This window comes from Antechinus flavipes, chromosome 3, assembly GCF_016432865.1.
Source record: "Antechinus flavipes isolate AdamAnt ecotype Samford, QLD, Australia chromosome 3, AdamAnt_v2, whole genome shotgun sequence".
NCBI classification, from domain to species: domain Eukaryota; kingdom Metazoa; phylum Chordata; class Mammalia; order Dasyuromorphia; family Dasyuridae; genus Antechinus; species Antechinus flavipes.
The window spans coordinates 603,646,922-603,719,010 of NC_067400.1; positions in this window are offsets into that span (position 1 = coordinate 603,646,922).

Sequence of the window (72,089 nt, forward strand, 5' to 3'; positions counted from 1 at the left end):
TATGTTTCAAATATATTATTGGCTTCATTATTCTATATGCTACTTTCCTAAAGTCCAATTCTTTAAATAAGTTCCTCTTTTAAAATTCTTTGGTTCTAATTCTCTCCTCTCCCAATATTGAACACTTCTGGTATCCCCAAGAGAGGCATCCAGACATGAGTATAGCCTTTACAATAGTGTTGAAACTCAAAATGGCTAAAATTGAATTAGTAATCTCCTCACCTTTAAAGTGAGGGATTCAGACTAAAGGATTTCTAAGGCCCAAAAAGTTTAGTGATTTGACCCAAAGTGGATTCCTGCAAAGAGCTAACAATTGAGGAAGGATTACAACCCTTGTCCATTGACCCCAAGGCTTATCTCATCACAACATACACTGAGAATAACAGTATTCCTTTCTTGATAAAAAAAAAAAAAAAGTTTTGAATACTCCCAGTTCTCCTGTTTCTTTAAAAAAAAAAAAAAAAAGGAATCACAAAATGACATATGCTTGGAGCAGCAGGACCTGGGTCCCCTGACCTAAGAGTGATGAATAGAAGTAGTAATTAATCAAATTATTTTTGATGTCAATAAATTTACCTAACTATGAGAGCTGTCTAAAGGTGGGTTGAGTTATCTCAAAAGATAATAGGTTCCATATAATTCTAGGCATTCAGATAAAAGTTGATGCCTTCTTGCTTGATAGGTTGTAGGAAGAATTCTAGTCCAGTTTTGGGTTAAAAAATTTTCTGAATTTCTAAAGTTCTGTGATGCTTACAGGCAGAAAAGAGACCAGTACAAAAGAAAACCAGTAAAAGACAAAGTAGTATTATAGATATATAGTTGGCTCTGGAGTCAATTAGACATCCAGTCATATCTCTGATTAATATGTCTGTATATTTATGGACAAGCTCCTGAATCTCTCAATATCACAGGCAACTCTCTAAAATGATAATTTATAGATAAGTTACCAATCTGCTTGGTAGGAGGGTGTTTCCACACCAGGAGTTCTTCCACACTAAATAAATCATGATAACAGTCCTAAAAAAATGAATAATGGCCGTTTTCATCTAATGCCTTAACTCCTGCCAATTCATAAGATAAAAAGATCCATAGCATATTTTAAAAGTGTATGTGGATAATAAGATCCATCATTTTTATTACTGGGATTATTTAGCCTAGAGAAGAGAAAGCTCAAAAGAGACAAGATTGCCATATTCAAGATTTTAAGGACTGTCTCTCAGCAGACGGAGTAAATTTTGCTTGGATTTAAAGGTCAGAATTAGGAACCACAAGTGGAAGCTAAAAAGAAGCAAATATAAGCTTGATATTAGGAAAATGTTTCTATGTAGAAAATCTAAAAAGGAAAGTATCACCAAGGCCATATAATTCTACCTGAGACCCGAAAGGTTAAAAATTTGTCCAGAATCACAGCAGGAACTAGGACTGAAAGGGACCTCAGAATCCATCTAATCTAGCCATCTTATTTTACAGATGATGAAACTGATGTCCAGAGAAATTAAATAACTTGTTAAATTTACACATATAAGAGATTCCCCCTCAAATAGAGTTTGGATGACCACTTGTCAGGTACATTTTAGTAGCAATCTCTTTTTGAGATAATAGGTTGAATTAGATGTCCAGTGAGGTCCCTATCAAAGCCTAAAATGCCCCAAATCTATAGATGTATTTCCATTCCTCAACTATATGGAATCATTTCACTCTAAGATTTCATAAACTTCTCATATTTGGGGATTTACTCTTGAAATGTCCTGGAAACAGAGGTCAGAAGTTTGTCAAAAGCTAAATAATATGTCTCTATGATTTTTATGATAATCCAATTGTATATTTCCATGGATTAAGCATCCCATTCAGTGTATGCTCAGGTTCTCCCCCTTTATGGTGACATAAGATTATCATTCTATAATTCTACATGCTACTCAGTCTTTTCAAAGAAATATATTTCTACTATGCTAAATAAGGAAGCAGAGGGAGGGACTCTCCAATGCCAGGGAATAGCAGGCCATTGCTTGGGGAGAGGCTCCCAATAATCTAATTTCTCTCTGAACAATCTGTTTAAAATACTTCGCTCCGAGGACAGCAATAATATTGTAAGTGCAAGTATAAATATCAGCAATTCATCTCCAGGATGTTATTGAAGAGGACTTTATCACCAACCCTGACTTGAGGAGAGATGCTGATTAAAGTTGAAAGCCGCTGTAAATTGTTTGCCTTTGGGTTCTTCTGAAAAGGAAGAGAGATTTTTTTTTCCACCTCTCATCAGTACAATCTAAATGGAGAGCTGTACAAACTGGTGAGCGATAAATGTTTAAAAGGATAAGTCACATTTTAAAACACTATTAACATTTGGTGAGGGGAAATATAAGCCAATAGAGTTTCAGATTTGGCAAGGGTACAAAAATCCATAAAGAGACTCAATGAGTCGACTAGAGGGGGAAAATACTCTCTTAGTGGGTCAGAGGGGTTGATGATACATTTCTGATTTTTATAGTTTGTTCCGGACATCTATTGACATGCCTTATTTCTTATATAGGCAAAAAGAAGAGACCAAAAAGACAAAAAAACTTTCCAGAGAAAGTTTTGTGGGAAAAGTTAGGTTTCAAATTAATGAAGACAAGCTCATATATGGCTAGAGGATAAAAGCACTAATCAATAAGTCAGATAACAAGCAAACTTATTAAGCACCTATTATATGACTGAAGGATGGTAACCTGAGAGAGTAGATAGAAAACCAAGCTCGGAGTCAAATTGTGGGCACAAATCTTGCCAGTAGCCTATGGGTATTTTCTGACCCTGGGCAAATCATTTAGTTTCTCTCTTCCCTTGAGTAACTTCCAAAGATTTTAGCTGCAGAGAAGATATTGACCCATTTTGGTAGAGAGAATTCCCTTATTGGAAATTTCCAATACCAATGAAATCACAGATTGGGTTAAAAAGTCATCACTGTGCTAAGTGCTAGGGATATAAATAAGAAAATGAGATTACTCTTGACCCCAAGCATCCTATTCTACTAAAGATAATATAATAGCAATATTGGTTGTTTGGTTGACTGCTGTCATTCATACTTTAAAAAGGTCAAAATGACATCACTATATTACAGTGAAGTTACAGTGTATCTGACTTTTCCTGATCAGCTTGGAATGTTGTGCCATAGATTAGGCACAAAAGTCCATTGGAACAATCTGAGGTGGATTCTTTTTAAATTTGCACATCTTCTGTTTCTTTTGAGCTACATCAATTCTGCTTTACTCATGGAGCACAGCATCTTCTTTGATTAGGGCACACCATACTAGATGGTCCTTTGCCAACATTTCTCATGTCATATAATCAATTCCAAAGTTATTTAGAGAGACCTTGAGAGTGTTCTTGTGTCACATCTTCTGGTCCCTTGAGAATGCGTGTTTTATGTAAGTTTTCTGTAAAATAGATTTTTAGGCAAGTTTAGAGTTGACATTCCACCAACATGGCCAGCCCATCAGAATTGTGCTCTCCACAGTAAAGTTTGAATGCTTGGCTGTTTAACTTGGGAAAGGACCTCAGTGTCTGGTACCTTATTCTGCCAAGTGATGTTGAAAATCTTCTCAAGACAATTCAAAGGGAAGCAATTCTATCCTGATATGGCATGGGTAGACTCTCTGGGTTTCACAGGCATACAACAATGAAGTCAGAACAATACTCTGGAGACCTTCAGTTTGGTAGACAGTCTTTTTTTCTTTCCCACACTTACCTTTAGCGCTTCCCAAATACTAAGCTAGCCCTGGCAATGTTTGTGTGTCAGTCTCATTATCAATGTGCCCATCCCTGGAAAGAATACTGCCAAAATAACCAAATTTATCCATAGTAGTCAAAACTCCATTTGCTGTAACAAAGGGTTCCAAGTCTGGATGATGCAGTCCTGGCTAATGGAGAACCTGAGTTTTCTCAGTGTTAATTATTTGGACAAAGTTAGCATAAGCAGAAGAAAATCTGTCCAAACTTTATCGCATCTCAGCTAAAGAGGTTGCGATAAGTGCATCTGCATACAAAAAATCTTGTACTAACTCCTTCCACTTTAGTCTTGGATTATAGTTTCATCAAGTTAAATATCAATATAGGATATATTCAAAGAAAATATGGAATAGTTCAGAAAGGGGCATATTAACAATTAAAGAAATAGAAAAAAATTGAAGCAGAAGGCATGAATTGAAACTTGCAAGAAGTCAAAAATTCTAAGACATAGAGTGAGGAGATAAAGAGGACACAGTCATTCCAGTATCTTTGCCTGGAAACCCCCAAATAGAGTCACAAAGAGTTGGACATGACAAATGACTGAACCAGAACAACAGGTAGAATAGAATCCTAGCGAGATGGTGGCTCCAATTCCTTGAAGGTCTTCAAGCAAAAACTAGATAGCAGCTTGTTGACAGGTTGAAATTTCTATGATGTGTGAGATTATATGGTTTGTATAGCTCAAATTTTGTCATTCTATGAATTAGGGTTATATAAAACTTGTGCTTTCGTAGAACTCACTGCTGAAAGTCTCCTACCAGACAAAACCAGAAGACTTTTTCCTAGAGATTTGACAGTAATTTGTAAACTTCTTGCAGGTAAAAATCGTTTTCTCCTTCATATTATCAAGGCATAACATGGTGTCTAACACATAAAAACTTCTTAAGTATTGTAGATTGAATTTATTTTGATCAGCTATTGTAGTGGATTTCCTCCACTTAGTTTATGAGTTGGAGATTATGATCCCACTTGTCTCTTCCCATTGAGACTTTATGATTCTTTGAACTTTCCTTGGATGACAAAGAATACAGGATAGTAAATGACCTTAGGACTACTGAAAGGACTATCTGATTAAAAGTACTATTCCCCATTGGCCAATCTTATTATCCAGGATTCCCAAAATTTAGTAATCCTGAGAATTTTTTACTTGTCTATCAGAAAGGGGGTAAGCAGCCATTGGCCCCTACATTGAATGGATTGTTTCCACTGATTTTTTTTGTCCATGTATCTACTATCCTGCTGGGTTTTATTAATTACAGCAATTATAAACCTAGTTAGGGTCTCACAGAATCTAAAAGTGATAAGGTATCTTAGAAGAAAATATGTCCCAATTATATCTGATCAAGAGATAGAACAATGATCACAGAGAAGTAATGAATCCAGCTTTTACACAAGATATTAGTGAGGGGAACCCACAATTTCTCAAGGCAGTAGTCTCTTCTTTTGTATAACTCTACATATGATAATTTTAAAAAATTTAAAATTTAAATAAAAAAAATTAACTGTCCTACATTTTCCTCTTTGCAATTCTCACATATTATTCATACTTCTATCTTCTGGAACCATGAAGACTAGTTGAATGAATAAATGAATGTCTCTGAAATAAGTAATTAAAAAGCATTTATTGAGTGTTTTCTATGTTGAGCATTATCCTTACAACTTATGACACAAATAAAGAAAAATTGAGAGTGCCTTCTCTCAGGGAGCTAAGTTTAATTGTTGTAGACATCAGATAAAAGACAGTTCTGTTGTAGAAGGGATAACAAGACCCTGAAGTGAAGAGTGTGGTGGATACAAGGTAGTGAGGAAATTATCCTTAGATAATATCATAAGTCATGTTATAGCAGCCATGCATTGGAAAGGTTAAAGGCAGGTCACACTGTAAGGTTTCTCCATTTCACCAGAAGGAGTGGAGTTGGTGACTCAACTCCATATTTGAATGTGAACATTCAAATATTGCAGATGGATTTTGGACAACCCAAGTTGGAATAGGAGGCAAAGGGAGAAAGAAAATATCTATCATCCTAAGGGTGATGAAATTTAAAACTGTTTGACTATCACAAAAGGGATCATGGATGGCTCTCTTCCATAAAATAATTCTTAAATAAATGTAGAAAGCAATCATGCCCTAATACTTTCATATTTATTCAGTTGTCTCTTCCTGAACCCAATATTTAATCACTTGACAACTTTTTTCAATTGTATCTTTATGACATAACCTATACTTGTCCCCTTATACACTGAAAAAAAGGTATGATCCCAGATGATTCCATCATTGCCTGCTGAATAGACAACTACAATAGCTTACCAATTAGTCTCCCTTTTTCTAATATTCTCTCTGCAAACCTAAAAACATTGACTTAAGTCCAGGTCTGACTATATTACTCTCCACTCAAAACCCTTCAGTGATTTCCTTTGACTTCTTTGATAAAAAAGAAACCTCTTCAATGGAGATTTTAAGGCCTCTTTCATCTGACCTTATCCTACCTTGAGAGACAATAGAGTATGAAGGAAACAGTGTCAAACCAGGTATCAGGAGAGTTCTTAGCTGAAATTCTGTCTCTAATGCTTATTGGATTGGATTTGGAATTCTATCCAGATGGCCTAGTATTCTCATAGGATTACAACTGTTTCATTCATATATCCACTTTTTAAGTACCTACAACATTTCAGACCTTAGGTTAAACTATAGGAATAAAGGACCAAACAGGCAAGCAAACTAACAAGCAGAAAGAAACCATCTCTGTCCTTTAGGAGCTTATATTCTTTTAGGGTAAAACCATATAATTTAATACAAAATTTCTAAAAAATAATTTTAGAGGGATACTAGTGTCTGAGCAGGTTGGGAAAATTTTCATATAGAAAATGGCTCTTGTAACAAATACTGAAGAAAATTAGGGAAACTAAACTCCCTGGATGAGGAAGGAGAGCATTCTGCATATACAGGAAGTCTATACCACAACACCCAAGGTGAAAATGGAATGTTTTCCATTCTGGAATATTTTGTAGAGGGAGGATCAAGTAGACCTATTTGGGCGAAATGGAAAAAAAAATGTAAAAGGGAGTAATATAATACTTGAGACAGATGGTGGGATATTTTACATGCATTTAATCCAAGAGATAATAGAAAAGTTTCTTGCACAGGAAGTATGAAAGGAATATCATTTTTATCAGACATATCAAGGATGAATTGGAGGTGAAGAGATACTTCAGGCACAGCCTAATTAATTAATAGATTACTGCAGTAGTTCTGGCAAAAGATAGTGAGGGCCTAAAAGAGGCTGGTGACTGTGTAAGTGGAGAAAAGGGAATGAATATGAGAGAAATTATGGAAAGGAGACATAAGAAGAAGCACCTAAATAGAAATGGAGAAGTGAAGGAGAATGAGGGGTCAAGAATGATTGTAAGGTTATAATCTGTTTTACTGTGGGAATAGTGATATACCCCACAAAAAGAAAAAGGTCAGAAGAAAGAAGTTATTGACAATAAAATAATAGGTTTTATTTTGGACATTTTGAATTTAAGATGCCTAAGAAATATCTAGATAGAGATGTTGAATAGACGGTTGGTAATATGGGACTAGTAATTAGGAATACAATTCAGCTCAGTCTGCTTTCTGGAGTTGGAAGGTGAAGGTATAAGCCAAGTGTGAGTTTTATGAGATACGAGCCACACAACTGTTAATACATTTGTATTTTGATCCAGTCATCCTACTCCTAAGACTGTACTCTAAGGATGTTATTGGCAGGAAAGAAAAAAGAAATGTAAGAACTTTTCTCAAGAAATTATCTATAGAAGTTTTCTCTGTGATAACAAAAAACTAGAAGCAGTCCACATGGCTGAAAAAATTGTTTTATGTGAAGGTAATAGAATCTTATTACACCATAAGATGTGAGAAATATGAAAAATACCAAGAAATATGGGATGACTTGTTTGTTATGAAGCAAAAAGGCGAAACCAAATAAGAAAATAAATATATACATATATTCCCACTATATAAAAAGTATAAAAATAGCAAAAGGAAACAACATGCATCAGAAGAGAACATGAAAGTAAATAGAATATTTTTGTTTGTTTTTCATTTATTAAAGTTAGCATATTTTTTAAAAAAAGTTTCATTTTTAAAAGTATAGTTAAAAAAATCAGGGCTGTAACAATAAACTTTTATGATTTGGGACAGTTCCACAAGACCCAGGGCAAATAAAATATATAGAACATCTCTCATGGTAAGAAGAAAGAGACAAAAAATAGAGGCCACTATAGGAGAAAGTTTCTCTTCTTGGAGTAGAAAAAAGTACTTAGAGCTGGGCAATACAATAGAAAAGTTGTAGAAAAGAAAATGCTATTCATATATTTTTAAACATGTTTAACATATAATTGGATTACTTGCCATCTAAGGAAGAACATGGGGGAAGAGAGGGAAGGGTCAATGTTGAAAAATTCTCCATGCATATGTTTTCAAAATAAAAAACTGTAATAAAAAGTAATAAAAATTTTACAATAAAATAAATTAATAAAAAAGAAGTTTTGTTATTTCTAAGTTGCAATAGTTGTTGTCCTTTGTTCTGGAAGAAGACTAAAATGACATCACTATGTTAGAATCAAGGTGCAGTGTGTCTTACTGTGAGAATAGGTAAAAGAGGAAGTTCTTTGCTTTAATTGACACCAAGCCTTAATCAATGAATGCAAACCGAGACCCGCTGAACACTTTAACTTAAAAAGGTAAGGTCTCCCATTTCAGCCAAGGCCATCTCCAATCATCCTGATTTATATCTGGCCAATGGACCCAGATGACTCTGGAGGAGAAATTGAGGCAGATGACCTTGCGTAGTCCTCCCTCACTTAAATCCAATTCACTCCCATATTAAAAAAAGGATCTCCTCACTGATGTCATGGTCCCCTTCAAGAGCAAAGAGCAAACAACAACAACCACAGGTCAAAAAATAATAATCTCTATGAATTTTGGGGGTGGACTCTCTACCTTTGAACATCTCACAATTCTTCTGAGCTAATTCATTCTGCTTTGCTCACAGAGCCCAGAACCTTCTCAGATGAGGACATATCATGCTGAGCAGTCCTGTGCCAAGGTCTCTCATGTCCTATAATCAATTCTAAGAAAGATCTTGAGAGTATTTTTGTATCAATTTTTGACCACCTTGTGCATGTTTGCCCTATGTGAGTTCTCCATAAAATAATATTTTTGGCAAGCAGACATTTGGCATTTGAACCATGTGGCCAGCCCAACGGAGTTGTGCTCTCTCTAAACTGCTTGGCAGTTTAATTGGAGAAAGAACCTGAGTGTCTGGTATCTCATCCTGCCAGGTGATCTTGAGGAGGCTTCCAAAGGTAATTCAAATGGAAACAATTCCACTTCCTGCCATGGCGCAGGTAAACTATCCAGGTTTCAAAGTTATACAACAATGAGATCAACACAACAGAAGTGGTCAATGTCCTTTAAACTGTCACCCTACAAAAAGATCCCCAGTGGCTTATCTCAGTTTGACAAACTGTATACAATACATAATTCCCGATTTTGTATCAATCATTAAAAAAAAAAACTTTATTTAAATGTTTTTGTTGATATTTAAAATGTTTTCTCAGAGTTTGGATAGAAATCACAATATAGACCTATCTGCCCATTTCCAAAAGTGACCTACAGAGTCAAACACAATTCTTACTAAAATGGAAGCCTTAGAAGGAATTCACCAATTGGAGAAAGAGGCTGGCATGGGAGAGAATTTTTTTTCAGCTTGTAAAGGACCCCAGACACTAAGGAATGTTCTAAGAGGAGATTAAAGTTAAAAATCTGGTAACAAAATCTAGAAAATTAGAAGCAGAACCAGATAGTCTATTTTCTGTTCTTTATTCTTTATCTCCATCTTTGTGCTAGCTGTTACCCATGATTAGAATGCACTACCCCATAATGTCTGTGTCTTGAGTTTCTTGACTTGCTTCAAGACTCAGAGTAAATCCAACTTTCTGCAAGAGCTTTTTCCTAGTCCCTCCCAGCAGTTAATGCTATCTCCTTATAAATTGCCTTCCATTTACTCTGTATATATTTTTATATACATAGTTATTTTCATGTTGTCTCTCCCAATTGAATATGAACTTCTTGGAGGAAGTGATAATATTTTAGCTTTATCCTCAATGCTTAGTTGGGCTCCATGAATATAGAGACTATTTAATACATGTAATGATCCACTGCCATATGATTACCTTTAAATAACAAATTGTGTGATAAGAAGGATTCTTTGAGAAAGATTGGCAAAGATGCAAGAATATCCCATTGTTAAATGGAAGATCAGGTTTTTCTGAGTCCTTGATATGTCAGTGCTCTTCATGAAAAATTTGTGATCTCAAATATCTCCCCCAATACTTACCCTCATGTATTAGCCAATTGGGTACCTGTATTCTATGAATCTCAATGTCTGAACAGTCATAATTTCTGTATCATGCTATAGAAAGTTATTCATATCCACTAGAATTCTGGAGGAATTTGGGAACTAATGAAAATCAGAAATTTCTTTCTCAAGGTAACAAGTTTGTAGTATGTATCCAGAGATGGATAATATTTAACTCAAGTCCTTTATTTCACTTTTTATCTTTTTCTTCAAATAACAAAAAACTATTTTCTCTTTTCTTCTTTTTTTCGTATTCCTCCTTTAAAAATAAACCTTATAAGGAATTTATGGTCAATAAAGAACTAGAGTACATTATGAAATGCAAAATGGATGAATTTGATTATATTAAATTAAAAAGGGTTTGTGCAAACCAAACCAATGCAGACAAGATTAGAAGGGAAGCAGAAAACTGGGGGGAGCGGGGGGTGGGTGGGATTAATCCTTCAGAATCGTAGTTGAGTCTTCAAAAGTTATGTGCCTTTATAATTGCTATTGTTATTCTATAATTTTTTCTCCATATTCTATTCAATTCATTTTGCATTAATGCATAAAGTCTTCCCAGGTTTCTCTGAAAGCCTTTTTCATCATTTCTTGTAACACAATAGAATTCTACTACATTCATACATCATAACTTGTTCTGCCATTTTTCAGTAATTGGTTAGCTCCAGTTCTTTCTCACTTCAAAAAAGTAGAGATGTAGATAGATTAATGGATAGTAAGATAGATAGATGTGTGTGTATGTATATATATATATATATATATATATATATATATATATATACATACAAACACACACATATATATATATGTATGTATACACACACATACTTGAAGATATAGAGATAGAGATGTAGATTTTTTTTCTTTGATTTCTTTGTAGTATAGTCTTAGTAGTAGTATCAATGGGACAATGAGAATGCTCAACTAGATAACTGAGGAAACATAATTCCAAAATGCTTTCCAGAATATTGGACTGAATCACAGCTTCTCCAAGAGTTCAATAATGTGCCTATTTTTTCACAACTGCACCAGCAATGATCATTTTCTTTTATGTCAGCTTTGCCACTCTGATAAAAACAAGGTGGACCTTCAGACTTTCATTTCTATAATTATTAATAACTTGGGATATTTTTCACATGGTTATTACTAGTTTAGATTTTTTAAGCTTTTTTTATTTTCAAAACACATTCATGGATAATTTTTTAACACTGACCTTTGCATAGGGTTGTGTTTCAGAAGATTTTCCCCTCCTTCCCTCTATCCCCTCCCCTAGGTGGAAAGCAATGTTATGCATGTTAAAATATATGTTAAATCTAATATGTGTAAACATATTTATATAATTATCTTGTTACACAAGAAAAATCAGATCAAAAAGGAAAGAAAATGAATAAAAAACAAAATTCAAGCGAACAAAATCAAAAAGACTGAGAATGTTATGTTGTGGTCCACCCTCAGTTCCCACAGTCCTCTCTCTGGGTGTTGATGGCTCTCTTCATCACAAGTTCATTAGAACTGGCATCAGTTTTTTTCTATAGAAAACCGCCTATTCATATTTTTCAACCAACTTCATTTTGTAAATAAGGAAACTGAGTAACTGAGTAAGAAAGTAACATTCAGAAGTTAACAAAGATAGTAAATACCAAGATTAGAAACCTAGTAAAGATTCTCTAATCCCAATCCATTAATGTCCTATCTATGTCACACTGCACCCCCCCCACACTCACTTTATACAACAATTTCCCAAAATGGGTCATGATGAATCAAAATTGAGTGGTATAATGTGGCACCAAGAGGAGACACAAGTGGGGAGATATATTAAAATCTGTATTTCATTTGGAAAACACCCCTCTATTATGATCCCATTTAAATCAGCACTTCATGATAGAAAACACTGATTTGGACACTAAGAAACTTGAAATTTACTTCTTTCTTACATACATCTGGTTGATCTTGGGTATTACACTTAATCTCCAGGGGCACTGGCTTCACAGAATCATGGATTCAAAGGATTTCAAAGATGATAAGGACCTCAGTGACTAGCTAGTCCAACCCATATCAATAAAAAGTCCCCTTTCAAATACCCTGAAGTTGAGTGATTTTTACTCCCTGAGACCAAGACTTCCAATTAAAATATATATTGAACTGCCCTAAACCCTAGGATGTGTTTCGAAACATAGCTGAAATGATACTGATTCCAAAATGCTTGCATGAAGAAGGGGATTTTGCAAGATCCCCATAAGCCTACTGCCTGACTTTGCTGGGCTAGAAAAGAAAAGGAAGAAAAAAAAAAAAAAAGAAAGAAATTCTTGAACTTATTCTCCAAACTGCTTACATATATGATAATGTCATCTTTGTATTGAGTTGTTAATATGGATTGTCAGAGAGATAAATCTATCTCTCTGAAACTCATCCCCCTTGCTCCTAATATGTTCTATGCTCTGAGTTCAAGCAGAACAAGTCTAATCCCCTTTCCATAACCCTTAAAATACTTGATGATAACTTTAAGGTCCCCACTGTATCTTTTGTTCTCTGAACTGAATAATTCTAATTACACAAAAACAGATTATGAGATGACATGAAAAATCAAGTGATCAAAAAACCTGAGATTGAGAAAGGATGAATAATTTGCCTATAACTAGCCAAAATTGTGATTGAAATTTGAATTCTAGTCCTCTGACTCTAGATTTACCTCGTTTAGTTCCTGGGTCCTGACTGATTCAGATTGAATGTAGAAAGCAATCTTTTCTGCTTTGGCCAGAAATCCTGAGGGTCCTCCCAGATTTACTTATTTATTTATTTGGATTTTTGGACTAGGTGAAAGAGGAGGTTCTTCGACTTAATTGGTACCCAACCTTAATCCCTGAATGGGAGCCGCCTTAATTAAACTGAGATCTGGTGAATACCTTAGTTTAAAAAAGTCAAGTCTCTCATTTCATCCAGGGCCATCTCCAGTCATCCTGATGTATATCTGGCCACTGGTCCTAGGTGGCTCTGGAAGGGAAACTGAGGCAGGTTACCTTGCCCAGCACCCCTTCCTTAAATCCAGTTCATTTGCATGTCATGGTATCATCTCCCTGATATCATGGTCCCCTTCAACAACGAAGGACCAACAACAACTCTTCCTGCAAAACCTAAAGTGGGGTGAATTTCCTAGTGGTGCCCCTTGAAAAACACATAACTCTTTGGTTTGTTTGGATTCTTTACCCTTCCTTCTACCCCATAGACTCTCAAAGAATATGGCTATATTATGTTTTTTGAAAACCACAAAGAAGAGGACCTATTTTAAGCTGGCCACCCCCACATCCCCCTCCCCATCCAGTGTTCCTACATTCTGGGAAGACTCCAACACTCAAAAATCATTTGCATAAATTCTCTAACCTTGGAAAGGACTGGAAATAAACAGAATGGGGTGGGGGGGAGAATGGGGGAAAAGGGGAGGGGGAGGAAACCATGCTCTCTCCCTGGCTCTGGGCCGGTGAACTGTTCAAAGCCATGAGTTGGCTCACTTTCTGTGCAAAATGTGTTCTTTCCTATGAGGAACTGCAAGGAAACGCAGCTCTGGGCACGAGCAGATAGGATTTCTGCAAACTGAGAATTACTTGAAACAGAAATGTTAACCACTCCGCATAGTGAGAATAACTCAATAAGATCTAACAATTCCCCAGGGAGGGATAGTGTGTGCTATTTGCTTCCCCAAAGGAAAGCAAACCAGGAAGCAAAATAAATAATCTCTCTCTCTCTCTCTCTCTCTCTCTCTCTCTCTCTCTCTCTCTCTCTCTCTCTCTCTCTCTCTCTCTCTCTCTCTCTTTCTCCCTTTCTCTCTCCTCCTTCTCCTCCTCCTCCTTCTCCTCTCTATTTCTCTTCCTCCTTCTCTGTCCCTGCCTTCTTCTCCCTCCTTCCCTTCCTTCTTCAATCTCCCTTCTCCCCTCCCTCTCTCCATTTCTGTCTCTCTGTGTGCCTGTCTGTGTCTCTCACTTTTCTCTTTTTCATAACCCTCATCCTTCATTCCTTCTCCTTTTCTTCTTTCTTCTCCCCTCCTTAATCCTAATACTTCTAATGTTTAGCTTCAAGAAAAATATCCCTTTAATTGTTACCTGCAGTACTTTGCTTTATAAGCCCTGACCTTTACACAAAGAAATGGTTCTGATCTAATTTGGGCTAATAGCAGGATGTGCCTGTAAATACTTCTGAAGACATGAAGAATTCCAAGATGGAAACCAAGGTGGGACATCTGGGACATTGTCTGAGGAACTGATAGCAATGATGGCCTGGGGGAGAAGTGTTCAGGGAATATGTGGAGAGGGAAGAGATGCCCGATTTTTTGTTCTGCAAAATATATATATATATATATTAGTTGAGTCAGGGTTGGTGAAAAAGGCATCCCTACTGCAAAAGCAAGAAAATAAGGGTCCTCTTTGGGTAGATTTTGGGAATAGGAGAATGGATAAGTATAGAGGGCAATTCAGTCTCCCCGGGGCCTACAGAAAACAGGTAGTTTTTACTGGGAATTAGAAGCATTTCTCACTGCTAGATACTATCCATGAAAGGTGCAACACTAGTTTGCAATCTGTAAGGTGGCAATGAAAACATGCTTATAGAATTTATCTCATAGAAAGTGATGTGACAAACTTAAAAGGAAACATTCTATCTAAAGTATTTTTCAACTTTAAAATATTAGATAAATATCAGATCTCATTATTATTATTATTGTTAATAATAATAATCTAAATAGTGCAATTAGAAAGGCAAAATATACCACAAAAGGGAAAAGATTTTTTAGGATCACAAGAACATAAATATTAAAACAGGAAAAACCTCCGAGATCATCTAGCCCAAGGTATATCACTATATAGATGAGGAAAATGAGGCTCAAAGTCTTTAAGCAATTTCACCCCATCAATAAGTAGCAGACATAGTGTTGGTGTTCTTTTTCTTCTTTAAAATATATAATATGATGGTTTTCTGGAGGCAGCCTTAGTTTCAGTTGCAAGTAATAATCACCCAAAACGCAGCCAGGTGTTGAAAGTTCAGATCTTTTATTGCCTCCAATATAGCCCGGTTAGCTTAGAGGCCTATCTCTCTGCTTGGTTCCAAGAGCTCTTGCAGCTTTATCCCTTGCTTCTGCCTCTGCTTTCTTCAGCCTCCAGAGCCAGCACCAAGTTGAATCTGTCTTGCCTCCGAAGAGCTCTTGCAGCTTTGTCCTTTGCTTTTGCCTCTGCCTCCAGCCAGCACTAAGGTAAAAGTTGTAATGAATCTTTCTTGCCTCCGAGAGAGGGCTTCTGGCTCTCAATTTCCCAGAGTGCTCTGTGTCTGACCCAGTGTGCTCCTCTCCAATCTAAATTCAGCTCCAATCCCCGTGTAATTCAGCTGAATTCTGCCCAAGAGCATGTGTCTGTTTCTTATATATGAGAGAGAGGAATTGTGGGATACAAGAGAGAGGGATTATGGATTTCTTCCCAGAGGGCTCTCTGGCCCTAAGAGCTTCAAAAGAGGTGTGAATTCATAAAGTTACACAGTTAACTTTGTGAATCTCCCATACTTGTGATTTCCAATGAGTAAAGGTGTAAACACAAGCATTGCATCAATTACATTGAGTTAACACTAGGATTCCAACAACACAGGATCCAAAACTAGGACTTTTGACTGCCCAAACCAGTCCTTCTCTGCTGCACATATGCTGCCTCTTCTAATACTTCTCAAATGGTCACCTACAAACAAGATCATGAATCAATCAGTCAGTGTGTCAGTCAATCGTTATTAAACAGAAGAACAAGGCCTGTGCTGAGCCATAAGAAGAAAAAAAAGCAAAAAGCAAAAGATTGTGTTCTAATAATGGGAGACATTAGGGGAAAGATGGATAGAAAGGTGTAAGCCCATGTGTATACACACATATATACACATACAGCACATACCTATGCTTGTGCCCCACTTAGAATACAAGCTCCTTGGGGACTATTTTGTTTTTTTTTTTTCATAAAAATAACAATTATGTAGCAACTTAAGATTTTCAAATATCCAAATATTATTCCTTTATTTTTTCAAATATTATTCCATTTGATCTTCACAACAATCTTGCAAGTAGTTACTATTATTATTCCCATTTTACAAGTGAGAAAACTAAAGCAGATAGCAATTAAATGACTTGCTCACAGTCACACAGCTAATAAATGTTTGAAGCTATTTGTTTGTATTTTATTTTTAATTTATGGAATAAAACACCTGTTTCCATAACATAGTACAATAAAAAAGATTGCTCATGAAACAGCAAATCTACTATGCACAACTTGTTCTTGCTTTCAAATATACAACAAAATCATTATGTAAATTTCTTTTTTTCCTCTCCCTCCCCACCCTATATGTGAATTCAGGTCTTCGTAATTTCTATCTATAGAAGGTTATTAGAAGGAAAACTGGAAACCTAGGAGTAATTAGCTTTTTTTGATAAAATACCAGACTTTTCATAATTCTAAATTGATTTGGAGTCCTAGATTTGATGCTTCTCCAGCTTTATCTATCTAGTGATCTATCCACCTCACTATTCTGCTGCTTATTGTATTTATGTCCAAGTCCCCTAATATTGTGCCAGGTTATATACTATGTATTTAATCAATGCTTATTGATAAGATAATTAATTGAACTTCTCCATCTGCTTTTACTCCATCCCATCCCCAGTTATTGTATTTGTTTTTGTGTTTAACAGTCATATGCATAGTTTCCTATTTGTTTTCCCCAATAGACTGGCAGTTCCTTGAGAATATAGAATATTTTGATTTCATCTTTATATATCATCTACAACTTTATAAATATATAAATATATTCAACTTTATAAATATATATGTGTAAATATATATAAATATGTTACCTGCAATATTTCATTTGACCTTGCAGTCAAATACTATAACTTTTACTCTTTTCATTTAAAGATGTGGAAACTGAGTCAAAGAAAAAATAAATTAATTGCTGGGACAGACACAATTTGTGAGTGTCTGAGGAAGGATGTGAATGTCAACTTCCTGACTAGTAGTCCAATGTTCTTTCCACTGGACCAGACTTGACTTTTCTGATTTCACATCTGCCTGTTTCCTCACCAAATGGACAAATTATATTGGAATAGTTGACTCATTACAGGGATTACATGATACAGCTCAATGAGCACCTCCTATCCTTGGTCCCTTGCCATTCATAGACACTAGAGCTTCCAATGCTATTATCAAACTAGGCACAGGAATAACTGATTGATTCCCCCTCCAAGCCACAGATCACTCTTACGGACAATTTCCCTCTTCCGTTAGCTATGCTATTATTTTGCTGTGATGTCTAAGCTTAGCTGGCCATTTGTTATAATTGTATCTACTTCCAAGTCTTCCATTCTAGCTTTCCTGTTTCCTTTACCCTTCCATTACACTTTTATTACCACTATTTTTAGCAGTTGTGTGGGCACCCTTCATCCAAGGGGGCAAGTGACACTGAATTCTCAAGAACTATACCAAAGAACATATACATGGTCAGGTTCCACTGAACTGGACAAGAACCAAATATAGGAATCCAAATCAATTCAGGATTATGAAAAGTCTGGTATTTTACCCAAAAAAAAGTTCAATTCTTCTGGATTTCCAGTATTCATTTTAATAACCTTCTATGGGTAATTTTCCAAATATAAAGCAGTCAGTGGTGGTTTAAAATAATACCAAACTCCTCTGGTGAATATATGTATACTTAGATATAACATAATTTTTTATACACATATGATATGATGTTGTACTACATTGTATTAATACTGCATTGTTCTGTGAGCAGTTAGATGGCTCAGTGGATAGAGGATCAGACCTGCCTTCAGAAATACTCATATTCTTGAGTTCGAATCTAACCTTAAACACTTACTAGTTGTGTGACCCCTGGCATGTCATTTTACCCTGTTTGCCTCAGTTCCTGAACTGTAAAGTAGAAGGAAATTGCAGATCACTCTAGTATTTTTTAAGAAAATCCCAAATGGAATAATAAAAAGTTGGAATGACTGAAACAACTGAATAATTCCATTGTACTATGTTATACCATACCACATTATATCACATCCCATCATCTCATAATATAAATTCTGAATTTTTGGTAGGAACCATTTAGTGATAATTGCCACACAGTCAAACTTATTTATAAAAATGTATAGGCCAATTCTACTGTTCTTTTTTTTTTTTTTTTTTGCTTCCACCAACATTTATTTGCATACTTATCATGTTCCAAAATATAGATAGTTGGAAGACAAAAATATATTAAGCAACTTAATGTGCTTCTCCAAATCAGTCTCCACGAATCTTCTTTTGTTGTTGTTGTTGGTTTTTGTTTTTTTTGTTTTTTTTAAATAACTTTTTATTGACAGAACCCATGCCAGGGTAAATTTTTTACAACATTATCCCTTGCACTTACTTCTGTTCCGATTTTTCCCCTCCCTCCCTCCATCCCCTCCCCTAGATGGCAAGCAGTTCTATATATGTTAAATATGTTGCAGTATATCCTAGATACAATATATGTATGCAGAGCCGAACAGTTCTCTTGTTGCCCAGGGAGAGCAATTCTACTGTTCTAACAGTTTGTGTGTGTGCACATATATTTGTATGTGAATCTTCCTATATTTTAGCATTGACTATATCTGTCTTTTGATACCTTTGCAATTTTTTTAATAGAAATACTCCATTATTTTCAAAGAAAGGCCACATGTCATAGAGAAGAGAGGGCCAAGATTATGACTGTGTCTAAAAGTATAAGCAGCATTCTATGCCCATAGTCTATCACCTCTTGAAAGTAATATGAATCTACCACGCCATCATTCTTCAAGTCTTTCATAACCTTGGTTCTTCAGAAATTGTGATACTTAAAAGTCTATTTTATATTGCATTATTGGAATTTTATTCCAATATTGAAATATTATATACAGCATTACTGGAAAATATGGTAGACTCTCATTTCATTAGAAAGGTAATAATCATAAATGTTGAATTTCCATTCTCAGACACAGCTGTCATCTCCTGATCCTGGCATGCCCTCAAACTATCAATCAATATCCCTCCTCCATTTCATATACTAGTAAAATACTAGTATATATATATACATATATATGTATATATATATATACATATATATATATGCCAAAGTATATATTATATATATACTAAAATACTAGTATATTTCATACTACTAAAAAATGTGTACTCATAATGCCTTACAAAATGAAGTTATGTGATTAAATACTTCTTAAGTTAAATTAAATGGTCAACAAGGCTTGAGCTAAAGACCTTCACTGAGGGAGAACCCATCACTTCCCAAAATAGTCCATTCTATTTTTGGAAAGTTGTCATTTGTAGCAAGTTTTTTTTTCAAGACAACCACATTCTGATTTTACTGAGCAGAAAATCAATGCCTAGAAAGTGCAGGGGGAGGTAAAAAGGGAGACAATATAGCTGAGTGGGAAGGAAGCTAACCTTAGAATTAGAAGATTTGGCATCAGACCTATATTTGCTGCCTTATGATTTCCAACAATTGATCCTCATTCTCAGCTCTGAGAGCAGCCATAATCTAGTCTAATTCTTCCTCCAAATGATAGCACTTCAAATATTTGAAGATTGTGATCATGTCCCCTTTGAGTCTTCTTTTTTCCAAGCTAATGATCTATTCTTTAACCAATCCTCCTGTAAAATGGACTCAAGATTCTTAACTATAAGTTAAGATTATAGATTGTCTTCCTAAAGATACTGTCTGTAAATGTCTTTCTTAGTCTATGACAACTCTAGAGCTAAATACATTGTTCCATATATGTTCTGGCAGGGCAGAAAACTGTGGTATTATGATTGTTTTAATCCTGGAAGCTATATCTCTTGGAATACTCAAGAAGCATTGTGGAGAAAATAGAACTTGAAAGAAGGATAGGACTTGAAAAAATGAGATAAATCAAGATACCAGTCATTTGTTTTTATTCCAAGGAAGCTCAGCATTATCATCTTGGGACTTTAATGTGGTATCCGATATTTCATTCCCAATTTAACTTCCCTATTTAAACAGGGCTGTCAGAGTGACCATCACTATAATTTTATCATTTATTGTTAGAGAGCTGGAGAATACCTTCTGTGTGATGTACAATAACATTACACCTGGGAATCATTTAAAGAATATAAATGTCTCAATCATGATTCAAAAGGTGTCATAAATCAGGCTGCAAAGGATACCATTCTTGAGAAAGATTGTGAAGAAGCTTGACACTGGTTTCTGAGACTTAGAATTGGACATTAGGACTTGAAAAAAAATCTGTCTCCTGATTTTATAGAGCAAAGAAGTCAGAGAGGGGAAGGATCCTGAAAAGAGAAGCAGCATGGCTTCATAGGAAGAATATTTTGAGGAAGGTTGGTTTCAAAAATGGACTTGCCATCAGCTGACTTTGGATATATCATATAGCCATTATGATTAGTTTTCTCCACTGTAAATGGGAATAAATATGCTTATTTTACATAACTCAAAAAATTGTTTTGGAAAAAAATGTCTCAAGACCTCCATAGAATATAAATCCCTTAACGGAAAGGACTGCTTGTTTTTTGTCTTCCTTTTCTCTAGAAGTTTATTGACACCTTGCACATTGTAACTATTTAATAAATGTTTGTTCAATTAAATTTATATAGTAATTGAAGTTCTGCTGAAAGTTAGTCAGCCAACAAGAATTATTTATCTTTTTACTATAAACAATTCTCATCCATTTGGTCCTTCTTCTGTGAATTGACGAGCCAAATTCTTATTCAAGTGATTGCAAATCAATTCCAGGTGGTTCGTTAATGTTTAGGATTCAATGCAATCAGCATAATATTATTCATAAACAAGAGCTCACAAAGGACTGTAACATCCACAGGGAATATCTCCTTGACCTGAAGGAGGTAGATGCTGTCCCACTTTCCCCACAGTGATACATAACTTTTAATGTTTATTAGAGATCATTAAATAAGGTTATTTCTCAAGTTATGTTTTATAAGAAATCTTCAGTCATCTTGATGCATTAATAGTAGACATTTTGTGACAAAAGATTTATAAAACAACAATTTGTTCTACCCAATCAAATATTTATTTTATTTTCCCCCAATCATCAAACACTTTTTTTGTTTTAATTTCTATAATCCTCAATTATTTGTGAAATAGTAAAAAGGCGGCTTATTGTTGAACATCACTCACAAAGTCTATTGTTACCCTGTCAATACATTTGTCAAAAATGTGCTTGCTTTGTAATTTTCATAAAAATTTTAGTGAGAAAAGAGAGAAGGCTTATTAATTAGCAGTTGATGATATTCATTAGGTTACTTTTTTATGCCCTAAATAAGAGCTAAGATTTTTTTCATGTCTTTTATGTCTTCAAGGCTTTCACATACCCTGTATATAGGTCTTTTTAATACTTACATAATTGTATTGCCTCTAGCATGATCTTGTATGTGTATATTTAGTCCAATTTAGCTGTTTGTTCCATCTTCTTTTTTCTCTTTAGTGTCATTTTTACCCATTTTATAAGCATCATGGGACTGCAACGTTAAAATCCAAATGCAGTAGTCCCACCATCCTTGAAGGATTTTTTTTTTGTGCAAATCTTTTTCAACTTCAGTTTGCTTATTATGTTTCTTCCATTTTCAGCTTTGAATGCTCTTGGGATGTTTTTATTTAGTTGAATATCTCACCAAGCTTTCTGTAAGCTGATTTTATCCTCCACTGCTCCTCTTTTATTTAAAGATGCAATGCAGCTTATGATAGACAATTATCTTTTTTGTGTAAGATTTTACAAACAAATACATTCTAACTCAGTGATGTCTTTGGCAGGTATCTTCCTTCTTTTGAAAAATAAGTCCAAAGTTTGCTAAAGTGCATTGGGAACTCTTTGGATTCTTTGTTATGGTGATTAAATGAAATTGTTTAATCTTTTGGATGTAATTATTAGTCAGTGTTAGTGTCATTTCTGGTATCTATTTCCTATTTCAAATTTTCAATTGATATTAAATCATTAAACAATTTTAAATCTTTTCAATTGCACTTCATATCTTTTATTCAAGATATTTTTCTTGTTTTTAAATAATAAGCAGCAAAATGCTTTCAAAACTATTGAATTTTATAACAAATTATTATCTTAGTTCTAACAGTTTGATAGTCCTACTGTAATTAGATAGCTATAGAGCTCACATCAGCAAGTTATCTGTTATCTGTTCAAATATACTTTATTTTGTTATTTGTGGTACTTATCATATTTTGCACCTGCCAATTCTTTTATTTTTTCAAAAATTATATGATATAGGGACATCTGTGTAATATACAAGGTTTTGGCCTTTCTCTTGATGAATCATTGTTTTTCCACATATTTCTTTCATGTCTATATTTTTCCTAACTTTCATTACAGTCACCAAGTATCAGAGTATATATTGTTTTGATTTGAATTAATTTATTAAAATGTTCATAAACTTTTTTTTTTTCGAATTCACTTTTAGTGACCAGTGTTGGTACAGAAACTATAATTATTTGTTTTTTTGTTTGGGGTTTTTTTAAATCCTCATCATTAGTACTTCAATATACAATGATCAGAATATCCTTTTAAATAATATTTCTTGTTGTGACTGGATATACAATAAAATCTACTCCAATTATTCCTTTCTTTTCTTCTCCAAGGAGTGCCTATGATCTATCCTTCTATTTAATTCCAATTTCTTTCAATCTTCTTTATATTTATAGAAAAAATGTAATGACTTATTTTAATCCCTTTGATAATATGTTCACTTTTGGTTACTTGAAAGTGATCTTTTGTTTAGAGTCAAAAGTTAAATGGAAATTTACTGATAATCTAAAAATTAAGTGCTTCTTAGCATCTTTTGCTCTTTTCCCGCTCTTCTACCATCATGAATAACAGAGTAGAAGTGGGAGGGAGGGCACATGGGACTGAAGGCCATTTAAAAACATGAATTTGTTCCATGAATTGCTATGGTAACAAAAATCATCAGTAGCTATCCAATCGAAGTTATGTACCTGTTTATAATTAATCATCATTATTGATAATAATAACAAGATAGATTCACCTTCAGTGAAGAAAAATATTAAGTCTCTTATTTCCCCAGGCCTTTCTATTCACATCCGGCTTTCTGTTGACATGGCCTTTGAGAATTCAGAGTAGGCTCCATGCCTGATGCAGCATTGGACTTAATTATTTTGTAGAAAGAGGAAAGGCAATGAACTCCATTTGGGAAATGTAGAATTTAAGATGAATGTAGGCAGTTATATTGATGATGTAGGGCAGGGTATGCAAGAGTCTAGCTATACTGATAGAGATACAGAGAGATATACATATACAAAAGAACATTGTTGTTATTGTTCAGTCATTTCAGTTATGTCTGACTCTTTGTGGCCCAATCTGACATTTTCTAGGCAAAGACATTGGAATGGTTTCCCATTTCCTTCTCCAGCTCATTTTACAGATGAGGAAATGGAAGCAAACATAGTAAAATGACTTACCAGAGTAACACAGCTAGGAAGTATCTGAGGCTAGATTTGAACATAGGAAGATGAATCTTTCTAACTCCAGGAAAACTTAACCACCCATTGAGCCACACAACACACACACACACACACACACACACACACACACACACACACACCATATATCCCATCTATTGGACATATGCACATATGCATATCTCATATATAAACATATATTAATTTATATGTGCATCACCATGTGTATGTATGTTTTGTGGCTGAGTTGGTGCCCTTAACATGGCATCCCTGGACTTTTTTTTTAAATGTTGATAAAAGTATTTCAAGGGCAACTAGGTAGAGCCAAGGATAGTGTTGGCCCTGACAAACTATGCAAAAAAAAAAAATGGAGTAAAGAAACTTTCAAGACACCGATCAAATATGCAGATATTAATCCCCAAATGCTAACATCTTTTCTGAGATTACTTTCTGTCTATTCAGAATATAACTTGTATATACTTAGTTATTTACATGTTGTCTTCTCTGTTAGAATGCATATTTCTTGAAGGCAGAGGACCTTTTTTGTATCCCTAAGACTTAATATAGACCCTGAGCAAATTGAGTACTTAATACTTTCTTGTCAGTTGGTTGATTCACTGGTTTTCAACTCCATCACTCAACTGACACTGTTCTCCCCAAGATTACTAATGATTTATTAAATGTCCAATCAGATAACCCTTTCTTAGCCTTTACTGTTCTTGACTTCTCTACACTACCATTTCTTCAAATCAAATTCAAGATGGAGATAGTGCTAGTAATAGAGAAAGGTCTTATTTAAGAGTGGGCATCTTGAAGCTAAGCATTCTGGGAGGTAGAAGTGTGAAAAGGTGAACATTCCTAACACAGAGGAGTCATCTATGTAAAAGCATGGGACTAGGAGGTAAAATATCATACAGGGAACAGGCAGAAAGAGAATTTCACTAAAAAAGAGAGACAATTAAAAGAAATAATGAGAAATGGTAAGAAAACATTATAGGGTCTTAGATGTCATCTATATCCCAAGCCCCTCATTTATAGGTAAAGAACCTTAAGCCTAGGAATTTGCTTAAGATTTTCTGACAGAAAATGTCAGACAGACTCTGAAGTTAGATTAGCTAACTCCAGAGCCATTGTGGGCAAGTTGGGGAAGGCTGTGTTTTGATTGTATTGAAGTAACTAGATAGTGCAATGGATAGCGTTCTGAGCTGGGAAACAGTAAGGCCTGAACTCAAATCAAGCCTCAGACACTGTATTTCTGTGTGATGTTGGCAAATCATTTGACCTCTATCTGCCTTGGTTTCACCAATTGTAAAATGAAAATATTAGTAGCACCTACCTCCCAAAATTATTGGGAGAATCAAACTAGATAATATTGTTAAAGAATTTAGCATAGTACTTGGCTTATAGTAGCTTATTTCTTTACCTTGCCCATAGTTTATTTCATATAGAATCTGAGTATTGTGAAATAGTTGAGGCTTTACAGGTAATGAAATCTGGGCACAGAAATGAAGCAATTTGTTCATAATCTCATAATATCAAAAATAATACTTGACTTCATTTTTTGCTTCTGAGATCAGGGCAATTTTCACAACAGCCTACAAACATTTATGAAATACCTATTATATTCCAGGAATTATGCTAAATTTTAAGGATCAAAAAAAAAGGCAAAACACAGTCTCTATTCTCAAAATGCTCATAATCTAAAGGAAGAAACAACATGTAAATAGCTATGAACAACCAGGTATAGATAGAATAGTGGTTAACATTTATCCAATATTTTCGTGTTAGTTTTGTAAATATTATCTCCTATTATCAACTCTGGGAGGGTTCTATGGTTATCATTCCATTTTTACAAATGGGGAGATTATCAGCTGAGGGATTTAAAGTCACTAGAATGAAGAGATATTGAGAAAGTCTTCCTATGGAAGACGGAATTTTAGCTGGGACTTGAAGGAAACCAAGGAAGCCAGGAGATGATGATGAGGATGAAGAGCATTCCAGGCATATGACATTAACATTCTTTACCAAATAGTCATTCTAATACTATACTTAAAGTTTCATTTTAAATGCTCATTATAATAATATGTTTAGAGTCTTATTTTAGAATACGCAGGCTTGCCATAGTTCTCCCTAACATCACCCAGTTTAGTGATAGGTCATTATTAGCCTTCATAAGGGTGAAAGGGGCAAAGTGATGGGGCTATGTCATTCCCCAGTCAAGCCAGAGCAGCCAGATCCCCAAGGAGTCTGGGGAAGGTGCTACCATTGAATAAGAAAAGGTAACAAACAGGATTGATATGCTTAATCTAAAGCTGGCACTTTTCACCAAGAAAAGGGTAGCAACCCATGTATCAGGATTAGACAGCTATCAGGCAAGATGTAGCTGTCCAAATTTCACCTTTATGATATTTGAGGGTTATGTTAGTTATTAAATAAAGGCTTCTGCCTCAGAGAGCTCTGTAGAAGAAAAATGTGTACTTTCAAAAAAGGTCTCCTAAGATTACAATTACCCGTTCTTCCCTGACCTTTTAGTTAGCAAACATAGCTTTCCATATTCACTCACTCTATGTCCCGGTTTTCTCTTCTTGAATTTTTTTAGCAGTGTTTGGAGGAGTTAAAAACAGTGCCCTCTGACCTGCATTTTATAACTAGTAAGTACTACTAGAGTATATGTGTGTGTATGTGTGTGTGTGTGTGTGTGTGTGTGTGTATGTGTGTGTGTTTCCTGAGCCTTTTTCAAACTCTCTTTAAAATAATGCTATTACAGTGTTTCTATTGGGCTTATATCCCAAAGAAATACTAAAGAAGGGAAAGGGACCTGTATGTGCCAAAATGTTTGTGGCAGCCCTGTTTGTAGTGGCTAGAAACTGGAAAATGAATGGATGCCCTTCAATTGGAGAATGGCTGGGTAAATTGTGGTATATGAATGTTATGAAATATTATTGTTCAGTAAGAAATGACCAGCAGGATGAATACAGAGAGGACTGGCGAGACTTACATGAACTGATGCTAAGTGAAATGAGCAGAACCAGGAGATCATTATACACTTCGAAAACGACATATTTTGATGGAAGTGGATTTCTCTGACAAAGAGACCTAACTGAGTTTCAATTGATCGATGACGGACAGAAGCAGCTACACCCAAAGAAAGAACACTGGGAAACGAATGTGAACTATCTTCCCGGGTTATTTTTCTTCCCGGGTTATTTTTACCTTCTGAATCCAATTCTCCCTGTGCAACAAGAGAACTGTTCGGTTCTACAAACATATATTGTATATAGGATATACTGCAACATATCTAACATATATAAAACTGCTTGCCATCTAGGGGAGGGGGTGGAGGGAGAGAGGGGAAAAATCGGAACAGAAACGAGTGCAAGGGATAATGTTGTAAAAAAATTACCCTGGCATGGATTCTGTCAATATAAAGTAATTATTAAATAAAAATTTAAAAAAATAAAATAAAATAAAGTAATGCTATTATTATTATTATGACTTTTTTCCTATCCTATCATATCTATTATAGTTTAATATTGTTATTATAATTACAATTACCTTTCCTATTCAGTCATTTTTCAGTTAGCTCTGACTCTTGGTGATTCCATTTGAAATTTTCTTAGGGAAAAATATTGGAGTGGTTTGCCACTTACTTGTCCAGGTCATTTTACAGATGAAAAAAATTGAGGCAGACAGAGTTAAAAATGACTTAGTAAAGGTTGGTCTCACATATAATAAGAATTTGAGGTCAGATTTGAACTCAGGAAAATGAGTCTTCCTGACTCCAAGTCCAATATTCTATCCATTGCCTCACCTAGCTGCTCCCATTGCAACTACTAATAAACGTGAATTCAGCATTCAGAATCCAAAAGATGTCCCATCTCACCTTCAGTTTTAGCCGACCTGTATGATTCAGGAAGAAAACAGTTCCAGTTAATTTCCTGTGATCCACAGATGGATCATTTGCTGACACTTGAAGTCTCTGTCCTGTCTCTCAGCCTAGCAATCAGACAGTCAACAACCATTTACTAAGCACCTACTATGTGTCAACTACTGTGCTAACAAGCCCTCTGCCCTTAAGGAGGATGTGTATATATTCAGACATCTTTCCTGGGCAATTTTCCAGAGGCAATTATATGTTGCATGAGAATCAACAATTTAATTCAATAAAGATTAATTGAGCAACCACCTTTCACAAGGCATTGTGTAAGCTGCTGGGGATGCAAAAACAAAAAGGGAAAAACATTGCCTGATCTTAGATGACTTATATTCTTCAAGGGAATGAAACTCAGCCATGTAAGTATTTACAAGGAATTACAACATCTCCAAGTTGGGCAGGATCTCAGAGGATCTCCAAAAGCAATATCTAAAAAGAAGAAAAAACAGTCTCCATCAAGACCGACAATTGAAGTAAGCCTATTACCTCCTCAAATGAGCCCATGTCCCTTTTGGAAAGTACTTACTGTTATAGTGTTTCCTATAACAATAAAATTAATTAATTATTTTTTCCTCTACTGTTTCTGGTCCTGAAGTCCTTAATTAAAATAAGTCTGAGATTTGTTCCATATGATAGTCTTCATATTTGGGAAGAAAGCTACTGTATCCTACCTCAATCTTTTCTTCTTCCTAAGAATTTTCAATTCTTTCAACCAACCATCTTCCAACTTAATTTGAGGCATTTCATCATCATAGTATTTCTCTGACACTCCATATTATTAATGCCTTTTTAGAAATGTGGAAAAGAATTGAATATAATAATCTAGATGTGGTCTGACCAGAGATGAGAAAAAGAATACTATAACAATGCTGGAACTGAATATCATGCGACTCTGAATAAGGCAGTGAGATGGCACCACAGATAGAGTGATGGACATGGAGTTAGGAGGAGCTGTGTTCAAATCTAACCTTAGACATTACTAGAGATATAAGCTAGTGGGTTGGCAATGCACTATCTCAGTTCCTCCAGATTTTCATCAGCCTTAATTTTTCAGTTTTTCTTGGTGGCTTCTTCAGCTCTTCCTGAACTAAATAAATTATAAATTAGTCTCAGGACAACATGATAGGAATTTAACCTAATGGGATCACAGACTTAGAACTGGAATAGAAGACATGGAAGGTCATCTTTTCGTTTTTGAGATGAAGGATATGTGGCTCACAGAATTTAGTAACTTATGGTCACCCAGGTTATAAGTGGAGGAGTAAGAATTCAAACTAAGGATGTCTGATTTTTTTTTTCTGAATGATCCTAGAATATAAAAAGAAATTGGAGGAGTTTCCATATAACTGAGTCACTTCTGCCACACTGGGCTTGATCATCATGAAAAGGGAATACAAGCGGGGAGGACTCTCATTAGCTTCCTATGATTGAACAAGTAAACTTAAAACATACAGCTCACAGCTCTTGGTCCTAATATACAAAACATATGATCACTACCCCTATAGAACCATATCAAATTGATTTAAATTGATTGGGATATAGTAGGGGTCTAAATAAATTATTCCTTACAGAGGGACATACTAGAACATCTTTTGGACATCTTTTCCCCACAAGCCTTGGACTTTAAATCTTTCATATGTCATTCGTTCTTTCTCCTCTTCTCCCATTTCTCTCTTTCTTATTCTTCTGTCCCTCAGAAGTCTGTCAACCAATAAAAAGCTATGTTTTCTTACAAGTGTGCAACATCAAAGACTGCCCTTTAGGATACCATCAAGTTGATGAGGTGATAGCAACCACAGTAATATACTCTTATCTAAGATATCCCCCTATAACACAATTAACAAGGAGTTATTCAGACAAGTGAGAAGGATTGACCTTCATCCAATTCATCCCATTATATTTTGGGGAAATACTGTTTGCAATTTTTTTCCCTCTACAATGAGTCAAAAATCTGACTCAGGACAGCTTCACGCAATCACAGATCTGGAGCTAGAAAGGCATCTTAGATGTGATATAGTCCCTGACTTCAAATCCTGTCTTAGATACTAACTACCTGTGTAACCCTGTGCAAGTCAAAGTTCTTTCATGTGTAAAATGAGCAGGAGAAGGGAATAGCAAGCTATTTTCTTTGCCAATAAACCCCTCAATTGAGTCATGAAGAAGTGAACATGACTGAAATGAATGAACACAAACTAAATGACCTTTAGCCATTCTTGATGATTCAAGCCATTCAATCAATCAAAACTCATGTATTTCAAAAAATAAAAATAGGGGCAGTTAGGTAGTGCAGTGGATAGAGTGCTGGAGTAGACATATCTTCCCAAGTTCAAATTTGGCCTCAGATACATCCATGTGTAGACATGGGCAAGTCACTTCACCCTGTTTGTTTCAGTTTCTTCATCTATAAAATGATTTGGAGAAGGAAATGACAAGTCACTCCAGTATCTTTCCAAGAAATCCCCAAATGAGGTCACAAAAATTCCAACAAAACTGAACAATACTTGGGAACAATTCATCTTATGCTTACAAAATAAAATTTATTCTTTTTTCCCCCAAAGTTAATGGACAAATTTTATTGTAATTGTAACTGCAATTGAATTCTAGAATAATTTAGCAAAGAACCAAGAGAAAAGAGACAAATTTATCTAGCTCTTCATATCATTGATATGCTAATTTTATGATCTCAGGAATTATCACTGACCAGCAGATTATATATTGGACAGTCAGCAATGTTTGGTAGACTATTCTAAGACCAGAAGACTTTAGAATCATTGAGAGATTGTCAAAACAATAGAACTCTAAGGTCAAAGAGTCTCAGGATCACTAATATATCTTCCGTAAAGTTTAAGGATAAAATTTATTCTTTTAAAAATATGAAAAAAAAAACAGATTCAAAGAGGTCATATGATTTAGAGGTAGAAGGAACTTAGAAAGATTAAGGTACTTTCTCCTAGGCAATTAAGTAATAGGTGGTGGAAATGGTATTTAAATCTATATTATTTGATTTTAAATATGATATTTTTTCTATTGCTTGCTCCCTCTATAAAATAGAGGGGTTTGGACAAAATAGTCTCTGAGGTTTCTTCCAGATCTAGACCTATAATTCTATGTTTTCACTGTATAACTCTAAATAAGGCACTCAACCTTTTTGTGTGTCGATTTCTCCATTTATAAAATGAGAGTTGGACTACATAGCTTCAGATATCCTTTTCAGCTTTGATTTATGATCCAATATCTCTATCTATGTGACCTTAAGCAAGTTGTTTCACCAGTCTAGAAGACTTCGACTCAGATTCCATCCCCTGTAAAAAATGAAGGATTTGTATTAGATGTCTTCTAAGGTTCCTGTCAGCTCTAAATCGGTTATCTCATGAGCCAAGATTTTTTCTTATGCATTTCTGCTCTTTGGCAAAAGACTTGGTTAAAACTTCAGGATTCCTCATTTACTTGCTATGGGACTGTGAACAAGTCATTCATCCTATTTAAGCCTCAATAAATAAAATAAGCCTTAATAATATTCCTTCCTTCCCAAGGTTGTGAGGAAAGATTTTGGTAAATTTCATAAAGTTCCACAGAAATAAAGTCCTCCTATCCTTCCAGCCTCATCCAACTGTAGAAATTGACCCTTTGAAATGGCTGTGATGGAGGCTGGATGCTTCTCCTTGTGCCTGCAAGGCTCTTGCTGTCCCTGAAAAACAAAAGCTTTCCTTCTTTGTCCCCTTCCCTCCCACATTGCAACACTCCTCCATTTTTATCTGTCCTTATAATAAAAGCCCATCAAAAGCAGCCAACTAGCATAAAGAACTTAATTATCCAACTCCTCTCCACTCGACAGTCTGACTTGCCACTTATTACAGACAGAAAACATTATATTTTTAAGGGGAAAAAAAGCCAGAGGCTCCACAAATGTGATTAAAGACAGAACAAAGGCTGAAGAATTTCTGCTACTCCAAAGAGACAGCATCCCAATTAAGAAGCTGGAATTGCTCAGGTGTGTGTTTCTGGGCTGTATAAGCCAGATGCAGGTAGATCTGAAATTTCTAGGCTGAAAGCCAAAGTTTCTCCCATTGTTGTCCCGGCCTAGAGCCACAGCTTTACAGTATAGGAGGCTGGTGAAATGGAAATACCAGAAGGAGCTCTACTGGCATGGGCTTTTGTTTCCAAAGTATCCAAAGATCATTGCATTTAAAGTTGGAAGTGATTGGAGAATTAAATTCAAGTCAAAAGGCAATTATTAAGTAGCAATATACCAGGCATGTTTCTAAGTGCTGGAGGAAAAAAAAAGGTTTAGAAACTGGGTTTCTACTCTCAAGAAACTTACTTTTTTTTTTTTATAGTTAGATGGTATAATAGATACAGTGCAAAGTTGGAGTCAAGAAGAACTGAGTCGAACCCATCCACAAACACTTAAATAGCTATGTCACCTTGGGCAAATTACTTAACTTATATCTTCCTTAGTTTCCTTAACTATAAAATGGGGAGTATAACACCTACCTCTTAGTATAATTTTGAGGATCAACTGAGATAATAATCATAAAGTGCTGGGATAGTGTCTACATAATATAAGCACAGATTGTAACATAGAATATGGTGAAATATATCATTTACATGTCAATGTGTAATATTAATGTGTTTATGATATTATATTATATATGATAAATATATAGGCAAATGTGCCATATATAGGCATTATATACATGTCAGCTATTATTATTAAGCAATATAACTATACAGAAATATATATGTACTAAAATTTATAATAATTGTAAATGGAAATCAATTTCAGAATAGGGGAACACCATGTGCGATAATGGGAAAACATTTTCTAGGTGATAGCATCTGAATTATGCTTTGAAGGAAACTATATTTTTTTAGTCAGAGGTACGAAGGTGGAGTGTACCATGTCTTATGAAATCCAACAGTGTAAAGTGTCGGGCTTCTATTTAGTATCCCATCCATTTAAAGGAATTCAACTTTGATAAGAAATCTTTCTTGAGTGAATCAATTAGAGCTGAAAAATGTGTGGGGGGATTCACAATTGTTCATCTAAAATCAATTCATTAAAGTCACAGAGGAGGAAACTACTTTGACCTTTAGGGCTAAATGGCCCCTAGGCTTAAACTGAACTAATTATTATTACAGGCTGTTATAAAAGACATGGAAATAGGAGATGATATATTGTCTATGAAGATTAGCAAGCAATTCAGCTTGATTTAACCTAGATTTTGTGAAAGGGAGTAATATAAAATTCATCTGAAAAGAAAGGTTGCAGCTAGATTTTCAATTCCAGAGAGTGCTGCTTAGAATTAGCCTAGGGGTAATAGGGAGCCATTGAAAATTCTTTAGGAGATAACTGATATAAGACCTTCACTTTAAGACAACAAACCTCCTTTTGATTATCATATTGGTTATCCTCTCACATAGTTGTCTTATGTTAGTTTTGCAGCCAATCAACCAATAAGTATGTATGATTCATATACTATGTATCGGGTCCAAGGTAGTGTGATGCAATGACTAGAGAATTGACATGGAAATCAGGAAGACATACACTGGCTGTATGACGCTGGAAAAGTCATTTCTGTTGTAAGTGTATTGGCAAATCTCTAATTATAAATTATAAAAATGGAAATAATTAATGTTGGAAGGACTAGAAGAAGACAGGTCCAATAATTCACTATTAATAGAGCTAAGTAGGCAAAATTTCAGAAAACAATTTAGTATTATGTTAGATAAGTGTCTAATCTGTTTGTATCCTATGATATAGGTAGATAGACAGATAGATGATTTTTTCTCTTTATTGTTGATATTCTTGCAGCATGGATCACTGAATCACAATACAGTACAATATACTTTTACAGATAAATACACACAATACACTCACAATATGCGAATTTACGTGTACATTTATACACATGTATAAGGATACAGAGATAGAGATATTGATATAAAGATTTCTTCATGATACAAAAGGGCGTGGTACTTGTCAATTGAGGAATGGCTGTATCAGTTATAATACTAAAATGCATAAGAATTATTCCATACCTCTAGAAATTAGGTAAAGGCAAAATTCAAAGAAATATGGGAAATTATCGATGGACTAATACAGAAAGAATCAGAAACAGAAAAATGATTTGCACAATGACTATGATAAAGTAAATGAAAATACTAAAGGGAAGTGAAGTCTGACAACAATGGGATAAGAAGCAATATAGTTGAGCTCCCTCTATAAACTTCCTACATACAGATCTAGGAAATGCATCAGACTTAATCCTAAATGAAAAATCTAGAAAAAGGCACAAAAAGTTATTTGTCCAGCCAAGTTCGGGCATAAACAGATATTCAGAAAGATCTAGAGACTGGGGATGAAGTTGGCCAGGAGCATGCTTACCTTCAGACACTCCAGTTCCCAGGACAGACTGTGTCCCAATTAAGAAGAGGTCCCAGACCCATAAGAGAGTACCCACAGGCCCATTCTAGTGAATTTCAGCTGGGACAGATGTGAATTAACACCTTTGTTATCCAGTATCCAATTCTGGATCAGAGACAAGGTGAGAAGAAGTGTGTGTAGGAGATATTCCAGCTCCCAGACCTTGGACAGTGTACTGACAAAGTAGAAAATTCAATGGCAGTGGTGTGGCTCAGAGTCCAGGTGCCGAGGAAGGTCTTATTTCCAGCATCTAATTCAAACTGCAGAAAAATAACCAAGGTAGAAGCACCAGGCCAATGAGGAGTCTGCAATTCTGCCAGTCTGAACAAAGTTTTTTTGACTGGCTGATAGGGGTTAAGACCAGCACCAGCTTGTGTTTGATCAGAGAAAAATCCTGCTCCTATCAGAGCTAATCATTAAGACTTTACTATGGATCAGATCACTTTGGGGAATTGAAAGGCTCTAGTCTCCAGCTTGTATCTGACAACCTGGAATAACATACCTCAGTACCACAAAGAACCAACAATAGGATCAGCTCAGATATCCTTTCTTTTATTTTTTATTTATTTATTTTTTTAATTTTTATTTAATAATTACTTTATATTGACAGAATCCATGCCAGGGTAATTTTTTTTTACAACATTATCCCTTGCACTCGTTTCTGTTCCGATTTTTTTCCCCTCCCTCCCTCCACTCCCTCCCCTAGATGGCAAGCAGTCCTTTATATGTTGGATATGTTGCAGTATATCCTAGATACAATATATGTTTGCAGAACCGAACAGTTCTCTTGTTGCATAGGGAGAATTGGATTCAGAAGGTATAAATAACCCGGGAAGAAAAACTAAAATGCAGATAGTTCACATTCGTTTCCCAGTGTTCTTTCTTTGGGTGTAGCTGCTTTTGTCCGTCATTTATCAATTGAAACTCAGGTCTCTTTGTCAAAGAAATCCACTTCCATCAAAATATGTCATTTTCGAAGTGTATAATGATCTCCTGGTTCTGCTCATTTCACTTAGCATCAGTTCATGTAAGTCTCGCCAGTCCTCTCTGTATTCATCCTGCTGGTCATTTCTTACAGAACAATAATATTCCATAACATTCATATACCACAATTTACCCAGCCATTCTCCAATTGATGGGCATCCATTCATTTTCCAGTTTCTAGCCACTACAAACAGGGCTGCTACAAACATTTTGGCACATACAGGACCCTTTCCCTTCTTTAGTATTTCTTTGGGATATAAGCCCAGTAGAAACACTGATGGATCAAAGGGTATGCACAATTTGATAATTTTTTGGACATAATTCCAGATTGCTCTCCAGAATGGTTGGATTCGTTCACAACTCCACCAACAATGCATTAGTGTCCCAGTTTTCCCGCATCCCCTCCAACATTCATCATTATTTTTTCCTGTCATCTTAGCCAATCTGACAGGTGTGTAGTGGTATCTCAGAGTTGTCTTAATTTGCATTTCTCTGATCAATAATGATTTGGAACACTCTTTCATATGAGTGGTAATAGTTTCAATTTCATCCTCTGAAAATTGTCTGTTCATATCCTTTGACCATTTATCAATTGGAGAATGGCTTGATTTCTTATAAATTTGAGTCAGTTCTCTATATATTTTGGAAATGAGGCCTTTATCAGAACCTTTAACTGTGAAGATGTTTTCCCAGTTTGTTGCTTCCCTTCTAATCTTATTTGCATTAGTTTTGTTTGTACAAAGGCTTTTTAATTTGATGTAATCAAAATTTTCTATTTTGTGTTTAGTAATGGTCTCTAGTTCATCTTTGGTCACAAATTTCTTTCTCCTCCACAAGTCTGAGAGATAAACTATTCTATGTTCCTCTAATTTATTTATAATCTCGTTCTTTATGCCTAGGTCATGGACCCATTTTGATCTCATCTTGGTATATGGGGTTAAGTGTGGGTCCATGCCTAATTTCAGATATCCTTTCTAAAACTGTGGTAAACCCTGGCCTTAACATCAAGAACAAAGTCAAAAAATAGGTTGGAAAAATGGGCAAATAAATTTTAAAAAGAGTCTTATCATAAAGTGCTAATTTGGTAATAGGGAAATAAAAGATATAAGTCCAAAATAAGAAAATAACTGTAAACCATCTATAGAGTCTCAGAGAAAAATATGGATTGGGTAAATTCAATTAGAATTCATGGAAGAGGGAAAGCTTTCTTTATAAAGTCAATGAGAACACTTGAGGAAAAATTGGAGAGAAAATGAGAGTTATGGAAGAAAGAATTGAAAAAAGAATTTTATTTAATTTTATTTAAAGTATATATAGAAAAAATGACCTGTAAAATAGATTCAGGAGAAAAATTTTAAGGATCATTGAACTATCTGAATGTCTTGATGAATAAAAGAAGCTAGACATACTTTTTCAAAAAAATATTAAAAGGAAACTGACCAGATCTCTTAGAATCAGAGAACAAGGTGGAAATAGAATCTAGTGGTCACCTCCTGAAAGAAATCCCAAAAGGAAAATTCCCCAAAATTAAATAACCAAAATCCAGGGGTTTGTAGTCAAAGAAAAATGCTATAAATATTCAGAATGAAAAAATTCAAGTATGAAGGAGCCACAAGTGAGGATCACATATAATTTACAGTCATCTTTATTGAACAGTAATGAACTTAGAATACAATATTCCAGAAGGCAAAGAATATGAGCTAAGAATAACATACCCAGCAAATCTGAATATAATGAAACAGGGGAAAAATGAATCTTTAATGAAATACAGAACTTTCAAATTTTTCTGATAAACCTACACCATCAGAGAAGTGTAAATACTTTGAAGTTCAAACACAGAAATAAAGAGAAACATAAAAAGTAAACACAAATGAACAATGATAAATTAGGACAAGGGAGGATAAACTGTTTATATTCAAATATGTGGAGATATTTATGTTCTTGCTGAATCCCATCATTAGGAGTGATGGAGGGAGTCCAATTAGACACGAGCTTGAAGTGGTTCTATTATATCTTGATATTATGGAAAGGAAAGAGAAGAGCAATATGCTTTGGGGGATGGGGAGATAGAAGAAAAAAAGACTTAGAGGAAAATATATCACATAATAAATAGGTACAAATAGATCTCTGTACTAAAAGGGAGGTGGAAGTGAGGGAAGCAATTGTTACTTGAACTTCATTCCCATCTGATAGAGTCAAAAGAAAGAAGAATAAACATACATACACAAATATACTGCACATACCACACATATAAATATATACCTTCAAAAATACATATAGTACATACATATACATCCCTATATATCCCATACGTACACCCTACACACATATAATATATACAAATACAAACATATGCATCACATATACATATACCACATGCATAAACACATACTTGTACATATATACACACAGAGTTGAGCACAGAAATCTATTTCTCTCAAGGAGAAAAAAAGTACGGAAAGAAAGAAGGGAAATTAGAGGGAGAGCTGATTAAAGGAATGGTTAGCCCTAAATAAAATAAATTCCAATACAAAAATATTTATGGCTCTTTTTGAAGTGACAAAGTATGAGAATCAAAAGGGAGGATCCATAAATTGAGGAATGCATGGATAAATTATGACACATGTATAATAGAATATTGTTATACTTGATTATTATTGATGTATAACTTATGAAGAAGATTAATGATGAAACATGTTATCTACTTCCTTATGTGAGAGTGATGGACTCAGAGTAGAGAATGAAACATATATATATATATATATTCATATGTATGTATAGACTTAAAGACATACATGCACTGTATATGCATTTACAGAGAGAGAGACAGAGAGCAATGGCCATTGTGGAAATAGTTTTGATTGACTAAAGAGAGAGAGATGGTGGATTGTGATTTTCTTGCATTTTCAATGCAGGGGGAAACTTTGAAGAGATAAAGTATGAGAAAACAAATTTTGACTGATCAAATTTATAAAAATAAGAGCCATTCCCCTATTGATAAATTATCGAAAGCTAAAAAGTTTTATGAGGAAGTAATCAACCATATGTAAAAATGCTCTATTGACTGTAGAAATGCAAATTAAAACAATTATGAGGCACTACCTCATATCTTTAGACTGGATAATAGGACAGAAAAGGAAAATGGTGAAGGGAATGTGAGAAAAATGAGACATTAATGCATCAATAGTGGAGTTGTGAACTGATTCAACCATTCTGGGAACAATTTGGAACTATGCCCAAGGCCTGTAAAAGCATGCATACCCTTTGACTTAGAAATACCAAAACTAGGTCCATATGCCAAAAGAGATAAAAAACAAAAAGAAAATGGAATGATATGTACACAAATATGTATAGCAACTCTTCCTGTTGGCAAAGAATTAGAAATTGAGGGGATGCCCATCAATTGGAGAATGGATGACCAAATTGTGATATATTATTGAAATGGAATATTATTGTACTATAAGAAAGGAGCAAAAAAGTGTTCTAAAAAACCTGGAAAGACTTACACAAACTGATACCAAATAAAATTTACTGTGCATAAAGTAACAACAATATTATAAAATGATCACCTGTGAATGACTTAGTAATTCTCAACAATGCAATGATCCAACCTCTCTAAAGAACTTTTGATGAAAAATGCTACCCCCTTAAAAATAATTGATAGTGTCTGAGTACAGATTGAAGCATACTTTTTTTAAACTTCATTTTTCTTAAGATGATTTTTTTATTTGCTTTCTTTCAAAACATTACTAATATAGAATGTTTTGCATTATACAAATATGTAACATATGAAAGTAGCCTTCTCAATGAGGGTAGGGGATGGGAGGGAAGGAGAGGAGAAATTCTTGAATTCAAGATTTTAAAAAATAAATTTACAAATTATTGTTACATGTAACAGGGAAATATTAAATAAATTCATAAAAAAGAAAAAAAATGACTGATATAAATAATTTTAATCAATACTAAATGGAAACAAATCAGACAATTGCAAAGAAATGTTTGGTTCTGAAACCTATATCTTTCCTTTAATGAGAGAGGGATGATGGGTATTGATGCTGCATACAGTTATCATATGTAATCACTTTATTTATAGTTTTATTTAACATTGCTTTTTATTATCAGGAATAGGTCAACAAAGAGGTCATAAACCAAGAAGTAATAGTTTTTTTAAAAGATATCAGGATTTTTTTTTGTTTATTTTTAAGATGGCTTTTTTGGTAAACAATATGTGTTTCTGAACTTAAGGGGATGGAGCAACTTGTTATATTGGAAAAATCATTGGCTCTAGGTTGAAGAACTAGGTTCCTTACCTGAACCTTATTCTCTATGTGACTCCGGGTAAGAGACAACCTCCTTGGTCAGTTTCCTCTTCTGTAAAATGGTAGAAGATAGACTATATAGACTTTAAAAAGTGGTAGCACTTAAGTCTGTTATAGTAAGATCTTTTCCATACCTATTTCCCTTCTAGAATGGTCTACTCTTTTTCTATACTGAACTCTAGATTTAGGAAAATTGTGTGTGTGTGTGTGTGTGTTTCCTTCCATTTGGCCCTCAAGTATATGCTTTATACAGCTACAGAAACCTTGTACTATTCAAAATCCCAAGAGAAAATATTCCCTATGTCTCCTCTGACACATGTTTTGGATTCTACTCCATATGATTATATTAGGTGAGACAAGTGTCCCCAGATTTTGTACAAAATACTGCAAGAGATCTTTAAGAAGAAAAAACAAATGTCTCCTTGTCTCTAAAGTTCTCGTGTCCTCAGGAAAAGAGAAGCTAAAGTATTTCATAGCAACTTACAGGGAACTGAGTGAAAAATATAAATGCTATTAACTGTCTGTAGAAAGTCACCAGACAAGACTGGGGGCGAGAATGAAATGAGAAAACTCTCATGGAAAAAGTTTCAGAGACTTATCCATCATCAAAGCCAGGTCAGGGTCAGCAGACCTTTACCCAAGGGCCCCAAGATTGAGATAATACTGACTATACTGTTTGCTTCTCTAACAAATAGAAATGGCAAAAGAATTGCTAGTTTAAAATGGAAGCTACTGGAGGGTACTTCCAACTTCCACCCTCTTGTGGCTGGAGACTGAGAGACCATCTCTCCCATCTGAGGCTGTCCTGCCCCTCCTGAAATGGGTAGCCTTGGCAGAAGTGACCGCACACTCTCTACCTATAAAACCCAACCACCTATATCTAGCATGAAGTGGAGTGTCAGTGTTGCTTGCTCCATGGGAGTGCTGCTCTGAATTTCAAAGTTTCTTCCCTTTGTTCCCTTCAAGTTTAATTGAAAACATCTTTCAAATTGTTTACCCCACACTACAATTGTTGGTTATGACACTGTTCATCATCCTGAGACCTTTAGCAACACACACACACAAACATACACACACAGACACACAAACAAATACACACACTCACACACATACTTTTTCTCTTCATCTATAAATTGGGAGAAAAATGCTTTTCTTACCTTGAAGAGCTATTTTGAGCTGTTTGATTTAGAACAGAGGCTCTTAACCTGGAGTCCATCACCCCTCAACAGCAGCATAGATATATCTTAGTGTTCCATGGAAAAATGCATTATCATTTTTTCTAACCTGTTGTATCCTTTGTATTACAATACATTTTATCTTATGAATTTAGAAACTTTATTCTGAGTAGGTGTTTACAGACTTTATGATACCATCAAAGGGATCCATGACACACAGAAAGATTAGATGTCTGCATTTGAGCTGGTATTTGCATTATCACCTATTTAGCAATTAATCACATAAAGCTTCCTGATATCATATGTTAGAGTTCCAAAATCCAGGAGGTACAGTACAGGTAATGCTATGCAGCTGATTGTTTGTCTAGATAAATCTGCTACCCCAAATCTTTAAACACTCTAAGGTAACTGCTTACAGATCTTACCTCAGCTTTGCCCTAGGAATATGTGTTGTTTTTTTTTTTTTCCTGAATCAGTGGGTCCACCAGTTCAAGTGCTCTTATAAGAACTGAGCCTGATTCAGTTCAAAGCATAAACATTTATTAAATACTTATGTTCTGGAGACACAAAGATAAAATAACCCCTATCCTCAAGAAGCTTGCATTTAACTGTTGGGGAGGGGTGCATATGTAACACAAGAAAATATAAAATAATTTGAGGAGACAGAGAATTTTTAAATGGAGCATTTAATGAACAACAAAGATTTCATGGAAAATATGTCATCTGAGCAAAGCCTTGTGGGGAAATGAGACTAAGACTAGGCTGAGAAGGGAGTGAGGAACAAGCACAAAGATGAGAAAGAATGCTGAGTTCAGATGACTAGAAGGCCATTTGAGCTGAAATGCAGAGGGCATTAAAAGCAATACAATGAACTAATTTTGGAAAAATTGCACAGAGTCGAATTTTGGAGGGTTTTAAAGGTCAGTCTGAAGGGCTTATATTTTACACTAGGGATAGTGTAAAGTTTTTGAGCAGAGAAGTGACATAACCAAGCTGGTGCCTTAGAAAGCTTCCCTGTAAATGGTGGCTTATTGCAGGGTTAGTGCCCCTCTAAATTAATTAACTTGCAGTTTTGATGCCCTAGGGAAAAGGCCTGATTGCCCTTCCCTGGTTGCAACACTAGCTTTCTTCTAAGAAGCATTTCTAAGACTACTCTGTTCACTCCTCAAATCTCACCCACCCACCTCACACACACAAAATATATTTTCATATTCATACCATCTACCCATCTCCCCATCAGCTGTTGCATCTTTCTCCTCTAAGACAACCTTCTATCACTTACATACATGGTTCTCCCATTAGAATGTAATTTCTTTGAAGACGGGGGAATATTTTCCATTTTTGTTTTGTGTCTCCTGTGCCTAGAATTGTGCCTGACACATAACAAATATTTAAGATATCCTAGTTGATTTTATTTTTTAATTGAAACTCTCTCTTCTTTCTCCATTCAGTTGTCAGAAAGATTCATTCTCCTCTCCCAGCAGTTTTCTCCCCAACCCTCGTGACCTAACTATGAGGCTCTTCTAAGTATCTTCTTAAAGTCTGATTAAAAAATTCTCTCTGGACCAAGAATGCCGGCTGGCATGATAATTAGCTGGCAAGTTTTGAGCACCATGCCTATGGCTCTAAACCTCTGTAATCTGAATGATATAGGAGCTGATTTGTTCTCCCCAAAATGTACTATTATCACCTGATTTCCCATTGGTGGGCCCTGGTGGTTCTCATTTACAGTTCCCTCCCTCCTGCAGTGGTTCTTAATCCCTCTGAGTGGAGGGACATGGCATCCCCCAGCAAGACTGTAAACTTCTCATTATGGCTACCAGTGGTATATTTGGTCTTCTTTTCACCCAGGGTTGCATTTCATTTTGGTTTCAATAATGAAACCAGCAGACAGGAGATGAAAACTGTTAAGTGATTTTTTCGCCCTTGACCATGAGACATCATTCCTAGATCCAGCTAGCTTCACATAGCACATCATGGAAGCACTGCATTGTGAAATTTCAGAGTTGGATGGAATCTCATGGGCCTTTTAGTCAAAAGAATTGTTTACCTTTTTCTGTTGTTGCCCTAAACCTATTTGTTAGAGTGATTAAGACTATGCACCTCTTCTTAGAGTATATTTTAAATACATAAAATTCATGGGATTACAAAAGAATCAAATGATATTGAAATATGATTATCTATAACTATCTTATCAATATCTATATCTATTCCCTCTATGTATACATATACCACTTTCCATTTCAACATTTAGATAGATATGTAGAGATAAAGATAGGTACAATATGGGTACAAATATAGATATAGGTTAGACATAGTTATATATTAAGTTCATAGATCCCTGGTTAAAAAATTTTATTTAGTCCAATCTGTACCTGAAGGCAGGATTGTATCTTTCTCCTCTAAGACAACCTTTTATCTACTTTACATGAAACTTATATGTATACTTATATACATGATTCTCCCATTAGAATGTAATTTCTTTGACCAAAGAGGAATATTTTCAATTTTTGTTTTGTGTCTCCTGTGCCTAGCATTGTGCCTGACACATAAAAAATACTTAATACATCCTGATTGATTTTATTTTTTTTAATTGGAACTCTCTCTTTTTTCACCATGCAATTGTCAGAAAGATTCATTCTCCATTTCCAGCAATTTTCTATCCAACCCTTTTCCTCTATCCAACATTTTCCTTTCTATGCATTCAGGACTTTGCATAGATTCTGGCATTCAAGTAGTTCTTAATAAATGCTTACTCAATCGCTAAACAAGCAAATATCCCCTCTACAACATCCTTGGCATGGGATTTTTGAGTCTTTCCCTAAAGACCCCAGAGAGAGAAAACATTCCATCTCCCTAGAGCTGTCCATTCCACTTTGGAAAAGCTTTGACCTTCAGTTGATTTTCCTATTACACTCAAACTAAATAGGTCTGTTTTTCTCTTCCACTCTCTACTTCTACTCTTACTCTCTGGAGTCATGCAGAATCATTATTTTCTTTTTTTACTTGTCAACCTTCCAAATATTTGAAGAATGTCCACTCTCAGTTTTCCCATCTTTCAGCTAAATACCCCAACTCCTTCAATATGTCCTTATACTGATTGGTCCCACATCTTCCTTCTCCAACATGTCAGTAGAGGACTATTACTGGATTTGAGATTTCAATATCATTGGATACAATCAGGGGATCCTAAATCCTTTCCTTGATTTACTATATCATAATATCTCTCAGAATATCTAAAGTTGTATATGGAAATCAGTAACTATTATTATCTGAGAAAAAATTACAAAAGCACTTGATATCTTTACCAAGAAAATCCCAAATGGGATCATAAAGAGTTGGACATGACTAAAACAACTGAATGACAACAATAAAAAATATATATATAGTTTAGATAACAGGGCTGTTTTTTTTCAGCAAAAAGAGACAAAGATAATTCTCATCTTTGGAAGACCATGTCCATTGGGAAGGAGTGGATGGTATGGCTCATGTTGTTTTTTTGGGGGGAGGTGTTGTTTTTTCAAGTATCAGGCTGGAATGAAAGAATAAGGAGACATGGCTTCCAATCATCGAGCAACATACACTTCATCATTCACCTTTGGAATGAGGCATAACAAAGGTGAAAACATAAAGGATTTGAAGTCAAAGGAAATGTATTCCAATCCTGATGCTGTTTGTTATTCTCCCTGTGGCCATTAAAAAGTCATTTATTATCTCTGGGCCTCAGTTCTCCTAGGTATAAAATGAGGAGTCTAGACTATATGACTCATAAGATCCCTTCCAATTCTAAATCTAAAAATCAAAATGCAGTTTCTTATTGACTCATAGAGGAAGGAAGACCAGGGTTTATGATATACTCTTGGTCTCTCCAGTTGTTTCATGTCTATTTAGGATTAGAGAAGCATAGATTTAGAGCTGGAAAGGAACTCAGAAGCCATATTATCAAATGATCCTCATTTTACATTTGGAGAAACTGAGGCCTGGTGTAAAGGGCTGAAGCTCTTGAGTCCATGCACTGAGGTCGGTTCAAGCACTTAAAGCTAATTATCGATTGGACAATACTCTATGGGCATGTGCTGGGGAATGGCCCTTCCCACTATCCTGTGCTGGCTCAATAATTGGTGTATACAGGGAATTGAAGGAGGGATTAGGGGTGGAGTAGACTAGCCAGAGTCACTTTGGCAGTAGACAAGGAAGAAGGAGGTTGTAGAAATTCTGTGTCCATCCAATTCAATCCTACTTCTAAAAACCAAGAATAAAGACTAAGGACTTTTGCTTATCCTGACTCCAGCTGATTCTAAGGTATCCAGGGTGCTAGCATGTCATCACAGCCTGGGGGAATAAGCAATTCACCTAAAATTATACAAACAGTATCATACGTTCTATTTGTGTCCTGTTCTTCTGTCTCCAGAAACAGAGTTTGTTCTATGGTAGACCACCAAAATAATCACAATAATTGATATAATAATAATGTCTAATATTTATGCAATACTAATTGATGTGCCAGATGCTATGCTAAACTCTTTACAATTATTATCCCATTTGATTCTCATAACAACCCTAGGAGATTAGGACTATTATTCCCGTTGTTCAAATGAGGAAACTGTGGCAAATGGATAGTAAATGAGTAATAAGTATCTGAGTCTGGATTTGAACTCAAGTCTTTTTGACTCCAGACTTTGTGTTCCTAAGACAGACATTAAAAAGATATTGTATAAGAATGCTACTTTTCTTATTATTTTAATGGTATAAAATGTAATATTTTTTCATAAAATGTCTTAATAATAAAAAAAATTAAACTAGCATATACACATATGTTGTCCTTTTTTTAATAGGACTGATGGTATCACAAGGTAATGTCTTGACTCTTAGGTGAATAAAATTTAAATGAGGCAGAGTCACACAAAGTTACCAGTCTTACTCTCTCTTCCAGAATCATCAAAGTTCAATGTTAAGACAAAAAGTAAAGATGACTGGTAATGGCCTATAATGCATTGCAATGCAGTGGGTGACCTTGAAACTTCAATATCTGACTAAACTCTCAGTGTTCTGCAAAGCTTACTTTAGTCATCTTTAGGCAAAAGGGAGAAATTACTTTCATTGGCCCATTCCCTGAGGAAAAGTCTTCACATGATTGGGGTAGACATTTCCCTAACTCACTGATGGGTTTGAAACCTGTTGATTATCCTCTACCAGGTTTAGCTCATTCCCGCAACAATTTTATTTGGATATACCAGGCCTTCTTTTCCCATTCTAAAGCTTTTTGAAACCACAGGTAAAAGTTACGTGAGAAGTGAACACCAAAGGTGGATGAGCACTCCTGAAAAGTGATCCACAAGCCTTTCCAGCAAGATATTAGTCTTCCCTCAATACCCCATATGTCCCATACAAATATAATATATACATAAATGCATGCCTATATATCTATGCATATGTTTGTGTGTGTGTATTGTATTTATACACATACACACATACACACATGCACACACATGTATCTATGCCTATCTATATATCTATAGCAATATACATTTATGGTATGTAAAGGGATTTATGTTACCTCATTTGATACTCACAACAACTCTGTATAGGAGATACTATTATTATCCCCATTTTACAGATAAGGAAATTGAGACTGGGAGAGCTCAAGGGATTTGCCTAGGTTCTGTGTTGATTTGGTTAAAACACAAAGGTTTTAAAGGGAAAGCATTTAAAATAAGGCTAAAAAGGTAGGTTGGAGGAAAAATTTTGGAAGGTTTCAAGGGCCATGTTCATATGATGCTAGATCTCAAGCTAGAAGATGAAATATTTTTTATTATTAATGATATTAATAACCAATGTTTTCAGGATACCCAGAGTTCCCCCTTTTCCTATTATTCTCTTCTCAAAGTTTAGTGCATTACTGATCATTTGATTGAATGAATTCTCCCCAATTTTAATCACATCCTATCTAAACTTCCAAGGAATATAAAGTGAAACTCCCAGCCTATTATCTTCTGTTCATGCTTGGGTGGGGAAAATTTGATTCTTTGTCTAGATTTCCCTAGTTCTAAGACAAATAAAGGGTGAATTGGATTTGAGAGGTGATGTGTTCTTTTTCACTTATCATGTCCATTATTGGAAGATTTCTTCTGTTCCTGGGTTGGACTGAAGAGTCTCTGAAATTTCTTAACTAGGAGATTGTATGATTATTTTGACAGTTGTGTACATAATGGTTGGAAGAGAGCAGTGACTTGAAATAGATCTGGCAATTAGGATATTATAGAGGTCCAAGTGTGAAATTAGGGAAGAAACTAGGAACCCTCAGGAAAAGTTGGAAATTCAGAGCATGTGAAAGGAAGTTATTCTAAAATAGAATGGGATACCTAGGAAAGTGATATGTTCCCCCTCATCCGGCAAATCCTGGATAACCATTTGTGGAAGATGTTTTTGAGGGAACTCTTCAGAAGCTACGAGATGGACTAGATGGCTACCAAGATTTCTTCCAGCTCAGAAAAGTTGTATATCTCAAATGGTTAAAGATGAGTTCATGTATGGACAAGACTTGGAAGCTGATTGGCAATGGGCTGGAGTAAAGAATAGGCAATTCAATACTATATCTCCTTTTCCCTTGCTAGAATGGCTCCCATTTCTTACCATCTTCTTCATGGTGTCTTTCCTAAACCTAATTCTCAGTAATGATATCCATAACTAAACCTCACATACCTGGTTTTAAATCTGGTTTTTAAAAAATGCTATGTCTGGTAACACTACTATAAAAGGTATTATCAAGTAAAAAAAAAAATTTAGATGAGTTCAACTGGATTGAAAGAAGAAACCCTCATAGAGCACCAGTCCTGAAGTCAGGAGGACCTGACTGTTCAAATCTGGCCTCAGTCACTTAACATTTCCTAGCTGTGTGATCCTGGGCGAGTCAATTAACCCCAATTGGAAGAAGAAGAAGAAGAAGAAGAAGAAGAAGAAGAAGAAGAAGAAGAAGAAGAAGAAGAAGAAGAAGAAAGAAAGAAAGAAAGAAAAAAGAAAGAAAGAAAGAAAGAAAGAAAGAAAGAAAGAAAGAAAGAAAGAAAGAAAGAAAGAAAGAAAGAAAGAAAGAAAGAAAGAAAGAAAGAAAGAAAGAAAGAAAGAAAGAAGAGAACTTTTGGAAGAAAAAATAAGGAATAGCATGGTAGCAGGGCATGAACTAACCCCCAGGGAACCACAAATCTACTTTTAGGAAAAGTGGGGAATTGAGATAGTTCTGAGTAAGGACATGCCAGAAAAAAGCTTACCTGGACTTTTGAGGACAATTATTTCTACATGTTGTAGAAATATGAATGTCTCTGGTTTCTCTTCTCAATTTTGGTGTGTTAGGATAAAATCCCATTTATCCTACTTTAGGTTCTGCCCAGGTAGCATTGGATATATACCTCTATGAGGTAATTATATAATAGGATCATGTGTTTTTTTTTCTTCTCTCCTAAATGGCCTCTGAGCATCTTGAGGATAAAGACTGATATATTAATTCTATCTCTCCAATATCCTACACCAAGTTCACCCTAACTTAATGTACTTAAAATATGTTTGTTAAATGAATGATCAGTCAAGTCTTTGTGGATAGTCAAACACAGGTGGTACATATTCTAAGTTGAGCCCAGAACATCAAAATATTTTTGTCCTGGATCTGGATGACAGCTGCAGAGAATAAGAAATACAGAAACATTTTGGTAGGAAAAAAAAGTGCTGAGAGAGAGGAGGGCAGGCAAGGGAAACAGAATTCTAAAGACAGTGAATTAAGAGTACTAGAGGTAGAGTCAATGACCAGGTATAAAATCCTGTCTTTTCTGCTTACCATCTGTGTGATATCAGGTAAATCTCTTAACCTCCAGAACCCTTAGGTTTCTCCAAATGAAGTGGTTGAACAGAATGATTTCTAAGGTTTCCTTTCAGTTAAACAAGGAATCAAGGAAATGTCCCATATCTGTCTGCCCAGACAGTGACTTAACCAATAGGAATTTACAAAGCCCTTTTCTACAGTGTGTGTGTGTGTGTGTGTGTGTGTGTGTGTGTGTGTGTATAAAATCATCTAAAGACAGGCCCTTCTATCTATCTTTTCATTCTGGGTGGGAGACCTCACCCTTCTTGAGAACTTTTCAAAGAACTTAATCAAATCTGAATAAAATCTGACCCTTTGTGTTCTAGTCAAACAGGAGTCCATGATTCCTCCATCCCTCATTAGAATAGGTTCACCTCTTATTTTAATGTTTATTCTCTCATTTACCTATTAACCAGAGATGATTGCCACCCTCAGGAATACCTATGCATATAAGAATTGAGTTGGTTGCATGAGGTATATTTTGCATTTGAAAGTGCTATTGACCCTTTTTATTATCCATTAGCATGAATGATGAAATGATTTATTACTTCAAAACTGTCTCTTGAACTTTTTATATGTCATTTCTATATAAACACACACAGGTCTATATGTTGTACATACAGAGATCAACATATGCTAGTTATATAAATATATTTTATATATTAACAAAAACTGATTACATAAATGTTTTATATACTTACATATACCATGTGTTAGTATGGGTATATATACAAGTATACATACATAGACACATACAAACATGTGCGATATGTGTGTGTGTATATTCTCCAATATCTTTGGTGACTTTCTATTGCCTATAGAATACAATGAAAATTCCTGGTGCCAAGTCACCTAACTAGTCTGGAAAGGTATTCACATAAGTTTGCCCTTGGGCACAATACATTCTTACCAAACTCGAAGATGGTTCAAAGGTAAAAGTTCAAAATTATTTGACAGAAGACCTGAGTCTGAAACTCACCTTTGACTATTATCAATTATGTAGGAAAACTAGGGGGATGGCCAAGTCCTATTCCAACACTATAAGACTTCTGTCCCAGGCATATTAGCCTACACACAAGAAACACAAAAATAGAATATTTTTAATTCACTTGAATGATTATGATATTTAGAATCAAACAAAAATCTCTTTGATGTTCAAAGCTCTGTAAAACTTTCTATCACCTGGCTTGAACCTTCCTCTTCAGACTGATTGGGGATGTCTTCCCTTTGCATTCTGGGTGGTTGAGTCAAACTGATTATGTGGTCAAACCATACTGGTTATGGGATCCTCAGTAATCTAGTCAATTCTCTCAAATTATAAGTGGTAGAAATACTGACGTGCATTGGTGGAGGAAATACCCTCCTGTTAGAGAAAGAGAAAGAGATGTATGTATATATGGGTATATGTATGAATGTGTTTATAGGCTGGATTTAACCCAGATTAGATTAAGTTCTTCATAAAGTTCCCAAGAACAAGGTGGTGGTATAGTGGATAAAATACTCAGCTTAGAGTCAGAAACAGTTCTCTTCCAGAGTTCAACTCCATCTGGCAGCTTTAGACACTTACTAGCATAGTAACCCTGGATAAGATACTTAACCCTATTTGTTTTAGTTTCCTTATGTGTAAAACGAGCTAGAAAAGAAAATGGCAAATAACTCTAGTATCTTTGCTATGAAAACCCTGATATAAAGTTAGACACACTGAAAAAATATATATAATCCAAATGTAAATATGTATACATGAATATATGCATGCATACATGCACATGTGTGCTTTATGTTATATGTAATATGTAAATATCTTCCTATATATAAGCTCACTGATTTGATCATTTCCCTTTTGAGTTTATGTTTCTGGTGTCTAAAATAGTATCTGAAACTTAAGGAGCACTTAATAAATACTTGCTGATTGATTAAAGTGCATAAATTGTTGCTCCCAAGAAAATATAAAAATATACTCGCCTTGAGGGCAAGGAATGTTTCAGTTTTGTTGCTCTATCCTTAGTGCCTAGAATACTGCTCAGCTTAAAGTATCTGATAAATGATTGTGAAATGATTTTACTTTAAGTTTGAAAGTGAACACAATAATATTTTTGAAGATATTCAAAGGTTAGACCTGGGCAGAAGGGCAAGTACAGTTGAGAACCAAGGTTGATGAGACAATAGTCTAGTGATACAGAAGTTAGAGGATAGGGCATGGGGAAGAGGTGAAGGACATTGGTGAGATAGCTGGAAACTGATCATGTTCTCCAGCCATAAATCCCTTTATAAAGTGATTGAGAAACCTTGTAGGATCCTGATTACAAACTTCAAATTGCTTTCATTTTCTTCTTAATAGAGAATAATGATTGCGACCAAATTCCCATTTTGTTTTTAAATTTATACTGAGAGTAGTATTAGAAATGAAGCATTAATGGGACGTGAAAAATGAACTGTGTATTCATCTCCTATTTACTAAATTGCCCAGTTTGTCTGTAGGAAGGAAAAGGGAGAAAAAAGTAGGAAAAGCAAAGAAGAAAAATAAGCCCAGAAACCCAGCATTTTTACTCTACATGCATGGTTGCCAACTACTGAGCACAAATAGATAAATGTTTTATGTTCTTTAATTTCCTCATCAATGGATTTCATATCCTGAGTTGTCTTTTGCTTCATTTTCTTATTTCATAAGTATTCAAACTATTTATTCTTCTTCCCTTCCTCCCACCTTTCTGTCTCCCTCTCCCTCTCTCCCTCTCTCCCCCTCTCTTCTCTCCCTCTCTCCCCCCTCTCTCTCTCTCCTCTCTCTCTCTCTCTCTCTCTCTCTCTCTCTCTCTCTCTCTCTCTCTCTCTCACACACACACACACAATATTTCTCTCACACAACCTCTCTCTCTCTCTCTCTCTCTCTCTCTCTCTCTCTCTCTCTCTCTCTCTCTGTCTCTCTCTATTTCACACACACAACCTCTCTGTCTCTCTCTTTTTGTTTCTGTCTCTCTCCTTCTGTCTGTCTGTCATTCTCCCTCCCTGCCTGCCTCTTGTCTTCTTATTTATCTGTCTCTCACTCTATGATTAACTCTTTGTCTATTCCTTCTCTCTAATCTTGTTTCTCTCTTCTACACAGAGTAGATTTCTTTCTATTGAGGCTCTTTCCTTTATTTTTCATTATCCTCAGAATAACATTCTACCTGGCCCTTCTTTCTCCTTCAACTTTCTCCTTCTGTCATTTTTTTTCCCTTTTTTTTGTTCTACCTGCAGTTCAGACCCTATAGATTTTCATAGACATGGTCTGTTTTTTTCTCCTCTTATTTATTTCGCTTTTTATCTAGTAATCTTCCTTGGTCCCCACCTCCACTTCTCAGCCTGGTTTCTCCAACCTCTATTTGGTCCTCGGGTTTCTTTAGAAAAAAAGTAATCTACTTTGACAAAAGCAAGAAGTGGAAGGATTCTCTTTCTCTGTTCTCCCCTCAATCTCCCCTATTTGCTTTCCTTTCATTCACAATTTCCCTCTGTGTAAAGGCCCCTTTCACAGCAACAAAGGTTTCCATGTCAAAGGGAGACAATTCCTTTTGCTAAAACTCAACTGGATTGAATAGGGAAACCCTAGGACAGATGTTTTCCCAATTAGGAAGAGACCTTGTATTCTGGGGGCATTTTTGTCCTCTCCTGAGTTAGGAAGGAAAGTTCTCAGACTATAATTCCCTCCACTAACTCCCTAATACACACACACACACACACACACACACACACACACCCTAATTCACCAAGTATCTTCTTCACCTGAGTTATCCTCTAAACAACCTATTGTTTCTTAGTCCTGGAAGACCTTCAGAGTTAAGAGCTTATGTTTATCATAGTAATTACAATTTGCAAAACACTTTATTTTCCACAGCCCTGCCATGGCCATGAAAATTTTCTTCCATTTTTCCAGTCAGAAATAGAAGCATAGAGGGAAACTGACTTATTTACAAATCACACAGCTAATGTTAATAGTGATCATAGTTAACATCTTTAGTTAGAGTTTATATATAAGAAGCCACGAGGTACATCGGATAGAGTGCTAGAATTAATGCAAGTAAGTTGTTTTGTTTCAGTCTATGTGACTCCAGTTAGGCTTTTCTTGGCAAAGATACTTCTTGGCAAAGATAATCTTTGCTTTTCCAGATCATTTTACAATTGAGGAAACTGAGGAAAGCAGGGTTGAGCGACTTGCCCAGGGTAATACTTCTAGTTAAGTATCTAAGGTCAGATTTGAACTTAGGAAAGTGAGACTTCCTGACTTCAGGTCTGATGCCCTATCCACTGCACTACCTAGCTACTCATAAGAAGATGAGTTCAAATCCTACTTCAGAAAATTACTAGCAATGGGATTTTGGACAAATCAGTTGAATTATTTCAGCCTCAAATTTCCTTATCTGTAAAATGGAGATAATGATAGCACCTGAGGTTATGAAGGACAAAGATGAGAACATATGAAATCCCAAATCATTATGTAAATATTAGTTATTATTATATATTAATGCATATATAATGTCACATATTATACATATACATAGTAATAGTTATTATTATGGGAGCCTTTCAGAATCTCTCTTTTCTACTAGCATCATTCCTTCTAAAGCCACCTTCCATCTTTTCTGTATACATTTTCTACTACCTAGTGATTTTTTTGATTGTCTAATCAGAATGTAAACTCTCTGAGAGGAAGGGTTAGCTTTTGGTTTTGTATCCTCAGTGTTCAGCTTGATATCTGGCATAGAGTAAACACTTAATAAATGGTTTCCTGATTGATTGCTTTAAGGTTTTCAACATGCTTCATATATTTTATCTCATTCAGTTCTCAAGGCAGCATTATGAGGTAGGTGCTCTTGTTAGTTCTATTTACAGATGAGAAAATTGATGCTGAGAAGGCAAATGACCTGTCTGGGGTTATCACATATAGAATTTGAGGCAGTAGGGACTTCAGTTGCTCCTGGAGTGAATGAGTAGAATGGTACATGGATATAGAGCAAGTCTTGGGCGTAGGAAGACAGAGTCAAATCCTGTCTCAACCTAGACTATCTAGCAACTATGGAAAAATTAACTGATCTGTCAATATTCCTAGACAACTCTCTAAAATTGTGAGTTACAGAGGAATTTCTAGTCTGCATTTTGGAAGAAAAAGTCAACACCAGGAGTTCTTCACTCACATGAAATCACAAGTCTTGACTGCAAAAAACAAATAAAGGCAAAAATCTTATGTGAATGAGAAGTGGAGGTAGGAAGGAAACTGCTATATTACTTATTTCCAAAATTGATCGGTTCATGGATCCATGGAAGCAGGAAAACATTCATGACAATTGTGAAGTTTTAAAAAGCTAGAAGGGACCTTAGAGGTAATTAACCCACACACACCTATTATCTTATTGAGGCAAGGGAGGATCAGAAAAAGGAAAGTGTCATGTTTTTTCACTCATGCCTTCTTGACTTCTAGCATCTTAGGCACTGTATCATGATGCTTCTCTATCAGTTGTGATCTATATAATCTGCCATATGGTCTCTCCTCTTAATAGCCTCATTGTGTCTTAAACTTTGCTTTAATGCCAAGCTTTTGGAGAACTGGGAGAAAACACCATATATTTAGGGTTTCACATTTTAATTTAGAGATAAAAGAAAGAAATTCAATCTTTCCTTTAAAAAATTGAATAGGCAGGCAGGAAGAAAATGAGGGAAATGGTTGAGGTCTTAGGTCGGAAATATTTTTTAAAAGAATCTGGAAAGGTTCGAGAAATTACTTGTGGAAAGTACTCTCGACTTTTATCCAATAAAGAGAATTATTCCTTCTTCAAACATGTTTACCATCTATCTTGCCAGGGGGGCAAAGTTAGAGAGAAAATGGTTCATGTGACATGGAATAATGAAGAAAAGGTGGTGGAAGGCACTGGTGTCATAAATGTTCCTCTTAAATGAAACAAATTAACTCTGCATTATTGCTCCAGTTAAGCATCTGTTCATTGGAGGAGTGATTGATGGTGCTTGGGATGTGCCGTTCATACGTCTTGTGAGATGTTGCCAAAGCATAAGCTAGAGAAATTTGCAACTCTGTTCATTTCACTTTGGCTTTATTTTTACTTTTCTTTATGACTGAAACAACCCAGATAGAGAACTAGATGTGGAAGCAGGGATATGTGGTTCCTGATCCCCTCCTACTTACTAGCTGAGTATCTCTGGGCAAGTCTCTTAAGTTCTCTTGAGTGAAACTTGGGATTTTAGCTGGGATTTGTAAAAAGTCAAGGAAGTCATTAAATAGAGATAAGGAGGTAGAACATTCCATGCAGGGGGAGGAGACAGGCAAAAAAAATTCTCAGTCAGTAGGTAGAAAGTCTTGTGCAAGGAATAAGAAAAACAATAATACTGGATCTCAGATAATATAGCAATTGGATGCAGGTGTAAGGTTGAGGGATATCAAGGTTTAAGAAGAATAGAAATGTAGAAGAGATACAGGTTATTTTCCCTTTTCTTTAAAATGGAAGTGATTATTACCTTGTAATAATTACTAGGTGAATTGAAGTTCTTCTCTTTATTATCTATCTTCTATCCTTCTATCAAAGGAGATAATAAGAGGCAATGTTTTGATGAGGGGTACAATACTGGACTTGAAGTCAGGAGGCCTTGACTTTGAATCCTGAATAGGGGCAACAGAAATGATGTCACATGGACCTACTGCATAGGGTTGGGGCAAAGATCAGAGGAGAAAATAAAACTCAATAAAGTGTCAAGGCAGGGTCCATGAGCATAAAGAGGTCTGAAAATTACATATTTGTTTTCATTAACTTATCACAGAAATTTGGCATTTCCATTTATTATGATTTTTTAAAAGATACATTGTCTGAAAAGAAATCCATATGTCTTACCAGTCTACCAAAGCGGTTAAGAACCCTTGTTGTATAGACTAGAGTTATGAAGTTCAAAGCAGGAAGATCTGGGTTCAAATCCTAACTTATATGAGCCTGGGAAAACCTTTTTGAACCACAGATTTCTCTTCCTCAACCAGAATATAATGATATCTATAATACCCAAATCACAGGATGTCAGTAAATCATTTGATGTGGGTAAAGGCTTTTTCACACTTTAACTTGATGTCTAAATGTCAACAGAACTTATTATTCATTGTTCCCAGAAACATGGAGATGACCTTGGTAATCCCCTTTAAAAAGAAGAAAATCTTTAATTTGACAATTTGAAACATGATTCATTTGGAATATAATCATTTTCATGGGTCACTTCTTAATACCCTGCATGAAAAAAATGTATCAACAGAACTAATATTATGGCCTCTGCAGGGCAATATTTATTTCTCCATTAAATCGACGCTGCTAAAAATGAGGAAGCTTAAAAAACTCATCTTCCTTACTCAGGTAACTAATATTTACATTAAGAGGAATGTTGGGAATCATCATGACAATTTGAAAAATTTGAAGCCCCTAAGTCTGGAGTCAAAATTTGGAGGAGAGTGTCCTGGATTTGGAGTTAGAAGATGAATTGGAACCCTGCCTTACCTTAGGGAAATCATTCTTTAGATCTTCTCTAGTTCTCCGTTTTTTCATTTGTGAAATGAAACACTTGAAGTAGATGATTTCTAAAGCTTGTTCCAGCTTGACTCCAATGATATTCTTTCCTAAGGTAATTTGCATTAGCTTACTCTGGGAACAACTTCTATAATTTCCTCACTGCACCTTGTACTTTTTCCTTCCTACCTACCTGTTCAAAAATGTGTCAGATATTGCGGTCACACATGACTTTGTACACATGGCTTCTCACCTAAGCATAGAGAAACCCCCATATTTTGGGGAAAGGGAACTGTGCTTCCTTTCTATAGAATACTCTATGTTCATCCCCACTTGCAAAAAGTACCCCCCAAAGTAAATCCCAGTAACATAAAAATAAAGCAAGAAGAGACCTTTAAGGTTATTTAATCCTATTTCTTTAATTTTTCAAATCAGGAAACTGAGGCCCAGAGATATTAAATTATTTGTCCAAAATTTCTCAAATACTAAGTCAGAATAAAAATTTGAACCTGGGTTCTAGGACTTCAGATATAGGGTCTTTCTACTGTACTGCACTCCACATAACTGAATCTTTGATCCCTCTTCTCTGGTATTCAGAGTTTTTTTAACCTGCATACCATTTACATTTCTATTCTTCTTAAACCTTGATATCCCTCAACCTTATGCCTTCATTCAATTCCTGTGTTATCTGAGATCCAGTAATAATGGTCTTCTTGTTGTTTCTTGCACAAGACTCTACCTACTGACTCTGGGTATTTTCTTTGGCTGTTCCCTCCCCTTGCCTGGAATGCTCTACCTCCGTATCTCTACTTGATGACTTCCTTTGCTTCTTTCAAATCCCAGCTAAAAGTCCCATTTTCTATGAAAACTTTTTCCCAATCCCCTTAATTCTAGGATCTTTCTCTCTATCAATGATCTCCAGTTTTGTTCTGCTATATCTTTTTTGTACATAATAACGTTCATATTGTCTCCCCTTTTAACAATGAGTTTCTTGAGAGTAGAAATTGTCTCTTATCTTTTTTTGCCTCCTCTGCATTTAGCATAGTTTTCTGGCAAATAATTGGTACTTAATTAATGTTTATTGATTGACTTTACCACTGGGTCCTCCTGACAACTTGACATCTTGTTGTTAATGCTGAACTTTTATATACATGGCATTGCTGTGCTGAGTATCCATAACAGTTAAGAGCTAAGCAGACCTTCCACACAGATGAACTTCATTGCTGAAACCTTTACTCACAAATTGGATTTCAAAAATAGAAGAAAGTCCAATATTCTCATTTTATGGGTACAGAAACAGAACTCAGAGATGACATAACTCATCCAAAGTCATAAATTATTGAAATAGCAATATTGAGAATTGAGTCAAGGTTTCTTAAAGGGATAAGAATGTGTTTTCTCAAGTGGCAATGGCCCAAATGTGAATCACATAAGCATATTTCATATTTTGAATGGTAGAAAACAGAAACAAACCAAAGAAGGCCTTCTTAGACTTTAGGGGGCTCAGCCAGTTTACATTCCTGCTCTTGCTCAAAACAAAGTACTAATTTCTAGGAGAGATACCAATATATTAATATATTATAAATTTCATTTTGATTCTGAATATAGACATCAACAAATGTGATTATATCAATATAGATCCAGAAAAACAGTAAAAGAGGAAAAAAAAGGATCAGTTACAAAACCTCTACCTGGTATATCTCTACCTGGATAATAGATTTATAACTGAAATAAACTTTAAAAATCATCCTAGTTCAATCCCCTCATTTTGCAAATAAAGGCATTAAAGGTCAAACATTTCAAGTAGCTAACTAAAAGTCATATAAGTAGCAATGTGCAACATTCATTTTTAAGTATATATTTCCTTTTAAATATATATGTTATATTTTAAATGTATGCTAAATAATACCAACACCGCCCTATTTGTCTGTGTCCCATTCTGAGCTTTTGAGTATTTTTTTTATGTTTACTTGACTCTAACATTTTTCTCTTCTTTTTCTTAATATCACTATTATTATACATTCTATCCCTCTACAACTCTCTAGTAAAAGAAAATAAATGCCCTGCCTGTAACAAGTTGCATGGAAATATGAATTTTAAATTAGACATTTGAATATAAATTTATATTATTACATATTATATGTACTTAGTGATATATATTAATATTTTGATAATATCAATGCATTGCTAATATGATATAATATAGAATAATAAAATATATTAATTAACATACTGTATATTAATATGTGATATATTATATTTTTTTCTTGAGGAGGCCAGATCTGTGATTTGACTCCTTTGGGGAATCCAGTAAAGAAACTCCCTCTTACCAATAGAGAATTCTGCAAGTTAAAGTTTTAAAGACTTTCCTGAGATAATTAGAATTTCGTTGACTTAATCAGGATGACCCTAGTAGATTTCAACTCAGGTTTTCCAAAGAGCTTGCTTAGTTTTCTAACCATGGACAACTCATAACACAAAGCACACAACTCTATTATATGAAAAGTACAGCAAAGCATTAGAGTAATGTGAAGACTTAGAGTAGGAGGAATTTATTTTACTGCTATGGCTTCATGGAAGAAGCATTTGATTTGTGTTTTAAAAATAGGTTAAGAAATCAGTTATTTTTTCAGCATCAGAATTCAACAGGTAAGAGGTCTTTCATTTCAAGAGCGAGACTTTCCAGGCAGAGGGAATAGCAAAAGCAAAGAAATGAAAGAAATCAGGATGTATTTGGAGGACAAGGAGTTTTATAGTTTGTCTGGGATACAGGTTATATGAATGGAAGGAGCATTTGGAATTAAATAAACTTCAAAAGGTAGGTTGAGTCCAGATTTGGGGGGTCTTGAATACCAAGTAGGAAATATCTAAGCATAATCTGCATCAAGATGTTAACCCAAAAGTTCAATTTTGGGAGCTTTCTGATGTGAAAAATTCACTTAATGCCACCAGGGAAAATGAAACAGCATAGCATTACCTGTCCAAAAATGATGTCTTTACATCAATAAATGGTTCTTTTTTGCCCAAAAAGTGGAGGTGGGTTTGCCCTAAATCATCCACATTCTTTTACGGCCAGAGCTGGAATACCAGAAAATAGAATTTTACTTCCAGCGAAGTTAATTCACATTACTGGAGGCTATGGCATTACTACTATCTCTAGTAGTCTGGAAGTATATGAAAGAACAATGTCTCCTTAAGAACCAACCACAGATACAGTAAGATAAATAGTGAAACTAATACACTGTTTGTGGTTCAACCACAATGGTTCACGATGAAGTGGTTCAACCATTACAAAAGGCGATTTAAAATTATTGCAGACACATTGACTAAAATGTTCATGCCCTTTAACTCTGAAAGTCCACTAATAGCTATATACCAGAAGGAGGTAAAAAATAGAAAGAAAGGTCCCATGTATATGAAAATATTTAAAGCAGCATTTTTTTTTGAGTGTGGTATCAAAGAACTGGAAGTAAAATAAACATCTATTAATTGGGAACTAGCCAAAACAAACTATGGGATACAAATTAAAGGGTTATCATCCTCTTGTTAGAAATAATGAAAGGAAAATGCTTTTCTTTCCAAAGATCTACAATCTGAGAGGTTTGTAACTTCTCACTCCACCTTCTACAAAAAAATAGAAATTTTTGACTTACGTGACCTATTTTTTCACCATTTTTTATCACAGAGGACTTAAAGGAGGTTTCACAAAAGAACAAGGCAAGCTAGTAAATGTTTAAATCAGGGCCATTATTATGACACAAAAAGAACATTAAAGGCAAGGGTTCTTAATCTAGGTTCCATGAAACATCTCCTACGTACCACTCACCCACAGGATTAGGGAAAAGATTTTGGAAGGGCCATGGATTAATATAAAAATATATAGCATCTTTACTTTCATTAACCTCTACCTGAAAGTTAGTATTTCCTTCAATTACTGATATAGGCATCAGTCATCATTTTAAGAAGGGTTCCAAAGACTTTACCATTCTGCCAAAAGGGTCCAAAATACATACAAAAAGTTTAAGAATGCCTGTTTTATGGCTAAGGAGAAAATGGGCTTTGCATTGGGTCGCTGAGGAAAAAAAGGTAGAATTGTAACCAGGGAAGCTTGCCAACCTTTTCACATAAGTACAGTTCTGCACAAGTGAAAAGTTGTGGCCCAGGGGTATTTTGGCTTGCCACAACTATGCAGGGCACTGGGGATACATTTTATTGAATAGATTTGGATTTATGCTGTGGTGAATGCCTTTGTGTTTGGAGGAGAAGCCTTTACAGCTAACTAATGGATGCGCTAAAGTGCCCAGATGATGCCCAAGGGAGTACCATGGGCTGTCCTTTATCCCCACCCGAGAAAGAGAGAGAGAGAGAGAGAGAGAAAGAGAGAGAGAGAAAGAGAGAGAGAGAGAGAGAGAGAGAGAGAGAGAGAGAGAGAGAGAGAGAGAGAGAGAGATTGTCATGAGATGCTTGTGTTGTGTATTTTATTGGGGTCAAAGATTTCTGGGGAGTGTTGATTACCAGACAAGCACTGGCATGAATTATTTTTAATTCAAGGAGTTTCAGGAAGCTAATTTGCTAAGATAAGGAGCTTTCCAGAAGCCTACCCCGCTCTAAGATGTCTATGAAACAGTCAAATATTCTGTTACAAAGACATTTATGGAGTGCCTACTGTGAATATAGCAATGTGATGGATACAGTAGTCTGGGAAGTGGTCGAGGGGGACATTAAGAAAAGAAACCAGATAGATCCATTGTCCCAAGAAAGTCTTCAGTCTAATTATAGTAAAATATTATAAACATATAAAATCACAGAATCAGAGAACATCAGGTGGGAATGGACCTCTGGAGTCGTTGAATCTAATCTCTACCCAACTGAGAATTCCTTCCATAATAGCCAAGTCAAGTTATATTAGGAAAGTGACTTTTTAATTTCATTTTTGGAAAGAAAACTGGCTTGAAAGTAGTAAGAACAGAAACAGAGACCTGCCTCCTGACATATTCTAACTTTGTGACCTTGTTCAAATCACTGAACTTCTCAGTTATGGAGACAACTTTCTAAGACTATCAATTGCAGAGGAAATGCCTACCATATGTGGAAGAAATTTCTCATCCCTACCCCTAAGACTGCTTTATATCAGTGAAATCAGAGTTTCAAACATTGTCCTCAGTATTAAGTAGAATGTATTATATGGAAGAGGAGTTAACAAATGCTAGTAGAATGAGACCGAATTTCTAAAACATAACTTTTTTGAATTCCTCTGAAAGCTCTCACCTCCTGAAACAAGCCTGACTTTTGGAAGATTTTATAAAAGTTAGATATGATAGACTCCAGGAGAAAACTGAGAGAGAATGGAAAGGACCATGTGTTTTTTTTTTTCAGCTGTATATCACAAACAAGAGCAAAAAAAAAAAAAATAGAAAAGCAAAAATATTATATGTACATTTTTGACTCATAATGCAATTAAAACACATTCAATAAATGGCCTTGGAAGCATGAATTAATTGGAAACTAAATGATCAAATCTTAAAGAATAAGCTGGTCAAAGAACAAATCATAGAAAAAAAATAATAATTTCATTAAAGAGAATGACAATGAGCTAACATTTCAATATTTATGGAATAAAACCATAGAAGGAATTAAGAGAAAATGTGTATCTTCAAAAACTACATCAATAAAAAGGAGAAAGGTTAGATCGATGAATTGGGCATGCAAGTAAAAAAAAAAAAAACCTACAAAAGAATAAATTGAAAATCCTCAATTAAACACCAAAATGAAAATCTTGAAAATCAAAGGAGAGATTAATAAAATTGAAAGTGCAAAAACAACTTAACTTACAAATAAAAGTAAGGACTGAAAATAGATAAATCATTGGTTAAATTGATTTTAAAAAAAAACAAGAAATAAGAAAACCAAACTACCATAATCAAAAATAAAAATGATAAATGTACCACCACTGAAAATGAAACTAAAGCAATTATTAGCAGTTATTTTGCTCAATCATCTAACAGGAAAATAAAACATCTAAATAAAATGGATGCATACTAACAAAAATATAAATTGCCCAAATAAACAGAAAAGGAAATAGAATACTTAAATAGCCCTATATTTGAAAAAGATACTGAAAAAGCCATAAATGAGCTCCCTAAGAAAAAATACATTAGATGAATTTAAGCTGAATTAAACATATATTTAAGGAACAATTAATCCTAATACTGTATAAGATACTTCAAAATAGATTTTTAAAGAAATTGTGCCAAATTTCCTTTTATGAAACAATTGGAATTTAGTACCTAAATCAAAATTAAAGCAAAGAATAATTTCCTTATTGAATATTAATGCAAAAAATTTCAAATAAAATACAAGCGAGATATTGCAGCAGTATGTCCCAAAGATAACATATGATGCTCAGGTTGGATTTAGATACCAGAAATGCTGGACTGGTTCAATATTAAAAAAAAATTAAGCAAAAAATTGATCATATCAATGAAAATACAACAAAAATCATATAATTATATTAATAGGTGCAGAAAATCCTTTTGACAAAATACAATGAACATCTCTTTTAAAAACACTAAAAAGTATAGAAATATTGAAGCTTTTCTTAAAACAATGAGTAATATCCAAAAGCCAATAGAAATCTTCCCAGTAATATTAGAAGTGAAGCAAGGAAATCCATTATCAGTGTATTATTCAATATTGCATGACTAATACTAGCTATACCAATATGACAAAAAAAAAAAAACTGAAAGACTAAAAATAGTTAATGAGAAAATAAAACTATTGTTCTTTGAAGATGATATGATGGTTTACTTAAGAAACCTTAGAGAATCAATTAAAAAACTAATTAAAGTAAATTTAGTAAAGTTGGAGGATATAAATAAACTCACGTAAATTGTCAGAATTTTTATATATTACCAATAAAATCCAGCCGAAATAAATAAAAAAAGGAGATTACATTTAAAATAGATACAGACAATATAAAATCCATGGGAACTGACACAGAATGAAACATACAGAAATTATATGAGCATAATTAAAAAACACTTTTCAACAAATAAAGACAGATCAGAATACTGTAGAAATATTCATTGTTCATGGGCAGACTGAACCAGTATAATAACAATGACAGTTCTTTCTAAATCAGTTTACTTAATTAGTATCATATCAATCAAACTACTAAAAAATGTATCTGAGATCAGATTTGAACTCAGGTTCTCCTGAATTCAGGGCTGGTGCTCTATCCACTGCACCACCTAGCTGCCCCCTAAAAATTATTTTTTAGAACTAAAGAAAAAAATCAATATTTTCTTCTTCTGAAGAAAAAAAAAAGACAATGAAATAATTGTAAAGGCAGCTGTGGCCTAGCACTACTACATTTCAAAGTGGTAATGATCCAAATAGTCTGGTAGTGAATAAGAAATAGTGGTAGATCAGTGAAAAAGATTAGGTAATAATGCACAGTAGTAAACAGCCATAATAACCTAGTGTTTGAAAAGCCCAAAGATCCAAGCTTTGGTGCAAGAACTCACTTTTTGACAAAAACTGCTGATAAAACTAAAAATCAATTTGACAGAAACTAGACACTGAACAAATATCTTGCACCACATATCAAAATAATGTCAAAATTGAGCCATAATTTAGACATAAAAGGTTTTTTGTTGTTGTTTTGTTTTGCAGAATGATTAATATGGATATGTGATTTGCATGGCCTTATATGTATAATTGATATCCATTGCTTGTTTCTCATTAAATGGGGAAGAGCAGAAGAGAATTTAGAATTCAAAATTTTAAAATATGAATGTTAAAAATGAATGAATAAGTAAATTAGAGGAGCATAGAAAAATTACCTATGAGATGTACGTATAAGGAAACAGTTTTTGACCAAACAAGATGGAGAACATTATAGGATGTAAAAAATGTATAATTTTGATTACATAAAATTAATTTGCACAAACAAAACCAAATTCAAGAAAAAATGAGAAAAAAAGAATGCAATTGGGAGAGGAGGATTTAAAATCAATTTCTCTGATAAAGGCTTCATTTCTCAAATACATGGGGAACTGAATCAAATTAATAAAAATTTGAGTTATTCCCCAATTGATAAATGGTCAAAGCATATGATCAGACAGATCTGAGAAGAATAAATCAAAGCTGCAATAAATCACTTTTGATTAGAGAAATGCAAGTTAAAATAACTCTGGGATACCACTTTATACCTACGAGATTGAATAACATGACAGAAAAGGAAAATAACAAAGGTTGGAGAGGATAAAGAAAAATTGTGGACAGTAGTCCATTGTTAGTATGGTTGTGAATCAGTCCAACCATTTTGGAGAACAATTCTGAACTATGCCCAGTAGGTCATGCTCTTTTACCCAGCAATATCACTAATAGGTCTACATTCCAAAGGGATCAAAGAAAATAGAAATTATTTCATTGTATAAAAAATATTTGTATGGATTCTTTTTAGTTGCAAAGTGTGATGACCACACTAGCACCCAGGATATCTTAGAATCAGCCAGAGTCAAGATAAGCAAAAGTCCTTAGTCTTTATTCTTGGTCTTTAGGGGTAGAGGTGAAGGGGATGGAAGTAGGATCTTCACAATCTCTTTCTTCCTCATCCACTGCCAAAGTGACTCTGGCTAATCTTATTCTACCCCCTCGTCCCTCCTATAATTCTTTGTATACACCAATTATCGAGCCAGCACAAGGTAGCTGTTTGCCTTTTAGTGTGGCTGTTATTGAATAAATTGTTCTCTTAGTGCTGTTCACTTCACTCTGCATCAGTTCTTCCTGGTTTCTTTGAATGCATTCATTTTATCACATCTTCAAGTATAATAAGTTAATTACATCATTTACCATTGTTCAATTATTCATAAACTGAGAGATAGAATACCCTTTCCTACTTCTTTTTCTTTACAAAAAATTAAATATTGTTATAAGTATCAAGTATTTTTGCCCATGTGGGGCCTTTTCTTCTTTCTTGGATCTCTTGGGGGATATAATCTTAAAAGTGGTATTAGTGATTCATAAAGTAGGCACATTTTAGTAACTTTTGGGGTATAGTTCCAAATTGCTTTTCAAAATGGCTATACTAATTTGCAGATTCACCAAAAGTGCATTTTGTGCCTTTTTTTAATCATGATCCTTCTCAAATGTGTCATTTTTCTTTTTTGTCATCTTTACCAATCTACACATCCAGATTTGTATGTGGTGGTGATTTAGTGTTTCTATACTAGAAATAAGGATGTTATCATCAGAAAGATATTTATCATATTTTTCCAAGGTCCCTAGACACAATCTAATGCTTCAGCTAAGACTCTAAGTCCTCTTATTAAGGAAGAGGGGGAGAAATCTCAGTAAGATTAATAGTTTAAGAGTTTAAAGAAATTTTTACTAATGAATTAATGTAGCCACTAAATCTTGAAAACAATAGATCTTTATTGAAAGTATATTGTAATTCACATAATGAAAGATGAAGTGGCTAAATTTGGAAGATAGCATAAATGGGGAAAGAGAACAGAACAAGGAAAAGACAAGACAGCAGCTGTCCTCACAAGACTAACAACATGGAGAGCATTTGCTCCCAAAACTATAGGATGATATAGTACCTTCTTTTAAAAAATTAAGAACATGTCACCTGAAAAATCAGGTATGAAAATCTTCAATCCCTGGTAAGAGGGAATCCAAAGTGGTCCTGCTTTAAGAGGCCACTGCTTTAAGCTTGGCAAATTAGTACTCAAATTTAGGTCTCAACAGTAATCTAGGTTAGATAGAAATAACTTCTAAGAAGTCTTCATTCCATAAATCTAAGATTTTGTTCACTTGGTTAGAAAGTTAGGAGTGTCTTGATGTGGAAATTTTCAAGCATAAAAGATTACGTAAAAGGGAACATTCAACAAAGGAAAAGGTAAAGATAAGAACAGAGCAGAGACCTGCTGCAAAATTGTCTAGAATTCTTGAAACAGAAGTACTTGAGTTTTAATCCTCAATCTATCTCCATGGTTGTGACCTTAAAGTACTTTTTTTTTCTTTCATGTTTCTATTGTGATAGCTCCAAAATCTCTCTAACTTTTTTGGATAGAAGCTCACTTTTTAAAGTAAATTGTCTTCTTTTTTAGAATCCAATCTTTTCTTTCTCTTGCAATCCTTATTTTCTCCCCTTTTTTCCACAACTTGAGTTCCCATTTTGGCCTCATATCTCTTTGAATTATTGTCTATTATATTAATTACTATGATAGGTTTAAAGGGAGAGAGAGGAAAGGAGATATAGATGTGGAGAAGGTCCTGGTGATCCTTTTCCTGGCATACAAGCAGTTGATAGTCTCAAATCTCTTTCATCATTTTTTTCAGCTTACTTTCAAAGAGTCAGGAAGCTCTTTTTTTTTTTTTTTTTTTTTTTTTTTTTTTTATAATAAATTTTATTTTATTTAATAATAACTTCGCATTGACAGAATCCATGCCAGGATAATTTCTACACGACATTATCCCTTGCAATCACTTATGTTTCGTTTTTTTCCCCCTCCCTCCCTCCTCCCCCCCCCCCCAGGATGGCAAGCAGTCCTATATATGCTAAACATGTTGCAGTATATCCTAGATACAATACATATTTGCAGAACCAAACAGTTCTCTTGTTGCACAGGGAGAATTGGATTCAGAAGGTAAAAATAACTCGGGAAGAAAATCAAAAATGCAAATAGTTCACATTCATTTCCCAGTATTCCTTCTTTGGGTGTAGCTGTTTCTGTCCATCATTTCTCCAATGAAACTCAGTTAAGTCTCTTTGTCAGAGAAATCCACTTCCATCAGAATACATCTTCATACAATATCGTTGTCGAAGTGTATAATGATCTCCTTGTTCTGCTCATCTCACTTAGCATCAGTCCATGTAGGTCTCTCCAAGCCTCTCTGTATTCATCCTGCTGGTCATTCCTTACAGAGCAATAATATTCCATAACATTCATATACCACAATTTACCCAGCCATTCTCCAATTGATGGGCATCCATTCATTTTCCAGTTTCTAGCCACTACAAACAGGGCTGCTACAAACATTTTGGCACATACAGGTCCCCTTCCCTTTTTTAGTATCTCTTTGGGGTATAAGCCCAATAGAAACACTGTTGGATCAAAGGGTATGCACAGTTTGATAACTTTTTGGGCATAATTCCAGATCGCTCTCCAGAATGGCTGGATTCGTTCACAACTCCACCAACAATGCATCAATGTCCCCGTTTTCCCGCATCCCCTCCAACATTCATCATTGTTTTTTCCTGTCATCTTAGCCAATCTGACAGGAGTGTAGTGATATCTCAGAGTTGTCTTAATTTGCATTTCTCTGATCAATAGTGATTTGGAACACTCTTTCATGTGAGTGGTAATAGTTTCAATTTCTTCATCTGAAAATTGTCTGTTCATATCCTTTGACCATTTATCAATTGGAGAATGGCTTGATTTTTTATAAATTTGAGTCAGTTCTCTATATATTTTGGAAATGAGGCCTTTATCAGAACCTTTAATTGTAAAGATGTTTTCCCAGTTAGTTACTTCCCTACTAATCTTGTTTGCATTCGTTCTGTTTGTACAAAGGCTTTTTAATTTGATATAATCAAAATTTTCTATTTTGTGATTGGTAATGGTCTCTAGTTCATCTTTGGTCACAAATTTCTTTCTCCTCCACAAGTCTGAGAGATAAACTATCCTATGTTCCTCTAATTTATTTATAGTCTCGTTCTTTATGCCTAGGTCATGGACCCATTTTGATCTTATCTTGGTATGTGGTGTTAAGTGTGGGTCCTTGCCTAATTTCTGCCATACTAATTTCCAGTTATCCCAGCAGTTTTTATCAAATAATGAAATCTTATCCCAAAATTTAGAATCTTTGGGTTTGTCAAACACTAGATTGCTATAGTTGACTATTCTGTCTTGTGAACCTAACCTTTTCCACTGATCAACTAATCTATTTCTAAGCCAATACCAGATGGTTTTGGTGACTGCTGCTTTATAATATAATTTTAGATCAGGTACAGCTAGACCACCTTCATTTGATTTTTTTTTCATTAATTCCCTTGAGATTCTCGACTTTTTATTGTTCCATATGAATTTTGTTGTTATTTTTTCTAAATCATTAAAATATTTTCTTGGAAGTCTGATTGGTATAGCACTAAATAAATAGATTAGTTTAGGGAGTATTGTCATCTTTATTATATTTGCTCGGCCTATCCAAGAGCACTTAATATTTTTCCAATTATTTAAGTCTGACTTTATTTGTGTGAAAACTTTTTTGTAATTTTGCTCATATAATTCCTGACTTTCCTTTGGTAGGTAGATTCCCAAATATTTTATGCTATCAACAGTTATTTTGAATGGAATTTCTCTTTGTATCTCTTGCTCTTGGATTTTGTTGGTGGTGTATAAGAATGCTGAGGATTTATGGGGATTTATTTTGTATCCTGCTACTTTGCTAAAATTATGAATTATTTCTAATAGCTTTTTAGTAGAATCTCTGGGGTTTTCTAGGTATACCATCATATCATCTGCAAAGAGTGATAGTTTGGTTTCCTCATTGCCTACTCTAATTCCTTTAATCTCTTTCTCGACTCTTATTGCAGAGGCCAGTGTTTCTAATACAATATTGAATAATAATGGTGATAGTGGGCAACCTTGCTTCACTCCAGATCTTACCGGGAAAGGTTCCAGTTTTTCCCCATTGCATATGATGCTTACTGAAGGTTTAAAATATATGCTCCTAACTATTTTAAGGAAAAGTCCTTTTATTCCTATGCTCTCAAGTGTTTTTATTAGGAATGGCTGTTGGATTTTATCAAATGCTTTTTCTGCATCTATTGAAATGATCATATGGTTTTTGTTTGGTTGGTTGTTGATATAGTCAATTATGTTAATAGTTTTCCTAATATTGAACCAGCCCTGCATTCCTGGTATAAATCCTACTTGGTCATAGTGTATTAACCTGGGGATGATTTTCTGTAATCTTTTTGCTAATATTTTATTTAAGATTTTAGCATCAATATTCATTAGGGAGATTGGTCTATAATTTTCTTTCTCTGTTTTCAGCCTACCTGGTTTAGGTATCAGTACCATATCTGTGTCATAAAAGGAGTTTGGTAGGACTCCTTCAATCCCTACTTCTTCAAATAGTTTATTTAGCATTGGAGTTAATTGATCTTTAAATGTTTGATAGAATTCAGATGTAAATCCATCTGGTCCTGGGGTTTTTTTCTTAGGGAGTTGATTGATAGTTTGTTCTATTTCTTTTTCTGAGATAGGAGTGTTTAGGATATTTACTTCTTCCTCTGTTAGTTTAGGTAAGCTATATTTTTGGAGGTATTCTTCTATTTCATTTAAGTTGTCGAATTTATTGGCGTAAAGTTGGGCAAAGTAACTCCTAATTATTGCTCTAATTTCCTCTTCGTTAGTGGTGAGTTCTCCCTTTTCATTTTTAAGACTAACAATTTGATTTTCCTCTTTCCTTTTTTTAATCAGATTTACTAAGGGTTTGTCTATTTTGTTGGTTTTTTCATAGAACCAACTCTTAGTTTTATTAATCAATTCAATAGTTTTTTTACTTTCAATTTTATTGATCTCTCCTTTTATTTTTTGAATTTCAAGTTTAGTGTTTGATTGGGGGTTTTTAATTTGTTCCTTTTCTAGCATTTTTAGTTGCAAGCCCAATTCATTGACCTTCTCTTTCTCTATTTTATACAAATAGGCCTCTAGAGATATGAGATTTCCCCTTATTACCGCTTTGGCTGCATCCCATACATTTTGGTATGATGTCTCATTATTATCATTTTCTTGGATGAAGTTATTAATTATGTCTATAATTTGCTGTTTCACCCAATCATTCTTTAGTATGAGATTATTTAGTTTCCAATTATTTTTTGGTCTACTTTCCTGTGGCTTTTTATTGAATGTAATTTTCAATGCATCATGGTCTGAAAAGGATGCATTCACTATTTCTGCCTTACTGCATTTGAGTTTGAGGTTTTTATGTCCTAATATATGATCAATTTTTGTATAAGTTCCATGAACTGCTGAAAAGAAGGTGTACTCCTTTCTGTCCCCATTACATTTTCTCCAGAGATCTATCATATCTAATTTTTCTAGTATTCTATTTATCTCTTTGACTTCTTTCTTATTTATTTTGTGGTTTGATTTATCTAATTCTGAGAGTGCAAGGTTGAGATCTCCCACTATTAAAGTTTTACTGTCTATTTCTTCTTGCAGCTCTCTTAATTTCTCTTTTAGGAATTTAGATGCTACACTACTTGGTGCATATATATTTAATATAGATACTTCTTCATTATTCATTCTACCCTTTAGCAAGATATAGTGCCCTTCCTTATCTCTTTTGATTAGATCAATTTTTGCTTTAGCTTGATCTGAGATCAGGATGGCTACCCCTGCTTTTTTGGCTTCACCTGAAGCATAGTAGATTTTGCTCCAACCTTTTACCTTTAACCTGCATGTATCACCCCGCTTCAGGTGTGTTTCCTGTATACAACATATTGTAGGATTCTGGCTTTTAATCCATTCTGCTAACCGCTTCCTCTTTATAGAGGAGTTTACCCCGTTCACATTTATGGTTAAAATGACCAATTCTGTATTACTTGCCATCTTGTTAACCCCGGTTTATGCTTTTCTCCCTTCTTACTCCCTTACCCCCTCCCTTACCCCCCTTCCCAGTATTAAGCTTGTGAGCTCCCCTTGCTTCTCACAGCCCTCCCTTTTTCAGTATCCCTCCCCCCCCTTAGAGTTCCCCCCCCCAACTTACCCCTTTCCCTCCCAGTTACCGTATTCCCTTCCACTTAGCTTATTCCTTCCTTTTTCACTTCTCCCTTCTCACTTTTCAATGAGGTGGGAGAAGTTTCACCATAGAATGAATATGTCTAAAATTCTTCTCTTACTGCCAATTCTGAAAGCAGTAAAATACTCACTATTTTCATTTCTCTCCATTCTTTCTCTCAGATTTACTAGGTTTTCTTTGCCTCTTCATGAAATGTAGTACCCCCACTTTCCCTTTTTTCTAGTACAATGTCCTTTCCACAACTAGTTTCTAGAACAAGGTATACATGTATTCTTTATACATCTTTACAGCCGAAATATAGTTCCCAAGATTAATCTTTACCTTTTTAGATTTCTCTTGAGTTCTGTGCTTGTAGATCAAATTTTTTGTTAAGTTCTGGCTTTTTCATCAGAAATAGATGAAATTCGCTTATTTCGTTGAATGTCCATCTTCTTCCCTGGAAAAAGATGCTCAATCTCGCTGGGTAAGTTATTTTTGGTTGCATACCAAGTTCCTTAGCCTTTCGGAATATCATATTCCAGGCCCTTCGATCCTTTAATGTGGATGCTGCCAGATCCTGGGTGATCCTTATTGTGGCTCCTTGATACTTGAATTGGGTTTTTCTAGCCGCTTGCAGTATTTTTTCCTTTGCCTGAGGGTTCTGGCATTTGGCCACTATATTCCTTGGTGTTTTGATTTTAGGATCCCTTTCAGTAGGGGATCGATGAATTCTTTCAATGTCTATTTTACCTTCTGTTTCTATGACTTCTGGGCAGTTCTCTTTGATAATTTCCTGGAAGATAGTGTTCAGGCTTTTTTTTTCATCATACTTTTCTGGAAGTCCGATGATTCTCAGGTTGTCTCTCCTGGATCTGTTTTCCAGGTCTGTTGTCTTCCCCAGAAGGTATTTCACATCCTTTTCCATTGTTTGATTTTTTTGGATTTGCTTGACTGATTCTTCTTGTCTCCTCGAGTCATTCAATTCCAATTGTTCGACCCTGATTTTCAGTGAGGTATTTTCTTCACTCACTTTTTTAAGATCTTTTTCTAATTGTCCAATTGAGTTCTTTTGTTCTGTGGAATTTTTTTCCATTTCGCCAATTTTGTTTTTTAGAGAGCTGTTTTCTGTTTCCAGTTCACTAATCCTATTTTTCAAGGATTTGGTTTCTTTATCCACTCTCTCTTTAACTGACTTCTCCAGGCTCTTTTGCCAAGCCTCCCTCTCCTTTTTCAGAGCCTCCCTCTCCTTTTCCCATTTTTCTTCTAGTTCCCTTGTGAGAGCCTTTTTAATTTCCTCCATGAGATTCATCTGTGCTGAGGGACATAAGGTCTCTTCCTTCGGGGATTCACCTGGGGACTGTTTGTTTTTAGTCTCCTCAGGGTTTGGAGTCTGCTCTTTAT